Source organism: Nesoenas mayeri (genome assembly GCF_963082525.1).
Source record: "Nesoenas mayeri genome assembly, chromosome: 12".
In the NCBI taxonomy this organism is placed as follows: Eukaryota; Metazoa; Chordata; class Aves; order Columbiformes; family Columbidae; genus Nesoenas; species Nesoenas mayeri.
The window spans coordinates 9,382,360-9,454,448 of record NC_137547.1 but is presented as its reverse complement, the minus strand read 5'-3'; the positions used below and the strand labels follow the sequence as shown (position 1 = coordinate 9,454,448).

Genomic DNA, 72,089 nt, shown 5'->3' with positions numbered 1-72,089 from the left:
TCCGGAGCGGGCCCGGCCGCCCTGCCCCGCTCAGCGGCCGCCGGGCCCGAAGGGGAGTCGCCGCCTGCTCGGGGCTGCGGTGGAAACAAACCCCGGCTCGGGCTCCGCGGGGCCGGTTCCGCCGCGGCAGCCGGGCCGAGCCCCCCGCGTGGCGACAGAGCCTGGGAGTTTCGGGGCTGGGGGCTCCGGGAGGTCTCCTGGGGGTGTCGGCTGTGCGGGAGGTGGTGCGGCTGCACCAGGGTGAGCTCAGCGCTGGCAGAGGAGCCGGGGGTGGAGAGATGGTTCTCTCTCCATCATCCATTATCGACGGCGGAATTCCCAAGAGCCTGGAAAACATCACTAGTGTGTGTGCCAGGAGCCGCGGCCGCCCCGTGTCCGGCTCCGGCTGCGCCGTGGGCAGAACTGGGCTCCGCTGGGTTGGTACCAGGCGCCGTGTCACGAATTCTCTGCCCAGGGAGCTGCGAGCAACAGGGATGTCTAAACCTTCTGTCTCCAGTTATTGAGAACCAGCAAGGCATGGAAAAGAGCTGTGTAATGACGGCCGGGGAAATGAGATTAGGCTTTTTTTCTAGAAGGAACAGCCTCGGTAGAGCGGTGCCAGTGCTCCTTTCTGTGCTTAGGATGGGACCAAAGCAATCCAAGAGCTCGGGATCTGCTCATGTGTGTCGGCGAGGCAGGCTGAAACGCGCTGAGGGTAACGAGAACTGGCAGCGTAACCTATTTCTGCGTGAACTATAAAATCCTGTACATAAAACGGAATTGGTGGAAGTAATTGATCCAGATTTTCTTTTCCTTCTGCTGTTGGGTTAAAGTCAAGCTGCTTAAGAGAGCTTTCTGGTGAGCCCACCCTTGTCTTGGCTGTTCCATTAAACCTAAGCTGTTCTCCGCGTTGAAGCAGAGGGAATTCTGATCTAACGGAGCCTCTGTTTAAGCTGCCCCTCTTCTTGGAGCCTTCCAAAACTGTTGTTGACCCCATGGGCTGTCAGCAGCCTGTGTTGCAGGTATTAAGTTCAGCTAGGATGGCAGCCAAGCAGTTGCCGCCGCAACTAGTGTCGTCAGAGAACAGTGTTTATCTGTGGCTGACTGCAGCCTGATTTTGAACATACCGTCTACAACAATCTCAATGGTTTGTCCGGGTTATGTTCCTTCTACTGCAGGGAGTGCTGCTGAATAACGTTGCTGTGAACAGATCTGTTTCAGGTGAAAAGTTAAACGTTTCTGTGGTTGCTGGGTTGACACTTGGTCTCATTCACTCCTCGTATCTCTTGTGTTTCTGGTTAATCTTAAAAAGTATTTTAATTAGCTAGTAATCTCTGCCCCTGAGGTGTTAGTGCTGGTCTGTAGGAGCGAGGCTGGGGCTGTGCAGCCGGGTGAAGGCTTTGCATTCCCCTCGCCTTAGTGCTGCTTGATTCACCTCCAGCTTAAAACCGTGATTCACGTGAGTTGCATTTCCTTCCCGGGCTCTTCAAAAGGCTCGTTTGATGCACGCAGATGAACTAATGGGGAGCTGAGTGACGTTACTGCTGTGTGACGGGACAGGCGCTGCGTCCTATGCGTTAACACACCAGCACAGAGGTGGGGCAGCGGGTGCTGATCGAAGCCCTTCGCCCCCCGTGAGCGGCACCTCTCCCTGGGCAGGTGTCTGCTAAAGCCGTGATGCAACACTAAATCTTCTCTGAAAGGTGTTGATAAGATGGAGACGGCTTGGAAAGCCCCAGCCTGCAGAAAAGAACTGGAAAGGTTAAAACTGAGTTCACTGAATGTGAAAGTAGGGTGTAAGCAGATGCAACTGCCTCTGAACACAGCGGTGTCTGTTTGTTTTGGCTCGGATGTACTTTAGCCTGGTTTATAATATTGGTGCTGTTAATATTTATGTCTGAGGAGAGGTGAACTTTATCCTGAAAACTGGCATGGAGCGCAGTGAAATATCCAGGTACACAAGGAGCTCCCAGCAGCTTCTGCGACAGCGGGTGCGGCAGAATCAAAATAGAAAACTGGAATTCAGTAACACGAGAGCGCACGACGAAAGCTGATGCTGCCGGGCTCCGGCTGCTCCTGGGTCTCAAGTAATTGTCGACAATTTCCTCTTCTGGGATCTCGCAGAAATCGTGCAGGATATTCAGTCATTAACTTGGGGGGTGTTATTTGATGCCGTGAATTTATGAGATTAAGTGTCTGCTGTAGTGGGGAGAAAATGAAGGGGGATGCTTGTGGGGGGGTGCTTCTCCTTTAACACTTTCTAGGCACTGTGCAGTGCTTGTCACCTTGGGTTAAAGAGCGAAGTATCACCTGTCAGAGGAGACGTTTTGCTTGTGACAGCGCTGTCCCAGTCCAAAACTGCTTGGCCTGAATTTGCCTTTGTGGCCTTTACTAACAGGCAGCCCCTCTCTTCAGTGGTGGAAAAATAAGGTAATAACAGCATTAAGTGTGGATGTTTGAACAGATTTTTTTTTTTAATCTCTTGCAGAGCAAAGAGTGGAAGATGTACGACTGATTCGAGATCAGCATCCAACTAAAATACCAGTAAGTGTGGTTCTTTCCATTTTTCACTTCAATTTCCAGTCTTGTTTTCTTTTTTGTAGTTAGAAACCTGTAAAAGAGCTGTCCCGATGTGAGACCAAATGAAAACCTGGCTATTCTGGGTCATTAAGCCTGGATTTCAGAAACATTCTCAAGGCAGTAAGTGGCAGTCAGCGTGGCAGCGCGAGGTGCTCGCTGGGGAATGGAGAAAACGAGATTTCCTGCGTACTGAAGTCGCATGTTGTAATTTCAAAGGAAACCACACCCGGCTGAGCTCTGAGATTCTCCTGAGTGTTCAGCTCTTCTCATCTCAGAAATGCTGCTTGGCTGTCAAACCCACAAACCTCCCCTTGAAAAGCAGAGCAGCCCTCACCTTGTCACTTTTCTGTAGCCAGTCAGCTCTAAACGCTGCCTGAAGTTTTATTTTCTTTTATTTATGGCATCCTCAAGGTTATGAATGCAAAGCAAAGCATCCTAGGAAGCAGAAGACATGGATTATGTTCTTTTTGCTCCACAACTGGTGGGCTTTATGTGACGGCTGTCAGCGCAGTAAGCGATAAATAGAACTGTCTTTATTGCCACTTGGTGGAACAGGGAAGGTCTCAGGAGATCTTGGGGGCAGAAGAGAGAAATTAATCAGACCCGTTAACCGTTCGTTCTCATTGCTGAGAGCTGATGATCCCTGCGAGTGGAGATTCTTGTGTGAACAACCTGCATGCAGTCAGCAGTTCTGCTGCCAGTTCATTAATGGAAGCGGTTGTCACCATATCAAATCGAAACCGAAAGGTTTTCAGCTTTTCTTGAGCTTTAAACTACTTCATCTCAAAGCCACTGCTGCTGGTTTTCTGTGCTGTTGGGCATGGGAACAAGTAATAATTTATAGCAGAGATTTTCTGCCTTTTCTGGAATGTGCAGTTTTCCCCAAAGGCCCTTTCCTACCCAGTCTCTTTCCTGACAGCAGGTGGCTTTCTCACCCACCTTCCACAGATCACTCAGGTGTCCCCAAGCTCTGTGACTGCAGATCGAAAGCCATCAATTTAGAGCAAAGCTCTCGTTTTTAAGTCAGCTGTGGACATATTACTAGCAAAAAAGAAATGCAGAGGTACCTAAGCAAGTGGCTGAAGATGCGGTGATGCAAATCCCAGCTGTGGCAGAGCCCTGCTGGGATCCCTCAGGGCTTGTTGTGGTTGTCTGTCCATGTCTTAGCCTGAGTCATGGCCTCGTTATTGTCATTAGCAGCTCTGGATGAGATCAGACGCAATGTCACGCTCGATGCTAAATCCCTCCTGTGCTGTCAACATCCTTCATTTTGCTGTTGGAAATATTACCTATACATTATGATCTACCTTTTTATAAGTAGTATTTTTTTTCCAGAATGAGCCAGCATTTATTGAAACCGGTGTAAGGAAGTCTTTCTCTGATAATTAGTTAAGTTTGCTCAATATCTCTTCACCTATGCAGCTTCTGAATATCAACACAGCCAGACCCCGTGAGCGTGGCAGCAATCCAAGCGAATGGTGTCACGTAGCTACCGCTGATTTAAAAACAACAAAACCCACGTGGCTGTGGAAACGGGAGTGCACGAATTCTGAGATCATTTCTTAAAAGCAGGAACTACACACAGTTGCTGGGCAGGGTGCTGCTTAAATTGGCAAATCTGCCATTTCCTCCTGAATTTGGTAGTTACTACATAACAATCTTGACAGAATTACTGGTTCCTAAGCTAAGTCTTGAGATTAAGGAGGAATAAATTCTCTCCTTTGAGGCTTTATACCTTTCAAAAGTAGCTTTCATGTGTTAGAGGAACGATGGGAGGTGAATGGAATAGCATAGTGATGTGGAAGGGCGATTCTTAGAAAGAGATGGCCTGAAACTGGAGACATCATTGTGAAAACTGCTTGAGTTTGCAGCCCAGGCGCCTTAGTCAGCCGCTGTAAGGTATCAGAGGGGCACACGCTTTATTTTTGCTTGGGTTTCCTTGTTGCTGGGTAGTTCAGTGCTCCATTAAACGATTCCAGCAAACGAACTGTTCCAAAACTGCACTGCAGCTGTTAAATCCCTGTCAGCCCTTCATGCAGGGACATGCAAACAGAACAAGAGGGGTTAGGGGAATAATGTTAATTTTCCTTTTCAGATTCGGGACGCTGCCTTCACAAATGTAGAGAAATAGATTTGAGCATAAATTTTTGTAGCTTGCTGTGTGTAAAACAGAGCAGGAGAGACGAGGGCACCAGACACCTTTTCACATCTTCTGCTCCTTTCTGTTTGTTTCTTTTTAGGTGATCATTGAACGGTACAAGGGAGAGAAGCAGCTTCCAGTTTTGGATAAGACCAAGTTCCTGGTGCCGGATCATGTCAACATGAGTGAGCTAATCAAAATTATCAGGTAGTGTGCTGGGATTTCAGTGCAAGCTGCATCAACCTCATGCTTTGTTAGTTCCCCACCTGCTGTGTGCAGCTGGGAACTCTTTAAATGGAAAAATCATCTAACAAGCCCTTGGTATCATCACTAGGACAAATTCCTGACAAAAGCTGAGCTGTTAGTCTGATTTCCTGAGAAATAACAGCTTCCCAGAGGTAGTGGGGGGATTCTGGGGCCACGAATCCCTGTCTAACATGGGTGCCTAGGGCCCAGGGCCCCAGTGCTTCCCACCGGGCTATTTTCAGATGCTTTTTTTGGTGTTGTGCCTGGGAGTCCCTCTCCTACCCGCTGGAGGGGGAGTTCAGGCTCAGAGCCAGAGCTCTGAGCTGTCGCTTTGGGTTGATGTTGGCATCCTTTGATCGCGGAATGAGGTTTCCCTCGGTGACAGTGTTGAGGCCTGAAAAACACACGTTCAGACCAGCATCTTGCTGTCCCAGACTGCGGCTCAAGTGCCACTTTGTGCCGGAGCTCGAGCTTTGCTCGCAAGAAAAGGCAAAGGGGAAATAGCCCTGGAGTGGAAGTTGTGTGGTCTAGAATTGCGGTCAGAAGTTCTGCTAGAAGGGCATTTCTCCTGGCGTGATGTCAAGGAGGAGTATTTGATTAGCAAGAGCTCTCAAGCGGTAAACTTGGAGGTCAGCAGCAAACCAGAGTTTGTGTTTTGTCAGACATGGTGTAGCAGCGAGTCAGTTCTTGGAGGCCACAAGCTGTAAAACCTGAGAGTTGTCCCAGGTGTCCAAACAATTCCCTCCCTCAGAGTTTGTACAAAAACTGTCGCAAGCGAATCCCAGCTCCTACACGAGCAGGAGAGTTTTGGACACGGGAACCAGATTGCTCAAGTCTTCCAGAATTTCTCATGAACATGAAAGGCCCCTGGGCAAAAAGTTTAACAGCAAAGTGAAGGATTTTTCCCACCTTTTTCTTTTGGCTTTATTTAGGTGACTTGGTAGCAGCTGGACTTGGTCCTCGGCCAGCTCCTCTGCACAGAGCAGAGCTTGTCCCCACAGAGCTGCTGCCGCTTAGCTGGGTGAGCAGAGCCTGGCTTTGGAAGGGTCCGTTCCCGGGCTGTGCCTGGAGGTTCAATAAATCCTTCTCAGCTGCCGCTGCCCCTCAGCAGCGAGCAGAAGCGGCAGGAAGCTCTTCTGATCTCTTGTTCTTTCCTTCTTTTCTTTGGTTGCACCTCCACATATCCGAGTTCCTCCCGCTCACTTGGTTTGTGAAGCAGGAGCTGCTCTCTGCAGACCGGCTGCCAGCAGGCAGTTCAGCAGAAATAACCCATTTCCCCTCAACTGGAACGAACAGTCCAAGGGGACACCCCAGTTAGATGTTCTCTGCGAGTCTGTAGCTCTCTGAGATGAGAAGAAGTGGCCTCAAGTTGCGCCAGGGGAGCTTGAGGTTGGATCTTGGGAAGAATTTCTTCCCCAAAGGGCTGTCGGGCATTGGAACAGGCTGCCCAGGGCAGTGGTGGAGTCACCGTCCCTGGAGGGGTTGGACAGATGGAGATGAGGTTTTCAGGGACATGGGGCAGTGCCAGGGGTGGGTTGATGGTTGGACTCCATGATCTTGAGGGTCTTTTCCAACTGAAATGATTCTATGAGTCTATGAATTTAACACAACCTCGAGGTGGGAAGCACATCCCTTCTGCAGTGGTGGGGCTGCTTTGGGTGGGGACATCTCACTGCTGTCGGTGGCCAAGGACTTTCTTCTGCCATCTGTCCTAAAACCTTTGTTAACCATGAGTGGAAATGCTTTGTCGTGACTGTGAAACTCCTTCCCCTGCTCCCCGGCCTTTCCCCCCAGGCGACGCCTGCAGCTGAACTCCAACCAGGCCTTCTTCCTCCTGGTGAACGGCCACAGCATGGTGAGCGTCTCCACCCCCATCTCCGAGGTGTACGAGAGTGAGAAGGACGAGGACGGGTTCCTGTACATGGTGTACGCCTCTCAGGAGACTTTCGGAGTGCAATCTTCCATCTAAGACACGCAGGTGGCTTCTAGCCTAGGATTTGGGTTGACCCTTGGCCATCACCCCCACTCTTCCCCACACACACCCCAGGGAAAGACACGGATGTCACCTCTGCTCTCGGTCCCTTAGCGTAGTCTCGCTTTAGCAGGTGTCTCATCTTACCTTGCCTTGTTTGTGACTATTAAACAGTACAGACGAGCACCTCCAGCTTCAAAACCTGCTGTAATATTCCACACAGGCACATTTACATTTCTGGACTTGACGAACGGAACCCGATTGTGCATGTGACAATTGCAAATAAAGGGACATTTGATTGACTTTAAAAAGCAAACAGGCACCAGGGAGGAGCTCAAGTGTTTCATGTGGAAAACCTCCCTATGATTCCTTAATATTCTTTTTTTTAAATGGGAAGGCTTTTCACGAGAGCAAATATGGTTTAACGTTCCAAAGCGGAGCTTTGTCTCGGGCAGCTCGATGAGACGCGTGTCAGCGCTGCAGGGAGTTAAGGTGAGGGCTTGGGGTGAGCTGGGGGAGTCCAACTCTTCTTGTCTCTTTTATTTTTTTTTTGCGGCACCATAAACTTAGAAATGGTGCCAGTTTCTGAAATACTCTTTACCAAACACCACAGCTTTATTGTAGTTTTTAAGAAGTGTTTAACTGTAAAATACGCACCCGGGTAGGTAACGTTGAAATAAACTCCCGTCTGTGCTGAATTCCCAAGGCCTGTGTGTTCAGTGAAACACTGGTGTTCGATGGGCTGCTTTCCAAAAGCTCATCCCCCCCAGCCCGAGGGTTTGCGGTTCCCCAAGGTGTCAAGGGACAGGGGCTGGCGGGTCCGTGGCGGTGCCACCGCAGCACCAGCAGCGCCCGCATCGCCCCCTCCACACGGCGCAACGCACCGGGACAGGGGGACACGCCACTGGAACCCCCAGTCGCTTTTACCATCGCGAGGGGATCGGGGAGAACCGCTTTGAGAAGCAGCTCGCGCCCAGGAGTTGAGAGTTAACGAACAAATTATTATTTTGAGTTTATTTTCCATCACTGAATCTCCTGCCGCCTGCCTGGGGTTTGGAGCAGCGGTGGCGGCACCGTCCCGAGCGGGGACGCAGGACGGCAGTGCGTAGGACCTGTGGTTTATTCCCTCTCTAGAGTCGTTGTCACGTGGAGCGTAGCGGGATGAGATTTCTCTTGTATATTATGTGTCTGTGAACTAACCCCACCTGTTACTGGAAGCTAACTCACTAGAACGGGGGAAAAAGAAGCAATACTGCTGTGTCTTGGCACTCTCAGCTCAGCAAGGTGTACAGTTTGTACCGACGACACCTCTTTGCATGCATCTCGGTCACAGTGCTTCTGATTTTTTATTGTTCTTTGTGTTTTTACTCCAGCGTAAACTTTTAAATGCAGCTTGTTCTACGTTTAGTTTTGTCCGTGTAAGAAATTGTTTAACTCATAACTGACAACCATACTTGTAATTACGATGTGATCGACTGATATTCCTGTACAAATGTTGCTTTTTTTAAAAATTAATACAGTGCTGATATGGATGGATTACATCCCTACTTATTTATGGCTTGTGTGGTTCTTTCTAGCCATTTGTCTCCATTGAGTCTCTGTAGGGAAGGGCACAGACAGCTGTTCCACCAGCTCTGGGATGCACAAGGTGCAAAACATGAGGCCAGGATGGTGAGTGAGGAGATTTGTGACTCACCAGCACGTGTCTGTGGGTGGCAAGACAGCAAAAGTAATAAATGGAATTAAAAAAAGGTCTCTGGTAACTGTCCGACTGGAGAAACCCCTTTAAATTAAAAAAAAAAAATTAAAAATAAAAATAAAATTAAAAAAAATATATATATACACACAAAGGGATTCTGTTTAACTCTTTATTTTCCATACATTAAATTTACTCAGATAAAAACATTCTAAAAATGTACAATTTTACTTTTAACAAAGTATAATAAAACATAAAAATCCCAATACCAGAATACTTGACATTTACAATTCAAAATCAAATTAGCTGAATATTAAATATTTACAAAACTATTTAAAATATTTATAAAGTTACATGCACAATTTGTAATACTAGAATTGACCGAAGTAAAAGAAATGGCTCAAATGGGAGCAGGAGTTTCCTTCATTCCTAGTGGAAAGTGATGTCCAAGAGAAGCTGTTCATCTGCACTTGAAAACACACAGCATTCGCTTTCTGCTTCGGTACCACCACGTTTCTTGCTTACGGAAGAAAAATTGAAGAGAGCAAACAGGTAGTTCCAAGGGGTTTTGACTCGAGATGTCGCTGGGCAGGGGGTGTCGGGGTTACTGGGGCCTCCACCAGCACAAGTGTTTTCCAGGCTCTCCAAAGTGCCCAATTACACAGATTTTGTCCAGATTTGCCCACGTCCATCTCACGTAACACATCTCAGAATCCCTCGGTCCCACAGCTCCCAGTTTCCTGCCCTCCAGTAAACACAGACCGAACAGAATCCACGCACGGGGACGTCGATAAATGGCATTTCTATTTTGGGGAGGAGCGTCACTGCCCAACAGCAGACTACGCTTCATTTTCAAGTTCCTTCACCCTGCAGCTTGCCAGCCTGAACCAGAATGAGGGTAATGGTGAAGGTCTAGTCTTAGACTATTGGCTTTGTTAAGTCTGACACTTAATTTGCCAAGATTTAAAGCCTGTGGTATAAAAAAGTTTCCCAAAAAAAGTGGAGTGTGACGGTGCTTTAAGGAAAAGCATCGTGGAACTCTGATCAATACCTCACTGCTGAACTGAGGCTTCTCTCTTCGCTCTCCCACTGCTCAGCGTCAAGCCTGGCGCATTTATTAATGCTTAATTTGCAGATTGCCAGCGCGAGGAGGAGTCTGCTGGAAATTCCGTCCTATTTAAAGTTATTTCCAGCAGGAACGCTCCCCAAATGGAAAACTCTTCTGAAACCGCATGGCGCATGCAGGGAAGATGCATCGCGAGCTTCTCCGTGTCCCTGCAGGGAGGTGACGTGGGATTCCCTTCCCTCTGACGCTTCCAAATCATTTCTATTCCACAGTGAAATCCATTTTGAGAACTAATATTTTAGGACAAAGATAGGAATAAATAGCATTCTTTGAAATCTCCGTCTTCCAACGTATAAAAATAGGTTTTAAGAACTGGTTCTTTCAGCCACGAAGCTGGAACTACTATCCTAAAACAAGCTGCCTTTTCAGGGCTAAAAAGATGGATTTGTGCCTTTTAAAAACCAGACGAAGGATTAATTTATGGAACTAAAGTGCTCTGTTCAGACTCCCCAGCTTTGGTTGTTCCCGGTGCAAAGTGGGCAGCGTTCGGTAGCAGATCTGAGGCCACAAGTCGCTCTCATTTGGGCCTGTCAGACCTTTCTCTGTGACGCTCGTCTCGCTTTAAGCTGCTCCAAACTCATGAATTGGAACTTAGTCTGGAACCAGACTTCACCATTTAAAACTGTTACGTCAAAAGTTGACATCGGCCGCTTTAAGAAACATTAGCCTTAACTTTACAGAAAGGAAACGATCCCACAGAAAGCTCTGACAAAACAGGTGAAACCGTTCGCCGGACAAACGTTCAGATTTCCAGTCCCTTTGTGACGGTTTCCACTCTGATGAATATTGGATGAGACTCTGCCCAGCCTTGGGCATTAAAACTGGTGCAGAAATTATTCTCTTTCTTTTTTGCTGTTGATTTTTGCTATTTTGAGCGGGTTTTTAACACTTATGTGTGTGTTGAAATACAGTTTATTTAAATACAATTCAGTTGTAAAATACTGTTTAAAAAAAGTGAAAAAAGAAAAAAATTAAAGTTTGGCTTTCAGCACGTTTCCAGGCCACTGGAGAGACCCTCGAAGCTGTAAATAGTAAACATGGTCACGGAAAACTGCAGCGTTTCCTTCAGTGAAATAGGGTGTGACAGGTTGTTCCTCCCATTGTCTCAAGCTCATTAAGGCAAAGTTAATTGCATTGTCAGTTTTCATCACGTTTAGTGTTGTAGGTCTGGGTGTCACCTCCTCACACGCAGGCAGAGCCACCAGGAGCGTTTCCGTTCTGGGCTGAGCACACACTCGTCTCATCTGCTTTGTCATTGCATAGGAATAGAAAAAGAATTTTTTCTATTTTATTTTGTTTTTAAAACCAAACATTTTGCAAATTTAGATTCCCGTTTCCACAAAGCCAAATCTGCTACGAGCCGCAGATCGCTACCTGGACCGAGTCTGGTTTCTCTGGTTACCGGTGATGCTCATTTCTCCTCCTCGCCTCCCTCGGTGGGACACAAGGATGGCCCGGAACATTTATTTGATATTTTTCCTATGAACACGGCCCAGGAAGGGTTTGACCCCCAGGTACCGCCTTCCTCCCTTGCACTGATGGCTCATCGCTGCAAAACCCCTCCTGGGATGCGAGCTCCCTGGCGTCCCAGCGAACGTCAGCGCCGCCACAAGCACCTATTCACACAAACTATTCATCCTGGCGTGGTTTAAATCGGTGTCACAAATACCTCCAAGTGTAAACAAGGCTTCAGACTTTAAAGGTGTCTTCCAAATTACAGGATGCAAATATCTCTGTGTCAGACAATTTCCAGAGAAAGCCTCACCCATTATTATGTTTTTTGAACGCTGTTGGATTCCCTGGGTGAGCCACGAGGATTTAGTATCTTCTTTCAACCAGACAGGACCAAACTGTTTCAAATTAACAGTTCGAGATTTTGTTTGGCTTCCTCTCAAGTCCTAATTTAGATTTGTCACCCACAAATGATGTACGCTAAAGTAGTTAACACCAAAGCTAGTCATCTACAATCTAGTGTAACGAAGGAGGCTGACAAGAAATCCTTCAAAGTCTCGATAATAATGAAGTTTACTACCTTTTACATGTTCGACTTCTACCACTTCTGAATTCTGTAGCAAAAGCCTTGGGGTAGGAATCAAAGGGGTTTCTTTTTATATAAAGTAAAGCAAAAGCTTACAAACTCTGCCACCAGAGTTGTTATTTTGTTTAAAGGATGGTTTAAAATTCATTTACAAAAGCAGAATAATAAGGTTTCTGTGAAAGAGACCTATATACAGTAACAGGACGTAAAGGTTGTTTTGTGTATTACAGGAAAATATCCTTGAAGCCTTTATGACCCTGGAGTCTCTGGGACTTGGACCCTTGGAAACTACAATTATTCCACTGCTGGGAAGCCAGCACTGTCTAGTAATAAGTGAGACAATGAAGCACAAGTTTGTTTCCAGAAGGAACCGAAACTGCCGTGTGGGTTCTTTTGGAAGGGAAAGGAGAGATTTACTCAAGATTTTTATTGTGGAGTTAAGTCACATAACCTGCTGGTGCCAGTTTTTAAAAGTTGGAACTTCTTTGCCTCTTGCACTGGTCTCAGAGTGACACCGTCTGCTCAAAGTGCAGAAAGCTTGAAGAGTTTTACATTCTTCTGTAGTGCAATCCTTAAAAATCCCAGAGATTAGTGCCTGATCACTTTTGAAAAAAAGTAGAGGATTTACCTAGCCCAGGGGTGCCCGAGTCCTTCTGGGGAACGGCCGCTCCTGCCCTCAGCCTCCAGCTTCACCTCCCAACGTAGCTGCCCTGGAGCCAGACGTTTCACCTTAGAAAGTCCACGTGTGGCAACATTCTCCAGCAAAATAATAATAAGAAATAAGTACATCGGATGTTGTACTTGCAACAGCAAACGGGGCTGGCCAGCTCCACCGTCCGTCGGTCCGAGGACGCGTAGTCAGAAGTTCCAACGACAAGATCCAAGCTTGAATTTGGCAATCCAAAATGGGTTTGATGCACCCCCTAAGCTAGATTTTCTACCTAGTCTAATAAAGTAAAGCACCTTTGGATTAAAAAATACATTAAGCTTAACAGCAACTGGACGTCTCAGTTTTGTGTTTCGATCTCCTTACGTCTCCATGGCTTACAGTATTTTCTTGCCGGCTGATACAAGGTCAGTCTGTGGAGTCGAGGCTTTCGGAGGGAGGAGCGTATTTCAGCCTGAACGTACCTGGGGAGAGGAAATGGGAGAATTAAACATCAACCTTCTCACATCTACTGCATCTCACAACTTCCTAAAACAACCGGCTCCTTCCTGGACATGTAACACAATATTCCAGCGGAACGCCAGCTGCGCAAGAGCATGTGTGCAGCCGGGAGGAATGAAAATCAAGCATCATTTACACAGTAAAAACCCCTGGCTTCCATGGAGCTTCAGGGCTGGCAAAAATTCATTTGAGATAGTTTAACTGGAAATTCAATTGATGACATGAAATTCAGCTTGAAAAGACAGTGAGCTACGTTTCTGAAGTTCTCCGAATTAAGGCTGATGGGGCAGCATCATTTCTCCAACAGCTCCAGGAATGCCATCGATTAGTTACCTTTTAGCACTGCTGTAAATTGCTGCTGCAAAACCAGTCACTTGTTGATTTATAGTGGTCACATACTTGAAACCTTGTCTGTACCATATAAAAACAAATAGACATACTCCATAGGCAAGACAATGTAAAATACAACAGCTCAGTGCTGTTCGCTCCAGTCAAATGTTCGTATTTAATTTTTTAAGCCTGACCACATGCAATTCATCTCAACACAATATGTCAATTAAAATTAAAAAACCTAAAAATGGGACTAGAAAGTGCTCTGGGTAAAGTAACATTTCTCTCTTAGTTGTTTTCCACCAGGAACTGAGGATTTCGGCTCTCTCCTGGAGAAGCCCGTGCTGGAACCATGTAGGCAACATGCCCTGTAAAATAATTACAGCAGCAAACGCGGGACCCCCAAGAGCATTTGAACAGGAATTCTTTATTTACGTTGCTGTTTTGGGGGAGGGAAGGGCAAGTTTGTAAACCTCCCACAGATCTTGAAATTACAACCAAAGTTGAGCTCTGGGCCTGACTCCAGCTCTGTCCTCACGTAGGGGCTGCACAAAACTCCATTTCAACTTTTGCACATGTAGCTCAAAACCACCTGCTTTCAAGAAGATGATCTTTTTTTTTTAATACAAGTCATAAAAGAGACAGCGCAGCCATCAGCCTCCCCTGCCCTTTGGCTCCGCAGCAAAACCCAACGTTCTGCGTGCGAACCGCATCCGTCCCTCCCGCTTTACCTTGTCGGTTGAAATCCATCGGCGGCTGTTTGCAGTCCTGAGCTCGGTGACCACTGGCCCCACAGTTGTAACACGAGAGATTCCCGTTTTTTTTGTGACTCGAGCCGTTTCCGTTGCCCATCATCCCCTGTGCCTGGTACACCCCCGCCGTCCCCGCCAGAAAGTTCTGCATGGGCGGCACGGCGAACGTGGACTGGCCGCTCATGACCGAGTCCGGTGCTAAACCGCTGTTGTAGGCGGTGTGGACCACAGGGAACGTCGTGCTGCTGTTGTACTGCTGCGTGTTGATGTAGCCGTTGCTACACAAAGGGTTGAAGGGCAGGAAGGGGAAAGTAAACATGGAAGGTCCCGAAAACGGGTGCTGAAAATAATTAGCGTAGCTGACGGTCATGCCGCCGGAGCCGCAGTTGCCGCTGCAGCCGCAGGAGCTGCACACCATGCAGCCGGGAGGCTGCGGCGGCTGCTGCTGGTGGTGGTGGTGATGGTGGGTCTGGTTGGGGACGGGGACGCTGCCGGTGGATCCGCTGCTGCTGCTGCTGCTGCTGCTACTGCTGCTGCTGCTGCTGTAGAAGTTGCTGTCGGGCGCCGAGGATAGCGTGGGGCTGGAGCTGGGCGCGGGGCAGCTGGGCAGCGTGCCCATGGTGGCGAAGGATGTGGAGGGGTGGCTGCTGGAGGAGCCCACGTTGCTGTTGGCGCAGAAGCTGCCTTGCATCGGCGCCACCGGCACGCTGCTCATGGCGGAAAAGGCAACTTTGGTGTTGGCTGTGTACAGAGCAGTCCGGGGGTTAATTATTGCGGGGGACACCGTTATTTGCATATTGCTGGAGCAGGAAGTCTGTCCGGCGATGGCAGAATCAGTAGGAAGAGATGAAGACACCAGGAGTTTGATGGGTGGACGAGCCACGTGGAAGACTGTGCTGGACGTTACGGTGGCAGCGGTGCTCGTTTCTACTATTAATCCCGGCTGCTGAGCGGTTTTTATCACCCTGTCCAGAGTCGAAGCGTGGACGACTTTGGTTCGAGGCCCAAAGCTAATAGTCGACGTGGGCGAGCTGTTCTCAGCAGCCCCTGACAGCACTTGCAAGGGCTGGTGGGGAGACGACGCAGACATGACATCCACCACGGCATTCCCAAAGCTCTTTTCCATTTTTATGCTGCCCCTAGGTCCAGGAGAAACTTTATTTCTTTCTTCTAAAGATAAAAGAGAATGCATAGACGATGAAAGTAGCTTCATGTCTGCATTGCCGCGGTCTGATTTGTGCACCGAATTTAGCATCCGGATGGGGGTGATATGAGGGGAGGCCGCTGACATCATTTGCATGGGCAGAGCGTGGTGGCCGGACGGATTGGAGCCCGTGTCGTTCTGCACTGGTAAGACCTGAGCCGTGGGTCTGGCAGAGCTCGAAGTGAAATGGTTCAGCAACATCACCGGCTTCTCCTTCTCCGAACCGTCCAAGTGAATCTCTAAACCTGGGGATGGAAACACGGATAAATACAAAGCCAGGTGACACAGGCACCCTTGGTGGTTGTTTCCGCTTACGTCTCTCGTTCTCCTCGGCGCTGTCCGAGCTCTCCTCCCGCGTCTGGATCCCCATGGGGCTGGAAGAAGAGCTGGAGTACTCGGAAGAGCTGCCCTCCCGGGGCAGGGGGTGCGCTGGCTGATCCACGTCCACCCGCAGCTCTGCAGATACAGGGGGCGAGTGATCAGGGAAAGCAAACGAGACGGGTAACACCTACTCAACAGGACCTAATTACAACTGTTTCATGACACCATGCTCAAGATTTACAGATAGACATCAAGGATTCAGCATAACGGCTGCTGGTGAGCACAGCTCACGCAGACGTCGTGATTTTTATTGTGCTCCATAGACACAACAATCAGACTTTTTGATTGCTGGCGGCATTTTGGAAGATAAAGCTTACGACAGATTGGTGAAAAAGCAGTGTAAGAATGAGCTTGCTCTCGTGCAAGGACGTTTTCAGGCCTGAGAGCGCAGCGGTGCCCTCCGCTCCCCCTCACCTGCAGCGTGGTTGCCGCGAATGCTCTGGATGGGCCCGACGTGCGTGGTGGGGGGAACCCTGGCCACTCCGCTGCTGGTCACTGCAGATGGGGCCGTGGGGTTCAGGCACCGTTTCTCTGATTTTTCTCTGCAAGGTGACGGAAAAACATGTGAAGAAACAAAAACTGGCTAAAGCACAACAGATGAATCAACTTATGAATGAAACTGCATCAAAGCCCGCTAGAGAATCTACTAGAATGTTAAGCTAATTACAAATGGAAACGTTTGGAAACAACATCAATCTTGACCACAACTTCTTGCCAACAGTTACATTTGGACTACTTGCCATCTGATTACGAGACTAATGCTCTTATTTGTACAAAGTCAAACATCACCAAATGGTGACTAAATTCCCTCCCTAACCTAGTCGCGTACACCAAAACCAAAGAGAAGCCAAACACAGCCCCAAGTTTCCATTTTGCAAACACGCTCTGGAAAAACTAAGACTGATGAAAAATGCTGTCAAGGAGCTTTGATAAACAGGCGTGGATTTGGATTTTTTAATTGCTTTTTAAGTACTAAATATTACTGAGAAAACCCCCATGTCAAAGGTTTTCAAAGTAACCAACACAACTGCAGAGGAAGGAAGATAAGGATTATCTTGACAAGTTTATGGTCTGGAAAGCAAAGACCATTGTAAAACATGCATTAAATATCTTATGACTTTAAAAAGCCAAATTTTTTTCCCTGCCACTTACTTCTCCAACTCCAGCTGGGTCTTGAGCTTCTTCTTTGCTCCCATGGTGAGGGATTCAAACTTATTCAGATCTTCCTCAGTAAGACTCAGAAACTTGTAAAGAAAAGGAAGTGTGTTTAGTTTTACAGCCTGAAATATTCTTCTTTACACTTAGAGTAAAGATCAATTCTGAAAGGCAACTTTAAACCCATTTTTAACATATGTTAATTCAAAGAAACGCTTTACTTCAGTTTTAAATTATAGAATCAGTGCAGAATAAAAGTGTGGGGGACTGGAATGAAAGAAAGAACATTTGTAGATTAAATTTAGTTATGTGTGTGCTTGTAATAACTATGTGCAATAAAGATGATGTAATCAGCGTATGTATTAAAATAGAACTTTGTGCTATAAATGAGTTTAAGGATCTGATTATCTCAAAAAAGAAAAAATAATAAAAAAACGCTCTAGTTTTCCCAGTTCCCCATTTAACACAAAAATCAATGTACAGTCAGTTTAATTGGAAAACATACTCCAAAATTAAATTTTATAACAAAATATAGACATAGAATATGAAAATAAAATAGATATTTATAATATAATGTAATGAAAATGCAAACCAGCAAAGTATGCATAATAAGACAGGCTTTTAAAAAAACACACTGGGATATGCAGAGTTTTGTTACTTGATTGAAGGAAAAAACCCACTATATATTTCCCCTCACATAAGGAAGAAAATAAAATCTGAAAACTCAGGTAACAGATTATAATAAAGTACACACAACACATTAGAACCAGCACAAAGCCATCCTAGTTCAGACCAGGCTCAACTTAAGCACTCAGACCACTGGAGGGCGCTCAAGGCTAAAAAAGAACATGAATTTTACAGCTGGAACTGGGTAAAAAAGTATTGTATTGAGATAAAATCCAGTACACATCAATATAATCTATGACTCTTGGTACGCAAATATGTAAGTGATTATTTTTCCACAAGAATTTTTTCAGAAAACAAATCCGCCCCATTTGCTTGCAGGTATGCTCATGGCAGAAGTCTCTGTGAATCTTTTTTTAAAGAATAAGGATAACAAAATATTTTTGGGGAAAAAAAAAAATCAACTGAGAAGCAGAAATAATTTTAAAAAGTCAACAAATTTTAGTTATGTGCTGTACATCGAAGTGCTGAACAGGGGCAAAGCTGAGCTCCTAAGAGCATGAAGTTGGATCTTCAAGAGCTGGGTGAAGAATTCTGAACGAGGCGGCAGCTGTTGAACAGCCCAGGCCCTGGACACAACACAGATGAAACCAGGAAGGTTTTCTTCAAATTATTGCTTCAAGAGAGCGCAAACCTTCGCAGCATCTGCCAATGACTTCTGCAAACCCTCGTGCAGATGTTTGCAGCCTCTCTCTCTGCACGAGTGAATATGACGATAATTTTAAAAGCTTTTCTCCACCTCCTGTCCTACCTTCTCCATCGTCAGCTGTTTGAAGACAGGATAATACTTGTGCAAGCGCAGTTTCCTGAGCCAGTCTAAGATGCCGTTTTGCTCCTGCGTCGGGGGGTTCTGTGGGCTGGCGGACATGAGCACGGGGGAGGCCGGGGTGTCCATGGGTGCACGATATGGCAGCGCTGGGCCGGTCCCCGTGCCGTGGGCGCAGTGGGGCAGAGCCACGGGACCTGCCGGAGAGTGCGTGACGTGGTTCTGTGCCGCCTGGATGCCGGCCACGCCGCATATGGGCCTACGAAACAGCAACAAAAGCGGGTTTAGTACGGTGAATTTTGTGTCGCGCAGAGTTTGGCTGCTATGATCGGACTATGGTAAAATCTGCGCTGGTTGATGTGAGTTGCAGATTTGTACCTGTGTTGTTCAGTAGTTTACTAAAAACAGAGCAGCTTACAGCAAACAGTAAGCCTTATCACAGAATCACAGAGTGTCAGGGATTGGAAGGGACCTCGAAAGCTCATCCAGTGCAATCCCCCCACGGAGCAGGAACACCCAGATGAGGTTACACAGGAAGGTGTCCAGGCGGGTTGGAATGTCTGCAGAGAAGGAGACTCCACAACCCCCCTGGGCAGCCTGGGCCAGGCTCTGCCACCCTCACTCCCTCTGGAAAGAACCCCCCGCTGTACAAGGAAACACTTCAATGTGCTGCAGAGATGCTCTAGTCCCCCTTGGCTCACAAAGGCTCAGACTAAGGACGACCCACCATGCGGATGATCACTACTCCTTTTGAGTACGTGATCGAGACCACCACAACTTCAGCACAAACAATCATCCAGCACCACAGCTCAACGTTGATTTCATAACGAGAGATTCTGTCACGGTGTTTGACAGTTTAGTCCAATGGTGCTTACTTTTTATATCCTTTATTTTTGAAGCTGAAGTTGAACTATAACTTCTGTTTCCAGTAATTATACCGCATTATATTTTGACTCGCACTTAAGTTTTATTGTCTCTGTGATCAACCCACTGCAAAATGTTTTTTTTAAGCAATTACCCATTCTGAGCTCTTGCAGTTATTATTATAAGATGTGCATTTAAAGAAAGAACAAATGACAACACTAGGAATGCCAGTACCTGACACTGATATTCTCACCATCTGGTAAGGACAGACCACACACTAAGGCCAGAATTTCTTAAGATCTTCTACAAATAAATATGAAAGTGTAGATGCAAATAAATCCCCAAGAGAATACAGACAAACAGAACAAATACAAAGAAAATAAATATTTCACCTTCCAGATGTTCCCAGCGTAGTTCCTACTTTATAAAGGGAGGGGTTGCCAGGATCTAAAAACAGGGAACAGAAGTTAAAAATAACATCAATTGATACATGTACATCAGCACCAAAAAATGCGTCTTTAAACGTTATTTTAACTTACTTGAACCCTGAAGTTGCTGTGAAGGAGATGAAGAGCTGAAGAACTTTCGAACGTGGTCATTTTTCACCACATGGGAAGGTAATGGTGCCAAATACCTGCATATTCATTAAAAACAAACCCCCCCCGCTTCTGTTAATCATTCGATTTGCAGCTGCCTGTGCGATCATGATTGTAGACTGTACGTGAAATTTGGAAATGGAATTTGAAATGTGGAAACTAAAAGACCTTTTAAATTAATAACACCACATAAATCTGCCTCAAAGTAGACTTGAAATGTAAGGCTGCTCTTACCCTTAAAACTATTTAAACACATTATCGTTGTGTTGTTTTCACTGTTTAGTGCTTCAGTAAAAATGCTTAAATTCAGAACACTGAACACTTGAAAGGCAGAAACTGTTCAAATATAAACTTGAAAATTTCGTTTCAAATTAATGAACCTGAAGACCATAAACCATAGATGTATCTGTCATTTCATTTTCTCCTCTGCGAGATAAACAGTAGATGCAGAGTCTGGCAGCGCAGGGAAAAAAGCTGCAAAACCTATGTCGCGTTTTCCTGGAATTGCTTTTGGGGGAAAAAATGGCAATTTCCTAAAACTTTGCAATGTATAAAGTGTGTTCTATCAACATGACTAGACTTCTCGTTGCTACCCAAACTTGACCACCTTTTGCCAAGATTTGAAAACGTATAGAAAATTGTTTAAAGAAGAGCATTTTGACCATATCTTTGCCATCTTGAAAAGGTCTTCGAGTAAAAAATAATTCAGCTATCCACACACGCCCACCAATGTGCTTTCCATTTTCAAATATCACAGCTCATTGCTGAATTTTTCAAATCCGTAGTGCTTAAAGCAGCTCCTTTCTCTGCTCTGCTGTATAAATGCAGATCGCTGCTCTATTAACCTACATTTATAGCGACTGTTGCCAGCTCAACAGCGGCAACGCACGTTTTCTCTTACCCTCCCTGATTCTCGGCAGCGAGCTCGTGATCCTCAGAGCACAGAAGGGAATGTTTGAAATATTAACGCTGTTTGCCATGAAAAATAATCTCGGTGTGCACCTGCTGGCTCTGGCGATGGAAAACCAACATCCACCGCGGTTCTGCCAACGGCGGACAAAAGCCTGGCTTCACTTAGGGAAAACAGGAGTTTAGCTACAGTTAATTAGTATTTTTTGAACGTAATTTAATACTTTGTATAAAGACAAGAGTAGCTGAAAATACTTTTAGTCCCTCAAATCTTCCCAGCAAAACTATTTCAGTATTTAGAAAGAGAGAACTGACGTGACTTGCCACAGATGATGAATTTAAAAATGGTGGTTGAGATTAGATAACGGCTGGGAGACTTGTGGTAATGTGAGGAGGTACTACCTAAGGCTTCCAAAATTTCTTAGCTGTTAATGGCTTCCAAAAACGTAATGGTAGAATATAGACATACTTAGCTTTTTAAAATTAAAATAATACCACCTCAACCTGAAACAATGGAGACAATTAAAAACTCTGTGAAAGGGTAGGGGGGAAAAAAAATCCCCACAACCCACCCCTCAATCCAGAAGGATGACTATTCATGCAACTATTTTTTCCAGAGTCAATGATCCTGTTTTGAACAAGGGATCAGGAAATGTCAATTCTCCACGAAGCTTAATATAGGATATTATTACCATATGTACTGCTGAAGAAAGAATTCCTGAAAAATTCTGATGCACTGGAATTAGTAGAACATCAAGAAATAATGCTTAGGGATCAGGCTCTTATTTCTTGAAAGTAATTTAGAATATGAACATAGTATTTATGTTTCCTGTTTGTTTCCTCTGGTTGGTGAAAAAAGCCAAGTGTCAAGACAAAAACCCCACAATAACAGAAAGCCCAGCATACCTAAGGTCCGATTCCAGGTCCATGTGGTTCCGTTCCAGGTAAAATGAATCTGGACCAGCAAGGCAAGGAATGAATTTCTCCAAGTTTTCCTCTGGATACAGCTGAGATAGCTAAAAGTGGAGGATATTACAAATAATAAATGAAAAGACGACTTGTTACTCATACGAGATTCAAGGAACAGCAATTTACAAGTCAAACATTTTATGAAATTCAATCTATCTGTATTATCTCAGTATATTTTGAAAAACAAACACAATTACAAAGAGGGACAAAGCATCTCTCCGATATTTTTCATATTGCCTTTACCTTTGAAATAAATTCAGTCACTTCGGTGGAAGATTTGGTTACCGTTGTCACTGAAGAATCAGACCACAGGACCTAAGGGAGTAAAGAGTGTTCAGTTTAGTAACTAATAGTCAGGGATTTGGTTCCAAAACATCAATAATTAATATCAAATGTTCCTCACAAACTTCAAGAAAGTTTGTAAAGTGTGACATCAACAAGGAAAAACTATTTTTGTGCACAAGTCACTATTACTCAGTCCTCCCTCCCTGCCTGATTCTCGCTGTTATTTTACTTAATAACTTCTGAACGCTTAAAAAAGCACTTGAGAGTTTCCACAGCCCTCGCGCTGCAGACATCCACTATTAAGAAACAGGCTACTAAGTAATGGAAATTTCTTGTTAAAGAATTTTTTCTCTTATTTTTCTTAAAGAAAACAGCTGGTTTGTAGAATCTGATGTACGATACGAATAACTCGCCCCAGCACAATGGCGCCTATTTATAACTAATCAACTCCATGTGCCAAAGTTGAAGGTGGCAGCGAATCAACCCATTGCAAGAAAAAAAGGGCAAAACCTTCGAAATGAAACCTGCGGTTTCTGCTCTAGCTACGCGCTTTAGACACCATCTTGTACATGCCCTAGAAAAAAGAAATAGTACAGTATCTCTTCCCATATGCTTTCTGCATTAAGTCATTACATTCTTAGATACAGAGGCATTTATTGGTTGGTAAGTGATTAGTTTAACTGAGCCAAAAGTCAGGATTTCTTGGCGCTAAGAAGATCGGCACGAGACTGGTGAACGTTAAGTCCCTTCGGACTTAAAATATTGATTCCAAGTAGACGGATCCTCAGCAGTTCTATAGGGGAAGAAGCTGGATTTATGTATTTAAGAACCAGGAGTCCATCTTCTCACATGACACCAGTTTCAATGACAACTGGAAACATACACAAGGTTTTTCCAGCCATCAAAATGCTGCCAAAAAGACTGGTGAGAGGAGCAGATTTCAAAATACATTACATAATGGTGGAATTTCCTCTCTGCAGAGCTGTTACACAAAAAGTAAGGGGGGGGGAGGGAAGAAAAGAAGAGAACTTGAGCAGTTCCTGGTTTTACAAAGCCCGTGAGTTTGTTTTTTGTATATTTTTATGTTTGTGATAAATTATAGGAGATATTTCTCTTCCTAGTTTTGTAGTAACGTTTGTTACGAGTTAGATTTTGCTCACTTGTGCTAACTTTCAATACTTATAAGACAATAAATTCAGGGAACTACAGCATTGCCAAGCGATGCTGAAAACACTCAACAGCTCTTTCTATTGACCTTCTATTCCCAAGCTACTACACCAAATGTTTAATAGTTGGGTTTTCTAACCCAGCAAACAGCACTTTATTAGCTCAGTTAAAACTATATATTGTTCTTTCAGTTCCAGGCCGTCAAGTGAAATACTGGTAAAAGTAATTTCTGGTATTTATAGAAAGCAAATTATAATAGGAAAAGATGTTTCACAAGATGCTAATATGTAACTGGAGTCTGCATACTTCATAAAGATTTTTGAAAGCCCTGGAAAATATCCTTTCTAATACTGATGACATTTGAAACAATCATGGGATTCAGAAAATTCAGAACATTATTCATCGGGTGGTAGCTGGAAAGAAAAACTGCCTTTTTTTTAAAGTTGTACATAATTTAAGTTCAACCATTTGTTTTCTTTCGGGTTCTCCTTTTCTCACCAACTGTTTGGCTCCGTTGCCTCACTAAGCAAAGCAAAGACGACACCTGGGCTTTGCATTCTGCATTTTGGAATCCACCATTCCACCAAGATGGGAGGAAAGCAGTTTGTCCTTCTTCCTCCGGTCTCCGCTATTAACACGAGGTTTCATGGAACTGAGTCGTCCCTCCAAAATTGTAGCAATGACCAAACCTCAAAAGCTGCGTAAAACCAGGGGGCAGAGCTGCTTCTCCTGCATCCCATGGTGAACCACCCTGCACAAACTCTTCTCGCTTACACTTTTCATTTGTCTGGCTCCGATTTTCAGACAACAGTTCCTGTTATGGGTTTTTTTTCCACTAGATTAAAACCCCCTTTACCGTAAAATATTGTCTTCCCTTTGAAAGCGCTTTTATGATACTCCAATAACCCTTTAGCCACGGTCTCCAAATATACAGCGTTTTCCTCAAACCTTAATAATTTCCGTAGCTATTTTCTGGACTCTCCAATACCCCCTTTAAAACCAGTAATACCTGAACCATCTCCCGCAGTCCCGCTCCCCTCAGTGCTCAATGACCATCCTGCCTCTTTTCCCATATGTGCAGCACTGCCTTAGCAATCTAAATTCCCTTGTTTCTCCAGATGAAGACTTAAATTTTGTCTATTTTCCCCACTCCAGCACACAGATGCCCATTCTGTAAGTGTGGCATAATATTTTCCCCTAAATATATAAATTGTCAAAACAAGTGAATATTTTTATTTTGCCTCTGTCCCACTCTGCATCATCCACAGAAGTTCATCAACAGCAATGTAAGGCTACTTCCAAATCATTGATTATAAAATCTGACCAGCACCTATCCACAAGGAGCTGCACTAGACCAGCTTCTGGGATCTAACAACACAGTTTGAGAATTCCTTTAAACTCCTCCTTAACTATTATCCTCTCTTCTTTTATAGGAGAAAACAAAAAAACCCCAACCACCAAAACTTACCTCAAAGGAATATTCAACATTTCTTTCATTCTTCTTGTGTGCCAGTCCCTTTAATTCCACTTTTTCAACACTCACTATGAAAAAGCAAAGAGAGAAGAAGAATGAGTAGGATATTCTTAAACATATGGAAAAGCAGGGAAGTTTTTGGTAGTGCCAGGACTTGGTTTGGAAGCACCGGAGACTCACGGCGCTGCCATACGAGCACAGCTCCATGATGCTTTGAATTCCAACCTTCATTTGAGCCAGTACCCAAACAATACACTAAATGCAAAGCTCTTTATTTCCTCACGGCCTTATCGTACCACTCATCAGCGTAACAACGGTACACAAACACGCGTGGATTTATCTTAATAACATCGAGTAGCAAACACTGTCCCTCCGAGGGAAAACTGGTGCACAAAGAAACAAAGACGGCAAAAGTCTGTGTGTTTTCAGGGGCTGGTTTTGTGAGGAGTTTAGTGTGTTTTTCTTGCTGTGTTTACCGCAGTTTCATGGAAAATTTCAGCCTCGATTACTGCAATTTGAGCAAGTTGGGAGTAAAAACAGGATCTTACTGTGGAAAGGGTTGGGAAACAGTACAGGTCACCGCTGCCATCTCTACACACGATACGCAGCCTTTAAAGACACCATCTTACGCATTAGATATTTGATATACTCAATTCTTGGAGACCCTCATTTCCCAATACACGTGGATCAGAAATTCTACCCCGCTAAACTTTCTGAAGGTTGTTTTACCGTCTTCCTATTTTGCTTGTGATTTTCTCCTGCCTTTCCACTGCACGCATGGGGATACATGCACGGAATTTTGCCCATAAAAAGCTGATTTACATTGGCTTCAAAATCCAAAAGCCGTTCTATTAAAACAAAGTCACAAGGATTTCACCTCCAAGCGAGAGGCTGCGTGTTGTGTGCATTCTGTTTTCACTTAATGGTTCTAACAAGCAAACCCAGAGCTCAACCACTTCATTTCTGGGCAACCACCATTTACAAGACTATTTCTCTTACCTGTAAAGACTCAAATGTATACTTATCAATACATCTTTCTCATAACATAACAAAACGGCTGCAGTGCAGAAGTCCTGGTGATAACACCGCATCAGGAACCTGCCAAGCCACCCGAGAGCTTCATTTTTCTTTCCCTTAAAATAATCACCTGAAGTCTTTACTGTGGCCATTTGATCTTTTTTGTTGTTGTTGTTGCATTCTCTTCATTTAGAAATGTCACAACCTAGTTTTTGGCTGCTTTTAAGACCTCCTCTTTGAGTGTTATTTGCAGTCAAAATTTTCAGAATTAGCCAGTTTTAAATAGATCTGCAGATGTTCGTGCCAGTCTTTAAAATACAGAATTAGCATTCCCTTGATGATCATCTCAACTGCTCCTTCTCTGTGTAATTCCCAATTACAATAACACAAACCCCTGCTGAATAATGTTGATTCATTATTCACTACTTTCTCTTGCATACTATGCTTTTTGTAGACTTGCTGCTCTTAAAGTTTCCAGTGGGTTCCTCACACTTCTGAAACGATGAAGATTTAAACATGCACACGGTTCAGAGATTTTTCTTACAATTTAAGAAAAAAAAGAATCTACCTCTGTACAATTACTTAAGAAGATTCAGGGCACTCTTGTGATCAGTTAAAATACACTGAATATTGATTGGAATTATATGTACCTTGGAATTATAATTAGAAAGAATGTGTGAAGTGGATATAGAGCGCGGGTATTGCCAGACTGTTGGTGAAACAGCTGCAGGAGGAGCAAATAACTCATAGAAAACCTGGTGGCAACTGCAGCAACATCTGGGCTTGGAGGAAGACAAAGAAAACCAGAAAGACACCGCAAGTGTTACTTAACATTTGTCGTTTATGGCAAATCCAGCGTCACTTTACTGAAACTGTTCTTACCATTGGCATTTCTACAGTATTTAAATATCATCTCTTGTATCTGTTCATTGTTCCTCTACAGTAATCCAAGCAAAATAAGATTACCTATCAATACAACATAAAGCCATTTCTGTTCTACTATGCAGGTTAATAACAAACTTTCCATCACCTGATGGGATTTTGTTGTGCTGACAGTTCCATGACCTTTTCACGCTAAAGTTCTGGGCTGAAATTGTCCAGTTAATATAACCCACTGCAGTGAATTTATCCTCTGGAAAATGATTGCAATTAGCAAAATGAACCATTAGGCAGATATTGCTGCCCTGATCACAAACCAAACCTTGTAAGATTGTCTGTTCTAGAGCATGAACTATAGTTCATTGTGCAGCAGCAATATGCTGGGCAATTAACTGGATAATTTCTGACGTTATACAAAGTGCCCCAGCAATTTTCTCCACATATTGTGAAAAAACATCCTCTGTCTAAAAAATTCTAGAGTTTTCATTTTTATTCAAATCAATGCATGCAGGTCCCATTTGCGTGACACATAGCATGGAAATACTGTTCTCCAGCATTCAGGTGCTGAAACTGGAGTCATGAGATTGGGCTGAGCTTGTGATTGACAAAATGTGCAGAAATGCTGCAATTTATTTTTAAGCATGAAAAAATAATAAGTAAAATTCTTTGGTTAGCGTTATACAGGGAGCCAAGTACATAACCATAATCAATGGATTTATTAATTTTAATTCCTGAGCTTGTGCCTACATGGAAATAAGTGCTCGAACACGAATCCAGCAACTGAATTTTTGCTGAGAAGGTCTCCTGAACAAAAAGGAACTAAAAATACTTTCCACATCCTTGTTTACACAGAAGCGGTAACCAAAAAATGCAACACCAAGGCTTTCACATGCCACCTCTTGTTTTTCTAACAGAAATACATCAAAAGCAGCATTTCTCAATTACCCCTGCCCATCAGACACCAGAAGGAAATCCCAAGAATTGGAAACAAAAAACCCACAGAGTCTCCCCACTCAACCTCCACACCCACCAGTATTTACATTCCCATACATACAGGCAAAAACCACGGGAAAAATATACAAGAAACAGTTTGCTTTTTTCAAAGCATATTTATGGCAACAAAGCACACAGAATTACAAAGTTTGGTTGTTCTTGGGTTTGTTTTTTAAACGAGAAGGTCAACTGATCCATTGAAGATGAGAAACTGGTTCTAAGTATCAGCTTTGAGGGGATTTTGCCTGTTCTTCAGAAAGCTGCTTTCCTATTTCGCATCTTTTTAAAGCTTTTTATCAAGACTATGATGAAGAATGAAAAAAACAAACGAGATATACTCTTCTTACCATCAAATACATTGATATTGTGCCACAAACATACAAGAGGAAGTTTTCTCATCAACTACATTTATTTTATTTCCCTCGCCTCCTACTTCTGAAAACTTAAATTATTCATTCATTGGAATACTGAAGGCCCGAGGAAAACGTCGAGAATCAAATATTAGTTTTTCGAAGTACATACAGAAATGGTTGGCCAGAGACTGTAAAACAAGCAGATTAGTGAGAACTGAGATCTAAATAACTCCGGGATTGATCAGCATCTATAGGCTGCCGAGAGCTTTGTGTCAATGATGCGTCCCAGGACCTCAAATGGGTCAATCTCATTTATTTAGTACAATACCTTTCAACACATCAGAGAAGTACAATATTTAGCTTGTAACAGTTTTGTCATTAAAGCCAAAAAAGAGGTGGCACTGTTGATCTGTCCCTGAGGCTTCTGCAGAGGAAGATTCCACTGGAATACTGAAAAAGATAATTAGATGAACTTTCAAACTTGGACCTAAGAGTCCCTGAATCACTAAATACTACAGGGATGACACAGAAACCGATCAACTGGAACTCTGTTCTATCCCACAAAAGCACACCTTAGGTTCTTCATGATACATTAACTCACAAACCATTCCTTTTGGGGAAGAGATATCCCATCTGCATCAAAATATCAATGGGCCAGGGTCCAAATAGTGATGGAATAATGGAATATATGCCAATAATGGAATAACAAGAGATGATCGCTGGTGTGTGATTTTTGTACTTACAGAAACTGCTACTGGGGAAGGAAAGAACATGAAAGGGTGGGTCATAGAATATATTCTTAAGCTACACCAGACAGAAAAATTCCTTCCACTGAAGAGCATCAAGAACCATTTCGAGTATTTTCTTAGAAGGACGACAGGTAAGGAAAGAAGATATTTTTCTAGACGAAACACTTATTTTAGTACTTTTCTAGAAAAAAAGTGAAATATGGCACAGGATGAAGCAATTCTCTCTCCAGTCCACTACGTAGATATGTCACGTAATAACAACCTTTCATTATTATAGTAGCATGAAGAGACATGAGATCCCATTCTCAGAACTCTCCAGACACAGCAAGGGAATTTATTAAGATATTCACCTGTTTTCACATAATACAGTACTAATGAATTAAGAAAAACATTGTGTGAAGATGTGTAACTGGGATATTTAAGTGACCCCAAAACCTTTATGCATACCTAAAGCGGCTGCTTGCTAAGAAATATTTCAATTGCTAAGAAATATTTCAATTGAACCAGATACAGAGCTTTTACCTCCCCCTTCCAAAAGAGGGCGGAAAAATCACTGTTGGTACAAAAGCACCATAAGATCTTTGCTCATTCTTCCCACATCAGGTATCATCAAAATGCTCCATGAAGCCGGATCCACCCAGGAAATCAAAGTCCAAATGGAACAGTCATTTGCTGTTTACCAAATTCTTTAAACCAAGTGTTAATTCTTCCTGGCTAACACAAATTCAGGTAAAAAAAAAAAAAGAGAGATAACAGAACTCAAGTTTAAGATACATCAGACTTGTTAGGACCAATCCAGCCTCATAACAGGGTCCACCGGCCAGTTTTCTGCTGGTATCTCTTAAGACTAAAAGCAGAAGAGCAGACACAGCAGCTTTTCCACGGTGTCTGCTCAAAAAAAGGAAATGACAGCTCGGAATAAAAACTCTTAATCAAACAAAACCCTTGTACTGGTTTGCAAGAAAGTCTTTGGGCTGGCTGGTGCCTCTACAAAACACAGAGAGAACCTGGAAATTAAAGTTTCATGGACATAATGAAGAAACTTCTGCTAGCAGAAGAAAGGCTCTTTGAACTGCCATTTTTCTTTGTAAGAAATCAGGGTTCTTCCAATTTAGAGAATATTTAAGATCAAGAACAACACAACTCAGAACATGAGTTTAAGTGACAAGTTAATCCCGCTTTAAATTAAATGCCAGACTGAAGAGTATGAGCTGCAATATTCCACAGGAAATAATTACACAGCTTTTTTAAAGATCGGGGACATCAGCTGACTTTTGGCAGAGTATAGGAAGCAATAATATGCTGGGACTGTATCGCCTGCCCCCAAACTAGTAGTTTTCATGTTCCTGCTATTTCCTCAGTTTGGCTGATTTCGCTTGCCAACTAAGTGACCTTTTATGTTTCTCTTAAAAAAAAAAAAGACAGACATTGAAAAAAAAGTCTGTATATCTTAGCTTTTAAGATGTTAATTGAATTCATACATTGTTTTGAGTAATACTGAACGATACTGTCAGCACTTGAGCCAACCGCAAAAGCCAACCAACCTAAAGAATGGGTTTGCAACTTTATTGGACGCAAAAGCTGAAATAAAACAAACTGGCTGGAGAATAATCCCATCTGGACAGGAAGATGTAAAACCCAAAAGAATCAGCCAGCTGCTTTCAAAATCAAGACACAGCTTCAAACACTGATTTGAAGGGTTTTTTTCTTACCAAATACTTTGGGTTGAGAATAATAAGTTTTGCGTGACCACTGCTGAACTGCCCCTGCTATTGCCACTGAATATTCAACTGCCTTACAAGCCGTCTTTTATCTTTCCTACTGCCAGAAAAAAAGCTTTTACAGAATATATTATCCAGAAGAGGCTACTGTATTCAATGTATTTGTGTCACAGCTCTAATGCTGTACTAAATCTGAGCACCAACACATGGCACTAAACAGGTGCTGAGCCTTGAAACATGTACTTACCAAGGATATACTGTTGAAATATATAGAATAATGCTGTGGGCAGAGAGCCAAGAAAGGCTGCAAGAGTTTGACATTAAGTACAACTGAGCAACAAGCGAAACATATTCCTTAATTCAAGAAGCTGTAATCAAGCAATGATATATCTCTTTATGACATCAGGCAGAACATTTCCAAGAAAGAATCCCTAACAATATTTTTTAATACCACGGAAACACTTTGGCATATTTCAGCATGATTTTAGGTAAATGCTTTGGAAACCGAAGGCTCAAATGTATCCTACAACCAACTCAGACACCAGTCACAGGGGTTGGGATTAAGCACGTGCTCAGATTTTCTTGCTGGGGGGCTGCTTGTTTTTTTTTTTTAAAGGACTTGAGAATTTAATCTGTAAAATATATTTACTGCCTAATCCCCAAGATGGTTAATTCTACATGGAACTACATCTAATTAACTACTTTCATACAAGGGAGAACAGCACGCGTAAGTCATGGATGCAGCTGTGGACTGAATCTGCTCACAAATCCGGCCCAATGACTCATCTTCCTTCTCTGGTTTAACGAGAGCAGAGGAATGTGCAGCTCAGTTTGAAAAGCATCCTGCAAAAGTGACCATAAGCCCAACCACTCAGCTTGAAGGCAGCTTCAGTAACCACTAACATACACTCTTGTATAGGCAATTAAAATATATCTAATTACACAGCCCATGCTAGTAAAAAATATCTCTGCAATCAAGAGAGATGCTCAGCTCTGTATATAAACACTTCTACTTACCAGGTGAGTAACATGCAGTTGTATATTTAATCTAGTTTTATCTGATCGAGTCATTATTTTATTTACTGTTCCTTAGATCACTTTTAAACCAAATCTTGGTTTTGTTTCTTATTTTCACAAGAAGGTCAGCTCAGCCTACAGACACCTCACACTTCCCTAGAAAGGATTTTCTCTGGCTTGTAATTCACTGAATCCCCGCAAACCCAAGACAAATCAGGTGATGTTCTAATCTCAACGCTATATCCACCTAAAAACTAAAAACGCAAATTCAGTTTTCCACAGAAAACACTGTTGGTAATGTAGGCTATTTCCCTAATCTCGGTTTTTGTGTTAAACCGTACCAAACCCTGGAAAGCCCAGGCTTTACTAAACCCCACACATCACCAGAGGAAACAAACCCAGTTCAGCTGAAGCCTCTGAAGTTCTTATGTCTGCACGGAACAGACACGTACCTGGAGCTTCAAAAAGAGAATCCAAACCTCACCAGTGCACCCCAAAATGAAACCAGCTGGGAAAAGATGAGACTTGCAGGCAGTCATCATGGCTGGGAACTGGGGCCAGCATCCAAAGTTTTGAACAACATCCTAAACACAGGTCAACAAATCGAGTTTCACACCAGTTTGAACTAACAACAAATCACTTTTTCTTAGAGGCAGGATGAGGAAAACTGAGTTAAGGTTGCCTACTACCCATTAGTTTTCCTTCATCACACAAGATTTGAATCTTATCTGTGTCCCACCTAGATCATCATAATCTGCTGTTGCTCTTTATTAACAAGACCCAATCTCCACTGTATTAAAACAATTAATTGTAATCAATCACAACTGCATCCAATGAGGATTTGCCCAGCAACACTAGGCTTAAAAAGTCACCAAGTTGGGACCTGAACATTACATGTATATTTATACAAATCACATGAATATATTTATGTTTGCATTATTTTCCTGTGTGCTTTGTTGGGTTTTTTGGTTGGTTGATTGGGGTTTTTTTGGTGGGTTTTTTTGAGGCTTTTTCCCTCCCTACAGCACAGCAGAATCCTTATTGCGTGCTGCAGCCTGTAACCATGTATCGGCACCCTATACCAGCAGCAGCTGCTGAGCCGGCATGCCTTGGCTTGCAGGGGGATCTGGCCATCACATGCGGGGCACTGGGATCACATAGCGACTGCTCCAGCCTTGGCCAAAGGATTTCTTCACCTACCTAAAGGAGTTAAGGATTTTCAGCTCTGAAGCAAAAATACAGCAGAAATGTGCATTTTCAACTCCAAGGCACGTGAATATAAGCAGCTAGTCTTGCTTAAGAGAGCTACTCCAGCACAGTTTAATGCTCATGTAAATAAGCATGTGATGTTTTCTGCATTTTTGGGAACAGCATCAGAATCTTGAAACTCATGACTAAGGCTGCAATAACAAGCAGCAAAGACAAAGTAATTTTCTTCCCCCACCCCCCAAAGAATTATAGCATGAAAATCTTGTTAACAATGAAAAAATGTTCTGCTGCATACTACATAAAAACACCGGACTAAAGAACTCATCTAGAATAGGCAAAACCTTGAGTACACACAGTCTTGCCAAGAGCCACAAATGTATTCAAGTGCTTAGTTCAGGGAGAAACAAACATCCCTCAGCAAAACCACTTCTGTGAGGTTCTCCCTTTGTTGGAAATTATGTCCTCGTACATTTTCAGGTCTCTGGTCTCAGGCTTTCATATTCTTGTTCCCTTCTATACTTTTGTACAAATCATTGTTCCTTCATTCTGGATCCCAGACAAGATTTGACCAGTAACTCAAAGAGACAGAAAAAAGTTCTAATTCAGCATTTAAGCTTATTTTGAGGCACTGTACAACTATTAGACTTCTGCAACACATCTCTGCAGTGAATACACAAGGGACGGGAAGACCAAAGGAGATTTTATTAGTATTTGCCAAGGCAGTGAGAATGCCCAGGAACTGAGGGAAAAAGAACAGAAACAAAAAAACCCATCCACTGAAAACCTCAACATCTCAAAGCTTTGACTCTCCACACTTCCCACTAGATTTGACAGCACGCAGAGCAGAATGAAACAAAACACACTTCAGTTTCAGCTCTGGTTCCTCACTATTTTTTGCAATAGTGGGATATCTATCAAATCCCTGAACTATTTAATAACAGGGATGAGAAGCAACACAAACATTGAGCTCCTCCAGCCACTAATAGCCCTTTCATATCTACTGGGTTTGCAGACAAAATTCATTTATTATGTTCTCCCACAGGACTGTTTACAAGAAAACAGCCTGAAGCTTTGCAAATACAGTGGGTCCAACTGTATCTCTGCTTGAATGATACACATTGAAAAATTCCGCCACAGAAGAAACAACAGAGATAATCTTCTGTGGTGTTTTACGCCGTTTCCTTTCAGCTGTGTGTATTAGTGATGTAATTTTAGCAGGGCTACCCCTTTGAGTTCCTGTTAAAATTAGCAACCCCACCATACACTGATGAAATGCATCCACTCCAGGCGGTGCAGTAATGCAGAAAGTCTACTGCTTTATATTTTTTTCCAGGGAGATAAAAGAACAAGTCAGAAAGCAAATGAAACATTAACCTTTTAGCTTAGCATTTCCTTGCACCTGAGAAAGAAAATGGACTTTAATCAAAACCGTTGTTTTGCATAACTACAGCGTGTGACGTTCCAGCACAAAAGAGACGGAGAAAATGAAATTAGAAATTAAATGTGACAAAGCACCTCAAGGGTGCCAACACTGAGCATTCATGTTCTCTCCTCCACTATCTGCAATCCCAAAATGAGATGTTATTCTCAGTTTGCTTCTTAGCATCAACCCATGAACAACTCTATGTGCTTTCATTGCCCATACAGCTGTCAAATCTCTTAATCCAGGTCTCAATATCTGGCTCTGCTCTGGCATTTCTCAACAGATGCAGTTTATAAAAGCTGCATTAAGCCTGCATTAAACAGAAGAATCCAACTTTCCTTAAACAGCTCCAATAAAACCGAATGCACAAAAGAACTTTACTGCTTTGATTGTTCTCAGCTTTATTTTTAATTCATTTTGGTTCTATTGATAATGAATCCAATATTAATAGCACTATTTCCTCATCTGGTTATTAGCAATAGGACATAGTCAGTGAAGGCATGTTTAATTTAAGAAAGGAACATTTAACTAAGCAAAACAAAGGGGAGGAACTTGCTTCTGTCTACAAAGTGTGTCCAAAGAGCCTTTCTGACCACCAAGTATAATAGAAAAATCCCCAACATTTTGACAGAAAGCTGAGTTGTTCCGCAGAGACCCAAACAAATACTGAGTCAGCCCTGATGTGAAGCAAGAACTACCCAAGCTTTACAGATACATAAACAAGACTCTACAGTAAATCACTAGTAAAGCCTTCTCTGTAACACAAGAATTAGTAGTTCTTGCACAGTAAATCTCAAAGGACACGAGGCACCACCTCCTCCTTGAGCTGGAATCTGCAGTCTAAAAAAAAGGTAAAAATCACTTACTGTCTTCTGACACCATTTTAAAAATACAACCAATCTTCTCCCCTCTAACTCCACACGTCCTGCAGTTGGACTCATGAGTTCCCATTTGCAAAAGGTCTCTCACCAGCATAAGCATTATTACATCTGTTATTTCTTCTTTACAGTCCATCTGTTGCCTTGTGCCAGATACTCAATGTGAGAAATCATCATCGCTTCCATGGAAATAAAGTGTTGTCATTTACTAAATAAGGCCACTTCCACATTAGAAAGAAGGGAAGCAGAGTAAAGAAAAATTTGCTAGAGTAGTGAGGGAAGCAAAGAAAATTGGTGGCAAAGTAAACAACTGTTTCTGTGCAGTGTTCTCATCCTTTCTCTCCACCCACCTCATCTTCAACCCAGAGCAATGTGTCATGTCAGTGCTCAGTACTACAAATAACACATCTCCTGTGACTTACTGCCCTATGTGAAATCCTTTTATTTTCCAATTCCCAATATTGCCAAGCGCTCTAATGTTATCTCAAGTCCCCCAATGTCCAGTATCTTTTCCCTACTGTGGTCTGATTCTTTCAAAACCTGCCAGTCGCCCATGTCTGCATGGAAATCCTAATGCTGACATGAAGTCAAGCAAGAAACCTTTTCAGATATAAGTTCTCCTGAATTTTCAGATCTGGACCCAAGAATCTGTGAGGGATTACAACATTTCTATATGCAAATACCTGTAAAAACTCGAGCTACCTACTGCTAAAATTTTTCTACTTTAAGCCTGTCACTCTCAGGAAAGCACCTTTAGGAGAAAAGAATCTAAATGGAAACAAAAAAAAACGAAGAGTGTTCTTTGGAAAATGGGGGATTTAACAATGGACTGATAAGGAAAGGGAAAGAACATCCCCAAGCTAACAACGAACCGGCTCTCAAAGCTTCTTAAGCACGCCTTACACAAGAAAACTGCCATTTAGTCATTAGTAAACTTGTGACAGTATCTAAAGGAAATCACCAAGAACATTATGGTTTTCTAGGAATACATGTGAATCATTCCTATTTACTACTTTAAAGTGGTTTTTTCTGTCTAATTTAGTTTAGGGGAAATTTAGTTTCAGATGTTAAAGGGCATTAAATTCTAAGGAGATGCAGTGAATAGCTGAGCATTTTTGACCATTTCACACATCCCTTACTCCATCTTCAAGCAGCAGACACACAAATGCCCACTCCTAATGAGCTATTTGCCATCAGGCTGCAGCAGGAATTGCCAGATTAGAATCAGCAGTTCATGTTCACTTTTTTTTTCTGAAGTCTCACATGACATTTTCTACCCTTCAGTAACTTTTAAAATTTCTAATTTCCTCTCCCCCAGCCCCCTAATCTTTATAAAGGCTTTTCAGTATAAACCCAAGTTTAACCACTAGCTCCACCAAGACGTACACCTGGTAAAGTTCTCTCAATCCATTCTATTCTGAGACCACTACATTCTTTTTCAGGAGATGCTCTGTATTAAGCAATTACCTAAAGAACTGAGAAAAACTGGTTTTTGCTCATTTAATGCAATTTTAATTAAAAGCTCAAGCTGTTTATGTTGTTTCCATTACTGGCAGAACGTCACGCTATTGCTCCCATAGCTGTGTAATGACTATTAATATCCTCTGCATTAACAACTAATGTGCCACTGCAGGCGCTTCCAGGACTTCATAGACATGAACTGGCAATACAAGAGAATCTTTCTAGGAATGCACATGCCTAAGTGTTGCCTCCTGTGCTTCTGAAGAGCCCTGGGAAAAGGAAAATAATATTAAATTTGAGTTTACTGCCTCACGCTAGATACTGACAACCATGTTGTCACTATCCAAGATGAAGAATCTGCCCGAGGAATGTGTTACAGTGAGGGAAACTCCCTGGCATGGCTGAATTTAACAGCATGCTATTCTTAGAATTTTATTTTTCAGAGTTGCTTGGTTCTAATTCATTATAAACAGAAGTATCATCCAATTCCCACCAAAACCCAGTTGAATGGGCTTCAGCATCCTCCAAATGAAGTGTTTCACTGTCAAGCATTACTTTAGCAGAAAGCTGGTCTTTTTCTAATGTTATATTGCCCAGTACATAAATTCAGAACAAGTATTTATATAATGTAAGAATAAAAGCAAGATTAAGGAGCAAAATGAAGCCTTATTTCCCACAGACCTGTGCTGTATGTCTCCTCTTTTCTGCAGAGACTCCAGACCCACATCCCCTACAACAGACAATACTACTGTCTGTACCTACCATGTCTAACCTAAATTTTTCCAAATTTTCTCCATATTGGCTAAAAATACACACAAAACACCAAAAATAACAAGCAGCTGGGCAGACAGACCAGGATAAGGGCTGAACTGTTCTTACCTCTCCTCTTGATAGAACAATGAATGAGTCTCTTCTATCCAAACACCACAGTAAATAAACCTCCAAATGACTCTGTCAAATTTGAATTAATTTTAATCAACAGGCTCAGCAATTAATAAGCTAGGGACTGACATAATGCTCAAGCAGTGAGATTCCATCACCTTTATTGAGGAAAAACACACAAGAAGCTCAAACAAAAGGAAAGAAAAGGAATTATTATACTCAGCAGCTTCAAGATAATGCCCTTAGGTATATGCTTGATGTAAATATTATTTTAGGTGAATAAGGCATATAGTATATACACAATTAAAACTGCTGACAGGAAATTGCTTTCTGTTATATGAACTCAAACAAGAGCCAGTGGTGAACATACACAGTGTGACTTCCCACCAATGCCAACTCACTGCAGCTCTGGGCCAAGGGACAGACCCTTTGGTCTTCATGTAAAGCTGCCCTAGCGATGAATCAAGGCCATGAATTACAAGTTTCAGTAAGAAACACCTTTAAGTATTTGCACAAACAGATTATGACAACGATTTTACGAGCAGACAGCTTAGAAGGCTCCTTTCTGAGTCTTGTTATGTTATATGGGAGGTAACGAGGATGACAAAGAAATACTGAGTCCAACCTCTGGAGAGTACAAAAGTTAACTTATTAAAGGTTAATGACAAACTTCCCAGAGTCCAAGTGCCAGAGTGTGAAACTCAACCCGCGGCCCTGGGGTGTTACTCAGCCCGGCCTCTGGCTTTGGATGCAGAGATGGGGATTCCAGGCTTGCCTACAGAAACAGAGTCCAACTGCACAATCAAACAACTTGGGATGAGATGCAATGTCTTCAAATTTTTTAAAACTATTAAACACTTGTGAGTATTGTCTTTATTGCAAAATTAAGCCTCCAACCTTAACTGAACTCTAACTCCAGAAGACAGAGCTGCATGATTTATGCAACATACAGGCTTCAAGAAATGTCTTAGTATACAATAATCTTCCCACACAGGGGAAAATATGCAACATCCAAACTTTTAAGTACACTAATCCTTGGATTTGATTTCTAGAATTAACTCTAAATACTCAGTACTCATAAAACAACGAGTAGGTTAGAGACAGTAAGTCAGGAATGTGATGCCTTGGGTGTGACCTACCAACCTACATTGCTGAGCTTTAAAAGCAGAGTTCCACTTCAGAGATAAAATGAACCAAGACATATACAAACAGCTGAAAAATTATATACAGTTGGTAGAGGGAGATTTTTTCCTGAAGGATCATCATAGCCTAAATATTTCTTTAAGCCCTACCCTAACAGTAGTTGACCCGATATTGTTGGAGATGATGTATTTACCTAAAAATAGAATAATCCAGCTACACAACCGATGCAGAACCAGGCACTATGAAATCTGGACACTGAACCAAAGGGATTTCAGAGCTTTTTTTTCTCCCTCTCTGTATTTTCTCCCTGCCTTCAATAGGCTGAACAACTGGTGTCAAACATTTCAGGAGGAAAAGAACTGTTGATTGCCACTAACTAAGAGATCGGCAGTCTGGTTTCTTCTGCAAAAAAAAAGATGAGTCAATGAGAAAAAAGAAGGTGCAAGACCACATGAATACATTTTGCCAAGGAAACTAAATTGAGTAGCAAAAAATAGCGGTTAGAAGTCCTGGATAGCTTACACCACATATTTCTGCTGATTATTGTAATGAAACAATTTAGATATCAAAGCTCGCTGCCCAAAGCAATCAGCTTAACCCACCTGCAACTATATCCTACCTGATGCCAAACAAGGATATAATTTACATACTAATATGAATCCAAAATTAAATCAATACATCACTGAGATGCATTTTCTCCAAAGTTTGTTTTTCTTTGTGTCCACAGGTTGCTGTTGTCCAGTGAGTACTGTGCTATTCTATGTATTTATTCTAGTCTGGGACACTATAAGGCTTTGCAGGACCCTGTATGTGGACTATTACCATCCCTCAGTTAAGCAAGAAGTTGGACTGTGCTCAGCAGGAGTACTAAACAGAGTACAGATTGTAGAATAAAGCCTACTGCACCCATTTTCCATCTAAAAGCTTTCCTCCTCTCCGTCTACAAAAAGCAGTTTGTGTCTATCATTAGACGCATGTGTTGCAAGAATTGTGATTCAGCTTCACTATATAAGGATCAAATTTCAACAGTTGTTTCATTTGAAATCAGACTGGCTCAGAGACAATTCTGAGGTTTTGTGTGGCAACAGTGGAAAGGCAAGATAAATACACAGGAAACAGAAGAATAGGGGAATTTTTGTCACTTTGCAGAAAATGAGACTTGTTCGGTCGAGGAAATCATCTTCCAGACGGCTTTGTGGAGGAAAACAGCGGTAAGAGCAGTAATGAACATCTTCTGAATACCAACACAGAACCTCCGCTGCAGAAAATTTAAAGCAGAGGCTGTGACAAATCAAAATTTTACTCAGTATTATGAGAAATTACAGTATGAAGACTGCACAGTCTTCACCCTGCAATGTTTTGCAACTTGCATTGCCTTTATAATAAAGATTCTTTTGTTCTGCATTTCAGCATCTGGTCTAATGTACTTTATTCCGCTGTGCTTTTGGAAAATATGCTGTGGTCACTGACCATGTTTAATACATTGCTAAGATATGTCACATGCACAGAGCAGTACTTGCCTTCAGTGTTATCCACCTAATGGCCAAATCGTTCTGCTTGGAACCTTACAGTCAGTAATTAATAACATCTCTGGTGTACAGGAAATTCCTATCACTTTAAAAAAATACAAAATAAGCTGAATTTCTCATTTGGCTTTGATAACCGTAACTACTCTCTTTTGGGAATTGCTACACAAGGTCAAACCAACTCTACATCTATAGGCTTGTTACAAATTAGCTCTGTGAATGGGACTTGCCATAGGTCAAATAGCTCCTTCTGGACTTTGGCATGATGACTGAATTTCCCTTAGCTACCAGCACAGGACTGCCTGCAAAACAAGAGTTGCTAGTGAATATACTATTTTTAACCAGTTTTCTTTAACCACCTGGGTCACTTGCTACTAGGAGAAGGTTTTGAGGTGGCTCCCCTGAAAATTTAGGGCAAAATCCTAAACTGAAGACAACCAACTTTGGTGCCTTTAGCAGAATCCTGCCAAATTAAGTTTGCTGACACTGTTGGCATCGTGCTGGGAAACACAAACCTGCTTATAGAAGGGGCCATCACTACAGAGCTGAGCTGTTCTACAGTACGTGCCTACCAGGCAAGCATGAAATCTCATTTTGGAAACTGGAACCAACATTTCTGACACCGCCACTTTCTGCAGCTCTATTTGCACTGGTTCAGTTCTTGTATTGCAGAAAAAAAGCCTCCAGCAACACAAGGAGGAGACCGTGGCTCTCAGTTCACCCAGCATGCAAACAAACCCCAACATTCATTTGCATTTTTTTTGTTCATATCAGTGTTAAAACCACAGTCAAAACCTGACTACACTGTAGAAACAGTGTAAAAGGACAGAAAGATGCAGCAACACACCTCTCCTGGAATTGCAATTAGACGTGACACAAGAATCTATCAGTATTTGCCACTATTCTCCTTGACCAGCAAGATCTCTCAATACCTTAAAGCCTGGAAATAAGCCTGTCTGCAGCTTACAGGCACACCACCACCCAGTCCTTGAGAACAGGGAAAGTCTCCGCTTCCCAAAGTTACCTCCCGTCAACACAACTTCCACATCTGTGAAAACAGGTTTGAACAATCCTAACTCAATCAAAAAATATGAGTAAAAAGCACCATTTATACTGCATGTTACAGACATGAGACTTCAGAAGGGGTTCACATCCTCGTGTCAATACCCATCTGTATTTTTTTCTAAACTGGCACAGGCCAAATCTTTGAATTTTTATTTTACAAAAGAAAAGTCCAATAAAGTACAGATACCTGACATACTTATGTCAACAGGTACAGGATCTTCCTAGAGCCACAACTCCTCACTTTGCAGCAGTGTCCGTCTGGTTCAACCTGCTCTACCACTGATACATACAAAAGGGAGATGAGGCTTTAGCCAAGACTGAAGGACCAGCATAGAAAAAAATTGGTGAATTTTACTAAATAACCATATGATTGCCCCCAACTGGTCACTACTCCCAACAACTCGGGCATTACAGCATGGATCCAGAACCCCAGTATCTGTCAGTGTTCCCACAGTCAGCTGGGCCCTGGAGATTAAAGGGAAGATTTACAGATTTCTCAGACTGACACGCGTTTTATAAATTTGTTTCCCAAGGCAGCAATATTCAATGTAGATATGATGGTGAAATTATTCAGGAGTTACGTATTTGACAAGTCTTTACGTGAAGCATGTATGAATGTTTCCAGCTAATCACAAATGCAAACACAAGTGCACCGAGACTTACAACCCAGTTTGTTAAAGAGTATTCAGCAATATACTCCACTCTTCTTGTCCTCATCCATGTAGAAACTTGAAATATTTTAAGCTAGTTTCAAAGTGTGGATTAGGCAAAATACAGCCCCTGACAGCTTTCACGTTGAAGCCTACTACAAACCCACTCACCGCTTAACTACACACAGAGTATGTTATATTACTAACATTTCTAAAAATCAGAATTAAAACGATTCACAATACAAACTGTCTCTAATTCAACAGTACCGTTCATGAGCTTTCTCATTTTTCTTCTATTTCAGCTACAGCCTTTTTAACTGAGACACTTCCAGCTCCAGTACTTTGCCAAGAGAGGAATGATAATTTAGGCAGCTCACTATTTCTGACCGCAAGCGAGACGAAATCCTGTCCTCTCAAGCTGTCTGAAACAAGACTCACTAGAAAATATCAACACCAGAATTACACAATTGGTCAAGCAACCTGTCCATCCCATACTCTCATGACTGAATTTCATGTGCTCTGGGTTAAAAAATTAGCAGGTCCTGCTAAATTAAGAGATGTGCCTCTTTGTTATGAGAATTAGAAATCTGTACGAGAGCGGTGGTGGTCTCCAGGTTGGTAAATAATTTTATTCCAATCTTAAGGGACAGAACACCCTACCAGACAGGTCATCATATATCGTGGAGAACTCAACACAATCTTTGCTGCTGGTGAACCAGAAAGCAAAATATCAGTTAGTAAGAAAACCATTTGTTCCATAACCCCTTCTACCAACTATCACTAAGGCGATCTATAAGTTAAACAGCTACATTCTCTGAAAGCTAAGCAGGTATTCTATAAGAGAAAAATAGATCAGAGGAAAGCCTAAATAATTTTCACAGTGTACCATTACTAATCTTGGCATGTATGGTACTGGAACAGCAGTCACAGTAGAAATGAACAGAGTGTTGAACCTTGCCCTATTTTTAATCAGATGAAGGCCCCAAACCCAGCCATGCTTCTGCTTAGTGTTGCATTTTCTTCTACCCTGATGGCTTTTACAGCTGGAAAGATAGCTCCTCACAGCACTATTCTGCTGTAAAAATTATTGCTACTTACAGCTACTAGGGATTATAGTGGAGTATGTCACAGAAAAGGAGGTGTGCTGGTGGCAAACCAAGAATACTTCCTTGGGCCCTTTAACCCTTTCCAGTCTCTATCAGTTCCTCTGAGTGAAGATGTGCTTTGAAATTCTCAATCATCATTTACATGATATTAAACTATCTGCAAGGTTATGCAGCAAGTCAATGGCAGAGAAGGAAACAGAACTCCAAAGACCAATTCCAAATAAAAAAAATAATTTGTACAGTCCATGACAATATTTTTAATGACATTTGAAGGCAATATACCAGTGCTGCTCATGTGATGGTGTATTTGCTCTGCATTAGTTCTGCCATATAGAGCTATTTTCATTAATACCACAAAGAGTTCACAAAAGCTGTTCTACACAAATTGCAGCTCACAGTTCAAAGACTTTCCTCACTTAACGGTGCTTTTCATATGCATTAAACAAAAATACAGTTAGACGTTTTAATATTCGTAATCATAGCCTGAAGTGTGGAAACGGAATGCCTACTTATTAACTCAAATTTGCTAAGCGCAGTTTTTAGTCAGGTCAGCACGCAATATAGCATTACAAAAATAAGCCTGACTGTGTAAAAACATTCAGGGTGGCCAGGTGTGCTGAGGAAGCTGCAAAGTCTCTCTCCTCCCCTCCACTTCTCACTTACGCACTCTTGGGAACCAAGACAAAGGTGGAAGGGGAAGCCTCACTGCTGCTTTAAGCTGGGATTTCAACTCATAACGAATTTTGTTGCTTACTTCCAAAAGAAGAATAAACACATTTGCCTCTCACTGACAAACTAACACCTCCTATAAAAACTCTTCTATGGCTTCCTTTGCTCAAGCCAACCCAGAAGTAAAGCAGCAAAATTTGTCTCAAGTCACAACTAAAATAACACTAATGGCCATGCAGAGACAGGAGCTGGTGCAGAAAAGGACACACCTTTGGAGTGTTTCCCTGAAGGCCTCTTGGGTAATGACTCCTCAATGGAATGTGTTGATGTGTGTAGTACGTTTTCCAAACTGTTACTGACGCTGTTGATGGGGGTCTCAGACCTTGGAGTGACCTGGAAAAAAACACACACACACAAAAATGCAATAAAATAAACTGAGGGAATGTGCAAACATCACACCTTCCTGCAGAGTGAGCAGAACCACTTCTGAGCAATCCAGAGAGGTTTGCTGCTTCTAAACCCAGGGCTGGTACTGCTGATATTCCACAAGTAACAGTTCAGGGAAGCTGTTTTGGTCAGGAGCTATTCACAAATCTAGATTAGCTTGGCTAATCTATAAAGCTACTTAAAGTATAATTCTTTTTTAAACAATAGTCCCAGCAGTCAATTGTAGAGATATTGCGAGACCCTTAACCTCTTCACACTGCAGTTCTTAACATTTCAAAAAGAAAACTAGAGCAAAAGGGCTCTTGGAAAATATCATTTTTATGTTATGTCATCTATCTACACAGATGCAGACTGAAGGCATTTCAAAGTGTTTCCACACAAATTACAATAAATTAATTCCAGTATAGCAAAAAACTAATTTTCTTGTCTTTGCCATTTACAAACCTGCTGTCATGATCATTGAAATGAAAAACTGCATGCTAAAAATGCCTGGGCAGAAGGCTGCATCATCACATCATCACATGAAAACAGACTTTATGGCCTAATACGTACTTTCTAAGCTGCATTCAGTGCATGAAAACATATTTTCACCATTACTTAAAACTACAGAAACAAACATAAGTCATTAGAAAAAGTAGAATTGAACACTGCCCGTTTCAGCTGCTGTCCACAAGAGCATTCACAATTATTTAGCAACACATAAAAACATCTATTACTTGGAGCATGACATTCAACACATAAACAAGGCAATTACTCTCTTGTGTTCTAGGTAATGAGAAGCAGAAGTGGATGAACAGTTACATTAGCAGGACTGAACACAATGGTTTAAGTATCTCAAAGAGGAAAGTGTGCTTTAAAAGGTAGTTAAGATTAACAAAAGCACTCAGACTAGCCAAGGCATTACTTGAATTTCAACTGCCACATTTTGAATCAACTTGAAATCCTGGTATGGAGAGTTTTAATTAGAATTTAATGTGGATTTCAGCCTTTCACAAATCACAGGAGAAAGTGTGCATCTTGACATAACAAAAGCAGCTATGGTTTATTCACAGTAACTCATACCAGAGACTACAGGTCCCTGTAAAGAAAATTACTTGAAACAGTGCCATGAATTAGGACAATTTACAATCAAAATAATGTCTTGCTCGCCCTCCTGTTAGCCTTATATATTGACATCAACTGGAATACACAATGCAAGTCAAAAATAGCACATCCCAACCCTTATACAATTACCCATTGGAAGCTCCATTTTAAGACTGACATTTATAGATATATATGTGGTGTAAGGCCGTAGCACAAGTGAAAGCCTCTGTATACTTGACATCCATTAAAAAGCTTCTATGTGCTAAGAAATCAATCCAGACAGACAGCTGAGTGTCAAAAGAAAGGATTACAAGTACCTGCTTTCCTCTTCAGCACTTAATCTATTTTTTTTGATCAAAAATAAAGTTTACTTGTATGCTCCTACAGCAGAGCTTTCCACCAATAACAAAAACTTAATATCAGGCTTTCACATTAGAAAATTCTAAGCCTGGAGGGAGGGTGGGGAAGAGTTCAAGTCTCCTTGCCAAAGTCAGTCTTTACTAAAGCTTATCTCACACCGTCCCATTAAACCCTCCCTCCGTTCCAGCAGCCTGAGCAAGCATGAAAATTAGATTCAGGCAAGACTATGTTAACCTAAATCACCAGGTTCCAAATATTGAGGACAATCAGCAAGTATAAACACTTATAGTACTTGAAAACGAGTCATAGCGTAGCCACATGGTTTCAGAAACACCTAAACAAGCAGTTTTTACAATATATTGCCTCCTATCTTATATTCCCTTTTCTCCACTACCCTTACAATAAGCATTACAGCACTTGAAAATTTGCATTTTGTTTATACAAAGCTTCCAATTATTTTCATAAAGATTTAATTTTTATCTACTTGGTAAAGATTAATTTAGCCCATATGCCTGGACTGAGCTCATATACTATCTGATCCAGTCACACATCAAAGCAAAACAGTTTCAAACCGGCCTAGAAAAATCACAAAGCTCTGATTAGTTCCAAATGGAGCACTTTGTTAGTGAGCTGAATGGTGTTAGAACCGGGGAATCTGAGCAAAGCTTTCATTCCAAATTTTAAGTAATTTTTTCCACTGACTTAAACATACCAATACTGCAAAGGTTTGGATTTGTTTGGGAAAAGTAAAATAACGCAAAACGTTTTGCAAAGCAAAGTCTCATTTCCAAAATAGTAACAGCTTTTTTTTTTAATTTGAGGCCAAGCAAAACATAGAGGAGCAATAACCCATCAGCTACAAACTGCAGAAGATACCAGCCTGGGAGAAACATTGGCAAAAACTGAACAGCGGATGCCCAGGGAGGACTTGTCCAAATTCAACTGTAGAAACAAAGTGTCAGGAAAATTCTGGGTGGAATGTCCACCATATATATCTGAACACTATTGTAATCCTTAGTTTGGGCTCAGCACAACCAACTACTAACCAGCACTCAGATTCTGAATAAAGAACAAGGCATTCCTGTGAGAGAAAGATTCTGAAACATGGTCAGTAAATTGCTTTGGACCTTTCAGGATCTGTAACATCTCTGAAGAAATGACATTAAGGAATAAACATCTGCTGTTCAGAGAACCGTTAAAGGCTTGTTTACTGAAGCAGTGAGAATCTACAGTAAAGGTGGATAAGCAGGCGCCACAGAAACCAGAAATGTTCAGGCAATGTATCTAACAAACCACAGGACTGACATTTATAAATGCAGAAAAATTCACAGATCACTCAAGGTCTAAGAGGGCACAGCATCAGGCATTTAAGCAGAAGACTTGGGATTTTTCAACCAAAATAATTTGAAAACATCAACAGAAACAATTCACCAAGACTAATCAAACACAACAGCAAGCTCAGAGTTAAAGCAATAGACTTCTTTTCACTATATCTAATCTTACCCTTAGCAAAGCATTTTGTAGCGGGCCATGGAAAAGGAAAGCCCTGTTGCACCTACCCATAATTTCATTAGATTATTCACAAATTATTTAAGCACTAGAGAGGCCTGTAGGCTTATTCAACGACATGAGAAGACGCACCACCCACATGAGTGCGGAAGACATTCTTAAACTATTTTTACTCAACTATAACATTGTGTCTGCTCCCTCCATAGCAAAGCATCTGGCTCACAGATGAACTTCTGATTTTCCACATTAAAACCTAACTCATCTCCTGAATTTCAAGTAGTGGCCATAACCAAAAATAACAAAGACAATTTTTCACTACCTAATGACCAAGGCCCAGCCTGAATTCTTCTGTGCCTCATTCTCCATAGTAATAAAGACAGTATCAGAAGTGGGGACAGCTACTGAAAAGTACGTCCTTCCCAGCAAGCACCAGACAGAAGGATCAGACCCCTCCAACCCCAGGAGGTAACTGGGAAGAGAAATAATTGCTTTTGTTCAGGGGTCAAAGACAAACATGTCAAGGTACCAAAAGTGACTGCTAGAATTTTAGTCATCATCACATTTTTCCCCTTTTCACCTGCCAGCAGACAACGATATTTTTTCAGCAGAGTGCAGTGATTTTCTTCTCAGCATTACAGATGGACCAATGGGTATAGATCTTCTTGGGACAGCAAAGAAAGTTCTAGAAAGCTCTCCAAAAGCTTTGATCAAAAAGCAAAAGATTTATAAGATGATCTATAAAAGACCAAAAGATCTATATATATATATATATATCTCTCACAACAATATTACTGGGAGTGGATACTTCAATAGGTGGAGTTTCTCTTTCAGCCACTGTCACCTGAAGTGGCTCTGCTGTTGTCCAAAGCTGTGGAAGTCAATATAGAAAATGGTAAATCCAGAAAGTCAGATGCAGTAACTGTTTCCTCTGCTCCCCAGGGACAATTCCTAACATTTAATACAGCAAAGGCTTTCATAAAAATAACAGGACTGATAGGAGTCAAACTTAATGTGGTACGAATTTTACCAAAATGACAATTATATGTTCCTTTTAAAAATAACTAAACAGAGCACAGAAAATACATGGTTTAATAGCAAACTATTTGCTGACTTAGTTTGAAGTAGAGCCAATATTAAAAATCAGCATAGCTTACTACCTAAAGTATAACATGACTTATAATCTAAGGAAAAAATTATATAGGATGAGGGAATAAAATACTGATTTCTATACCTAGTTACTTATGAAATTTAAGGTCATGTATTATTCAGGAAAAGTGAACAAAATAGAAAAGCAATAAGTCGATTAATTAAGATCGTGGGGCCACAGCTAAAAGCCACACAAACACATTCTCCCATTGATCTCAGGGGAAAACTTTGTCACACGCGTTCAGTTTTCAGAAGTGGCCAGTGACATGCTGGGAAAGTCCCACAGATAAATGGTTCTGCCAATACTTTGGAAGTTTCCATTAAAAAAGGCTTTTCATCATAAACTGTCCTTCATGCCTGAGGCTGCTGCAGATAACATGTAAGGGTGCACTGAGGAATTTGAGTACTAAAAAAACAACCAAAACATTTACTGCTCTCAGTTTCATATTAGTGAGTATTAACAGCAGCTTATTTTGAGGTTAACACCAAGGTGTTTAACACAGTGCGATCCTGTTTGCAAAAACGCTCCAGCGGAAGCTTGATAGCATTGACACAGCACCTGCACGTTTCAGCAGATAAGCTGCTATTTCCCAACACAGGGAAATAACTCTGGTTCACAAATAATTTGAAAAAAAGCAAAAAAGCATTGCTAACACTCTGGTGTCAGTCTATTGATGCATGAGGTTGTTCAGTAGGTTAAGTCTGAGCCAGAAACAAGAGGACTCAATGAAAGAACCTGAAACTCAAAATCTATCGAGGCTACAAAGCCAGGAGAAGCAAGACTGAGCAAACATCTTCCCCTGAGCAGTAACAAGCCCTTAGTGTGCCCAGCTGCTTGTGAAACCAGAGCCTCAGGCAGCAGTTCTGCATTTGCTTATATATGCAAATACCTGACTGTTCTCCCAGTAGAAGAACAAAATTAGAAACTACTCCTTTCGAAGATTAGGGCTCTTCCACAAGGATGTTTAAGGAACACTCGCAAACAGATTCAATTTTACACATATCTAGTAAAGCCTCCAGCAATGCTCAATGCTTAAAACTACGTGGGTAGTCGCTTTGTTGGACTGGGACATAAATGCAACTGGAAGTGTTTGGCTAGAAATTCATGCACTAGCCAGGGTCTGCAAAAAGCAGATGTAAACACCAGGTGCAATCACATCAGGTGTGTCCCTGTTTCTCACCAGCTACGAAAGGTCCCACACCTGTTCTCAGAGGAAGATGGTAAAAAGGTACCTGGCTTTGAACACAAAGGGGAAAGAGGCAGTTCCCAGGGAAACAGGATAATCAATCAGATGTTTTTGTCCCGTGAGACTGTTTCCTCAATCACACACCTGCTACAAGGCTCTGTTATAAATTCAGTCAAGCAGATGGACCTAAAAAGGTCAGGGTTGTATCTTCTAGACTAAGTAATTTCCACTAAAAATCCTTTGCTTAAAGAACTGTGAATACTGTGTTAATACTATGAACAAATCCACCAGAGTAACCAGATTTTAATTACATTGTGCTGTGGTTGCCATTCAAGACAGTTAAAGTATTTGAAAACACATGGTAATACCCATTTGTGCAAAGATGTGCACTCACCCCATAAGACAAACAAGTGAAGCTTTGCTCTGCAAAGAAGTTTCAGAATTCTTTAATATTAAGTAATGCAACATTTTCTGCCACCACTACAGTCTCCAACAGTTAACTGTAGGAGCTTGCCAAACAGGCAGAATATATGGGATTTCCTGCTGAAGAGATACACTGAGTTAAAGTTTGAACCCTAAAGGGAAAAACTATAAAAGGCAACAGAAAAAAAAAAAAGCTTATTGTACCATTAGTACAATAAGCTACAAAATAGCATCTTTTTCATCTACCTGATCTTCCCCAATTTGCTGTGGCTGACTGGCCAGGCTGCAACTGCAACTAGTTCACTCTATGCTAATTCAAGGCGCTTTAATTCCAGACTCCTGGTGCATCAAGCATATTTCCAAAAAGGCAGATGACAAAATATTTTTTTCCCTTCAAAACAAAAAAGAAATCACATCTGAATTTTACAAACCAATCATTAGGAACACATCAAAGCAGATAACTGCTTATAACCAGCACTGCTGTACAAGCATGTCCCTGTTTTGCAACCTGAATGCCACCAAAACCTAAAAGCACTGCCACCGGAATGGAAGATTATCTCAAATTTCCCAAGAGAATCCAAAGTATAACCTGGTCCTATCTCATATAAAGGCCTTTAGACCTTAATGACATCTGCCTTTAAAATGTTAATATTACACTGACTTTAGAGCCACCCTACGTATTGCCAGCATATGGGTGGGAAATGGATCCGTGGGGCTGGTACGTACATTTGGGAGGTAAAAAGGACAGTCAAAGCAATTCCAAAATGTGCTGAAGTGTAATCCAAGCAAGGGTACCATAAACCTTTCTCTGGCCGAATGGTTCATTGTCACTCCGGCCTCTCCTGCAACAATTCACAAAGCTGGCAGAAGTTATGTGACAAGTCACAAATTCACTGAATTTTATTTCTCCCTCCTCGATATCTGCTTAAGTAATGGCTTAAGTGCAATACAACAGGTGGAAAAAATAAGACACTGAAAAAGAATTCATAATATGCACAAAAAACATTCACTTGCACTATTTATCATGACTCAGCTTGTCTTTAAAATTAAGATCTTGCTCTTAAGTAATTGATCTTATTATTTCTGGAGCACTTCAGCTATTTACAAATCCCCTGAAACCCTACACTGGCCAGAACACCTGTTAAAAAGTTTATCCCTTCCAATACTTATTATTGGATAATCATACCAATGACACCAAAGGAAAAATTCTATTTTAGCATGAGGCAAAAGCAAGGAATTTAGATGTTTGCTCATTACAAAAAGAAATCAGAGCTGGAGCATATCAACATCTCTGCTAGATTTAATGCCCATTTCAAGTCTAAATGGGACAGGAGTTGGACTCAATGATCCTTGTGGGTCCCTTCCAACTCCAGACATTCTATGATTCTGTGATTCAATGCAAATCGCTTCCACTCTTTTGCCAGGAAGTCAAACTCTAGTTTAAGCCTGACAATGGTTTTCATTTCGACAGATGAATTACATCTAGCATTTCCGTAATAAGACTCTGTGTATTCACAGGAACTCTTATCTATATTCTTGGGAATAGCATTTCTATATTTACCTTCTTTTTTTAAGGAGAAAGAGCACTCAAGAGCAAGTAATAAAACAGATACTACAGTATTTGAATGTAGAAGATGACTACACACACTTCTCTTTACCATACCACACTTCAAATTGTCCCAGGTACTGCAGAACCGAGAAGTCCAAAGAAGAATCAGAGCTCTACCCTGCTGGAAAGAGGCACATCTAATATCCAGCTAAAAGATTACAGGATCTGAGTTTTAGCCACTCAAACATTTTTAAAAAACCACTAAGCCAAATGGTGAAATACTTCCAAACAAGGATGCTGTTCAGTACCTTTGAAGTCAGACACTGGAACATTTGTTAGGTGTGGTTAACTATGCTGGCTCTGCTTTTCCAGGCAGAATCTGCATACGGCTCCTACATTGATTCAATTAAAACAGTTTGAGGTCTGGTACAGTTCAGAACATCCAACACCTTACAACAGGCATTTTTATACCAGAGGAGATGAGGCCCACTGACAACTAACAGTTACAAGGTAATTAGTAGGAAAAAAAAAAAAAAGAGTAAATTTAAGAGTGTGTTCCACTTCACCTTTTAAAACAAAAACTTCATTCAGAGTGTGCAAAAAATGAGAAAACAGTTCACGGAAAAAACATCATCATTATAAGCTCAAAACAATTTTTTTGGCTGCTCTGTCCCTGATGTTTGGATGTACAGTCCATTTCCCCAGCAAACTAATTTAAGTTCTTAAAGTCAAGTTCATCACGTAACCTCTGATAGAGTGAATTTGGTGCTAAATAATGCTGTTGCTGCATGAGACTGTTGTCTTCCAGGATTCCTTTACGTGTTAAGCTCATTTCTGAAAATTCTGCATGCTTGAGTCTGAACCATCTTAGAGTCAAAACACTCTCCAACAAGAATATCAGTAAGAAATGAGCCAGAACTGGAAGCCTCATTTTCTTACCCGAAACATCGATAGGTGTGTGTAATCCGTGTTGCCTCAAGCACCCACAACACCAAAGGGACAAAGACTGACACATGGCACCAGCTGGAAGCTCCAAGACTTGTCCCTGCAGCTCCCGACAATCATTTCATGTGGTTTTGGAAAATGAGATCATTCCCGAGATAGCAACTACTGATACCGGTGAGTAAACACCTCTAATCCTAGCTAGCAATTTCTATTAACATGGCAATCTAACTCTATGAAATACTTTCTGTGGGTTAGGAGGCTAAATATTAGGTTTTCATTATTTATTCTATCCCTACAAAGCTAGGATAAAAGCCATAAAGGCAGCTGACATAGATCACTTAACACCTAGTCTCCTTACTCTGTGAAGACTAAAAGACTTGGTTTCAACCCAACAAGTAATAGATTTTTCCCGCTCATCATTTCACAGAGAAAATTAAAAAAACCTCTGAATATTTCTGAAGCTGGCATATGTAACTTCAATCACCTGAAGCAACCAGTGCAGAAAGGTGAAGGTATTTGAAACAGGCTCCTCAGAACATCAGCTCTACACAGCTCCCAATACATAGTCTTTAGTTATTTGTAAGTTTTAGGTGAGCTTATGGAATTAGCACGGGTGAAAAATAGCATCTTATGCTATAAACTTGAAATAGACATCGGTGCAGTATTTGGAAGCTGAGTAGGCAAGAGCTCTTCTTCCCATTCACAAGATAAACTTGAAACAGCCACAGAACTACAGTGTCACTGACTTAGATTTTCTTTCAGCTGCAAACAAACTGTGGTCAGAGACTGATTCTGCAGCTGAAGCCACCACCAGATCGTGGCACTAACAGCACCAAAGAGCAGGTGCTAAGCAGCCAAAGCGCTACCTTATTTCCCTATTTTTATAGAATTATCTCAATAAATAGATGAAACAACTCAAAGAAGTGCAAGGTGCCAGGTTCATTAATAAGTTCTCTAGTTCTGGAAGTTTTGTCCTCAGTATTACCAACACATGTTGACTTCTTGAGAGAAAAACTCAGCCCAAGAAAGAGTCATATTACTATGTCTAGATGAGCACCAGTATCCAAGTACGTCCCGGTATATCATTATCTACAAGACATAAGTGTTCTGTAAAGACAGCATCACTACAGCCTCAGAGCAATCAAAAATGAATAAAACCATTAAGTTTTTACCCATAGCTAAGAGATGATGTCTGCCGTCACAAATCGCACACAACAGAAGCTGGAATGGATTCAAGATGTTGGGAGACAGTTCTGAGACATTTCTCCCCTCTTTGCGGGTCACAAATTCAGTAGTGGCAATTGCCCATCAAAGCACGTGGACATGTAGGTGCTCAGGAGATATTTGGATACTGGTTTTCATGTGCCCTGGTGCTTCTAGCTCCAACCCCTGTACAAGAAGAGCAAAAATTTGCAGCTCTAAGGACTCTACATCAGCACAGAAATGAGCCTTGGAACGCTTGGCTCTAGCGCTGCCCAGAAAAACATTCTCTCCTTTGTGGCAAAAGTATAAAAGGCAGCTGAATAGAGATCTTAAGGTACAAAACCAGCCTAAAAACTCAATTGCATCATTTCCAGTTAAAAATAAGACCATTATGCTTAATCCCAAGAACAAAAGTTTTTAAAGACCCAATTCTTTATGCATGGGCTTTGTTTGAAGACAACTTGCACTGTTTCAATTTAAAAAAAACCCAACCAAACAAAACACATACATCCTCCTTAGATTTTATGCCTACAAGCAAGAAGTTTGAAGAAGCCACAACTCAAGTCCTGCAAGTGTTGGCACCATTCAAAATCAGAACACCAGACGAGGCAGAAATTATCATCTTTAACAGAGACTAAAGCAATAGTCTGCTGTGGAGAGAGCAGTGTTTTCCCTACTTAGGGCAAGGAAACTTCATATTCATTTTGTACTATCAAGTGGAAACCATGCATCTAATAATTACTGACCTACTTCAGGCCAGTCACAGCCACCTGTTCCTGTAAAGATTCATATAATCCCAGAATAATCTCAAAAAGCACAAATTAAACCACAAATATATGGGCAGCTGTTTTGAGCCTCCTTGTAGTCAGCAATTGCAGTAGACAGTAAACGACAACAGCAAAAACAGTGGTTTGCATCACAAACCAACTTTAAATGCATTCACATACCCCAAAGCAACCTAAAGAATCATGGAGCACCTACAGTAATTTTTTATCAACTCTTCAGCCTCTTTGCTGTTACACAGGATTTATTCGTGAGAGGTTTCACTGCAAAATGTGAAAGGGATAGGAGATAGAAAAAGGACAGCAAGCTCCAACCCTCTGGAGAAAATGCTGCAGCGAATGTCAAGTTGGGTCATATTTTAACAGGACTGATTAAAGAGAAGCAGCACATTTCCATTTGTTTCTGCAAAGAGAACAATGAGCCCTGTTCAACTTTGTTGCATCTCCCTGAATAAACAAGTTAAATGTAAATTATAAAGAACTGTAAGGGAACTCTAGTTATACAGAAAACCCGATAGTCACACAGCGTTAGTCCCTGTCCCACACAAGGAAACGCGGAAGGATCCCTGGTGCTGCTCCCCATTTGCACTCCATGACACATCCACTCCATTCCAGCTCCCAAAAGTTTCTCAGGACCTCAAACGGTGACCACTCCAGCTCATTTTCTAAGGACAAGCTCAAAGAAGTTCACCCTTGAGAATTTAGTAGCAGCATTCATGTGGTTTAACCTCAAGTACCCGCTCAGCGTAGCTCAAACTGGAGTGAAGCAACAGGAATGATGAGAAAGTGCTGGCTTGGGGGAAGAAATTCTCCAGTTCTGAGGAGGCCGAGGAGCACGGGACTCTTGGCAGGAGCAGCCCAGCTCAGCTCGCTTTCCCTTGACATCTGCATTGTTTTTTTCTAGGTGATGTTAGAACACAAGTATTGTCACAACATAACTTGGTAACATCACAAGATCTAAAGTCCGGAGCATTGGAATTTATTTGTGCATATTTAAACAGGGCTGAATGGAGAAAGACTTTTTTTTCCACTTGCTTCATCCAACTTCTGTTTTAAGCCAACTGCCTACTCTAAAAGTAGCAAAATTACCCAGCTATCAACATAAAATAATTAATAGTCTTAAAAGAGGAAATCTGCATCTGTTCAAACAAAACACATATCCAAGACACTGTGAAAGCAAAGTCATCTTTTTTGTTCCCTCTCAGCTATTCTGTTCTTAGCAACCAGTATTCTTCAAGCACATTTTTTAAAGTATTTTTAAAGAGACAACCTTCAATGAGTTCACAAGAAAAAAAGGCACTAATCAAATTCCTGTCCTGTACACCTAATTGCTGGCACAGAAAATGGTTGGATGGTTTCTCCATCCATCTTAGATTGACATAAATAGTGCCGGAGTTTTTCAGCTACACAAATCGCGCACTATTTGTGAGGCTTGGAAAGCAAAATCTAAAAAATGCTCCTGCCCACGTAATTTTACCTTATTTTGGGAAAACGTGTATGATATACAGTCTTTCCTTTCAAATCTGGGTTCCATGCATCTTTTGAATAACAGAAGTCACAAGTAGTTAAATATCTAAAATGAAGCTTTTTCTGGTTTTAATTAAGCCCTTTTACATTCCATATGAAATATTCTTTCCATCTATATTTTATTCACGTAGAGGTTTAAGCTGAATAAAGAGACATTACCATACCCTGTTCTTTCCCCTTAAAACAAAATGTCAGGAACAAGGACTGTTTAAAGGCATAGGAAGGGACAATTAAGAGAAATATGAAGTTTACTAATACTCATCTAAATTTTACAGTTAAAGCAGTGATATTCAAAGAACATGAAATTGGAAGGAAATTTGTACTCAAGGGAAGACTGAGCGTGCATTTCCATTTCAGTTTGAAATCCAGTGCTCAGTTTAATGAAATCTGTACTGAGCTTTCAGAAACAGCTTTATTTAGGATACTACTCCAATACAGGGATTTTTGTAGCCTTCAGGTATACACCAGATCTCCCAACAGAATGGTAACAGATTTATTTGCTGACTGAGCCCGTAACATCCTCAAAAGCTCCAGCCTGTTAACTGATCACACACACCCTTAGCTGGTGCTTAGTCTGAACTTTCAGGCAGGTTAAATTCAGTCGACAGTTTGACTCCTTAATTGTAGCAGGCTAAGAGCACTTAAGCAGTCAATAATATATCTGAGTAGTAACAGCACATCTTATAACGTTACTGTCTAGCTAAATTGCTGGCAATTGAATGAAGGAACAGCAAGCTAATGATGGTGAACCACTGACACTAAGATCAATACCCGAGATACAGGGTGACAAGCAACCACAACATTTAAGTTTAGTATCAGAAACTCAATGTGTTTGCCTGAACAAAACCCAGACCCACCAAGATGCCTTTGCCACTAAGCAGCTACTCCCCAGGCTCATCCTCCTTTCCAGCTACTTCCAGGGAAACTTTTAAACAGATGCTTGTTCCCAAATCTAGAGATATTATGTGTTTGTTGCCTCTGCTACATCACTGGTCTTCCATGCAACTGGCAAGACTGTCCCCTCAGTGGCAAACAATCAGTTAAGGTTTATACAGCTGCCTGTTCATCTGCTCGTGAACCCCTCCTCATTTAAATGTCATGAGCCCATCAAAACTACACACAACCCCACTTCCTGCCCTCAGTTGACCACTCTCATCCTCAACCAAGCAAGTGATCTCTGCCAGTCATTACAAGAATGCCCACACTACAAGAAAGGTTTAAAGTCAGAGCTGAAGATGACACAGAGCCTTGCAGCAGTGCCATTACAGCGTGCAAAAGCAGGATACCCACCTTATGGCAGCCAGGATACGTTGCCATGGTGTTGAGGGTAGAGGTGCTGGGATTCTTGCTGGTGCTGGCCATGATATTCTGGATCTGGGTGAGCTCTTGCCTCAGCACCTGTTTCTGGTGGAAGCTGAATGCCGGGTGGTTGGATGCCATGGTGAAAAGCAACAGGAATTCATCCCCCGTGCGGCCCTCGTTGAGTTGCAGCCCATAGTTATTGATGACGGAATCGATGTGGGTGAGGGTCCGGAACAAGACCCCGGCCGCCTCTCGGTGGGCAGACCCGAGCAGGGCGAGGGACACCAGAAGTTTGCTGCGCACCACCTCGTCCGTCAGGTTGGTGAGGCTGCCCAGGTCGGCGGGGTTGTTGGCCTTGATCTCGGAGTCGCGCAGAGAGTGATAGTCCTTGCGGGCCAGGTCCTCCAGGCAGGCGCCCAGGAACCGCAGCTCCAGCGGGATGCACAGGTCCAGGAGGCCGCACAGGAACTCCACGCGCTGCGGGGAGGGCAGCTCGGAGAACCAGCGGTACACGCTGTCCCGCTGCAGCCGCGGGCACCGCTTCTCCACCATGGTGCTTCGCCTCCCCCCGGCGCGAACGGAGCAGCCCCTGGGGCGGGCGGCGGCGAGGCCGGGCGGCAGCGCCCCGCCACCCCCCGAGCGGCCCCCTCCGCGCTCCCGCCCCCCCGGCAAACCCGCCCCCCGGGGGGCGAGGGGGCCCGGCGGCGAGGAGCGCGGGGGGCAGCCCCCGGCGGCGGGCAGGGCCGGGCCGGGCCCCCCCAAGGGTGGGCTCCGGGGGAGCAGGCCCGAACGCTGAGGCGCGGCCTGGCCGCGGGGTCCCCGCCCGGTAGGGCCCGGCGGCCCCAAGCAGGCCTCTGCGCTCCCGCGTCCTCCCTCACGGGGCGGTTGCTTCTCTCAGGCGACCGCCGGCCGGCTCCATCCTCCGCGCAAGCCCGTCCCGCCGCGCTGGGCCCCGCCGGAGCCGCCGCCACAACCGCGCGAAATAATCCCTCGCTGGAAGGCAGCGAGCAGGCGGAGGAGGACGACAGCGAGCGCGCAACGCCGCTCCGCGGCGGAGGGATCCCGCGGTGAGCAGTCCCACAGCCGGGAGCGGAGATGGGGGGAGAGAAAGAGAGGAAGGAGCAACCGAGCGCCTTCACTCCCGGCCTGACCCCGCGGCGGGCCACGCCCACCACCCTGCCGATTGGCCGAGACATCTACGCGCACCTACGGATTGGCTACCAGCGCACTTCTCCCCACCCCCTTCCTCGCGCACGAGAGCGGGATCCAGGGGGCTTGTCAACCCCCAGCTTTTAGTCCCCCCCCTTTAATCCCTCCCCTGGCGCTGATTGGTCGAAGGGACGGTTAAATAGGAGAGGGGCGGGGACTAGTGTCTTTTGTGTGCGGGCGCGGCGGCTGCGTGAGGGGCTGTAGGGGGTGTCGCAGTGGGGTGGTCGCGGTGCTGCCACCCTGAGGTGACCTCGCACAGGAGCTGTGGTGACTAATTTGGGCTTGGGGCTGCCGCTCCCTGCCACCCAGGGCGAGGGTTGTCCCAGTGCCCTGGAGCGGCACCTCAAGGCACGGTCCAGACTGACCGGCGCGTCTGCTGATCCGAAGAGCGCTGCCCGTGCGCTTCGCTGCCGCCAGTGTGGCACACGCCTTTCTCTGATCTTCTGTCAAAAGCACCCTCGTTTTGTCAACGAGGAGCCATGTGAAGAAGGAGGAATGGCCATGATGCTCTTGCCTTGGCTGTTTCAAGATGGCAAAGAGCCTCAAGAATGGAGCAAGGGGGTGCGTGATGCCAAAATCCCAGCAAAGCCTTTGGCACCAGCGTTTTCTGGTCTCACCAAACCAACCCATGCTCTCAGTTTGGCAGTTAATTTTAGGTTGTCTTTAAAAACAGTCTGGAAATATTAAATGCCTCTTAAAATAGTAATTCTTTTGCCCCACACATTCCCACTCTCCATTCTAACCTGTGATTCTGGCTGACAGCAATGTAGCGATGCATATTTTGAAGCAGTTTTATTATCAGCTCTGCTTATGGATTGCATGGGCTGCATCCAGCAACCGAGAGGCGGACACATAATGTCTTTGTTTTTCATGATGTTTGTCCATGGGACTCGGCTGTGTATCTCGTAGCCCAGCAGCCAGGCTGCGCGTCAGCCGGATAAATGATCCGGGTGGAGATCTTTAAGTGGTGCTGGCCAGGAACAACATTTTTAAATGCGGCCCCAGGCAGGCAGAGAATGATTCCAGACTGGATCTTTATATGATTGTAATCTTCTTGGAAGATGGACCCCATCTTTTCTCTTAGCAAGTGCAATATTCCTGCAACTCAGATAAACAGAGGAGCTAATGTTGATGCTTTAATAAGCAGAGCTGCATTTTGTCTTGAGTTGATCTTTATGGGGTACACACGATGCCCAAACACGGGGATTTCTGTCGCGTGAGTTGTGTGAACACTTGTGTTGGTACTGTATAAGAGAAAAAGGCTTACTCCTTTGGGGGACGGTTTATTGGAAGTCTCATTATACACCTTGTGAAGACAAACTGCTGCACCACAAAAATTCCAAATGCTGGTAGTTTATCCTTTTTTATTTCCCTGTGGAATATCATAGACTATCAACTGCATTTATTGAAGTCCTGCCGAAATGCAAGAGCAAGCAGCCAAAGGACGTTCGCTCACTGGGGCTGCATAATGTTATATATTATAAAGCTACACAACTCTGCTTCTGTTTTGCAGATTCCTGCTGTGAGAGGGTCCTTGAAAATCCCACAGCCTCTGTGTGTCCTTTCCATGCAGCAATCCCTGTCTAGTGCAAACCATGTGCGCTTCCTTTTCCTGCCATGCCCAGCATTGTCCATCAGAGGACGAGATACGCAGAAAACAGAGGAAGGGCTCTCAGTCCCTCGGGAAACGTTTGCATCGAATCGCAGCACGGACAAAGCGGGAGGCATCTGGACACAGAGTTCTTTGGTGGCCTTTCTGCTTATTTTGCTGTCTTTATCCCGGTGTTAATCCACCCCGAAAGTGCTACACTGTGCTCAGAGTTCGGTGTCTGATGATTGCCCGGTCTGCAGCAAGGTGAACCTTTAAACTTTGCTGCTTGGGAACTAGGGCTAAGCCTGAGCCCAGATAAAAGTGTGAATGGGAATTTTGCTGCTAAAGAGTGAGTCTGTGTTTTACAGCCAGAGCAGCGATTGTTTGTCTTGAGTGCCAGACAGGAAGACAAACTCCAATCTGGAGTGCAGTAGATGAACTGGGAGCATTTTCTCTGATTAGAAGTGGTTTTGGATGAAGCCCGAGGAAACCGAAACGAGTGTGACATATAATTCTGTCACAAGCCACCAAGAATTCCTGGCTAGCCAGTGGCAAAGCGAGGAACCACCCTCAGCAAGATAAATCAACTTGGGAAGAGCTCGTGTTACCACTTGCTCAAGAGAGCGGGTTGGGAGTGAAGGTCGTTCTGGGATGTCTGTGCAGACACGTTTCCCCTAAAATCAGAGCCCTCTGGGCATCTAAACCGGCTCCATGTCTCATCCCCAGATCATCCTATTTCCAGCATCTTCTCCTTGTTCATGTTTGAGACAAACAGCTGGGAAGGATTTCTTGTCAGAATAATCAGTAAACAATAACTGAGAGCGACGTTGTTTTCTTCTTTTTGTATTTTCAGAACATGCAGCAGCTGTCACTGGATGTCTCAGTCAGCAGAGGGAAGAGGGTCCATTTCTTCAATGCTGGACACATCTACTTTAGTTCTCACCTGCTGAACTCTTGTACTTGGATTTCCTGTGCGAAAGGAGCTATTTCACTTTTTTGTCCCTCCACAGAGTCAACAGTAGAACTTCTGCTGTTGAAATGAGAGGGGAAGCTTTATTTAGGAGGCTGCTGGTTAAAAGGCCATTTGAGTTACCCGGATCAAGTTCATGCCCAGCGCTCCCAGCCCACAGGACTCCTCCTCATGAGCCTTTTCAGGGCTTTTGACTATCACCTTTTAAAAGTTCCCCAGTTCCTTTAGGAGGCTGTTCGGTGCTTGCCATTGAATGGGTGGAAGTTTTTTGCATGTTTGGCGTTTTTTAAACCTCCCAAATGTGGCTTAAATCTTAGCGCTTCTGTCAAAAAACCTGGAAATTCTGAAACTTCTCCCCATATGACTTGCAAAGCCATAGGTGAACCTGCTGCTGTCTTGGTCTCGCCGGTTCATCAGTTGTGACAGACCCCCTTCCCTCGCATGGGTTCCACCCAAAGCCACCTCTCCTCCACTTTTGGGATTGAATGCTGTCCTAGGACATTATGCTGAGAGAAAACATACTTCTGTATGTCAACATACCTAAAACCCGTGTCCTGCAGCTCTACCCTAAACCCCCAGATCTCCTTTTCTGCTGGGATGCAGTGGCAGGAGCAATCGCTTTGCGTTCTGTCTGCTCCGTTATACGGAAAGGCAAGATACATGTTGCTGTTGCGCATTCACACAACTAATTCTGTGCACAGGGGTTGTTTCCTGAAAAGTTTCTCACAGGTGCTGCAACTGGAGCTCTTGGTTTAGCACAGAAAAACAGCAAATAAATGCCACCTTTAAGGACATGGAAATATATCACATGAGCTTTGGGAAAAGGGAAAAAAAAATTAAAAAAAGAAAAGAAGCCAAATGTTGGGCTTGCAGCATCCCTTGCAGTCGGTCCTTCAAATAACGAACCGAACGTGTTTGGTTTGCGCAGGGGTGGTGGAAGGTGTCCTTGCTGGGACAGCAGCAAAAGCTGGATGGATTAAAGGATGTGTCGGGATGTGCGTGTGCGAGTGTCAGTGCCCTCTGCTGATAGACTCTGGCAGGCACAGACCTGCCTTTAAATAGGGATTTTTCTTTTTTTCTTTTTTTTTTTTTTAATTTTCCATCTGAAGGCATACGGCACAGATGCGTCTCCCTGGGAAAAGGCCCCCTCTCCGTCACCACTTTATCTCATCTGTCCCCTTTCAAAACTCAAAGTGCGACACAGCCCTGAGCTCCCCTGGCCAGGTGTTCCCTGTGTCCCTTCCGCTACGGAACATTGTCCCTCGTGTCCCCAAAGGCCAGGCAGACCTGGCTCTGTGCGGTTCCCCATGGGGTTTGCCTGAGCATGAAAGTCCACAGTCCCTGGCTGCCAAAAATGTTTCTCCTGCTCTGTTCCCTTCCTCCTTACGTCCGTCTTGGAAACCGTGGTGAAAGGAACATTTTTGGTTTTCTCTGTCTTTGGCTGCCCCTGTTTGGGCTGTTCCTGCCTCCCACACTGGAAGGACGGGGATGTCTCAGCCTTTGCTGAAGCTCCAGCCTCCCTGTCCCCACCGTCCCAGGGCAGCTCTTTCCTTTGGATTCCTGCTCTGAATTCTTCCTTACTTTAGTCTCACCCCAGGAAAGCCACATTTTGTGTGACTGGTGACAAAACAAGTCTGTGTTGCAATCATTTTCAGTTGCCTTTTGCAGCCGCTTGCCACCTCCTGGGCCAGGTTGCCAGGGCCAACACTGGCCCCATGGCCAGGGTGCTGCTCTGGTACCTTGAGAGCGATGTGCAACGACTCAAAGTGGAGTTGTCACCTTCTATCCACAGCCCGATTCCAGCTCTAATCCCTTACACAAAGTTAATTTACTCTTTGCTCCAGCCAAATCACTTTACGGCTGGAAAGCAGAGTCTGAAAGTATTTATTTGACTATTCCAGTGACATTCCTTGGGGTGTTTTCACATCATATCCCTCGTCTCTCTGCCTTTGGTCAGGATGTCACTAACCAGATAGATCCATTCACAGTGCTCAAGGAGAAAGCAGGAAGAAGAGGAACGCGCACAAGTATTTACCAAATATAAATGTAAAGTTCAGTATTTCTTTGCAACATTTGAAATTCCCAATGCACTTGGTTACATAAATATCAGCTCAGAAAAGAGGGAAAATGTCACCTGCCCTACCTGCTCACCCCACACTTCACACACTTCTGTGCAAACATCAAATATTTACAAGTTGTGGTGTGTGCTGGAATCGCACGCTGGGGATGATTTCAAGAAACCCACAAATAACTCCTGAATGACGACCAAAATGAGAAAATTTGGATTGGTTCACAGGCAATTCATGGATAGGAAAAGAGATGAAATTAGCTGAATGAACTGTTCATTATGCATTATTCAGCCAGCTGTACTAATTAGCGCCTTAAGGACTGTTCCTGTTCGCACTGCAGCCAACTCCAGAACTCCTTTTGATTTCAGAGGGAGCAAGACAGAGCCCGTGGAGAGTGGGCCTGGTGCCTGCTTCCTCTGCAATACCTTTTTTTTTATTATTCCTTTATGGATTCCAGCTTCTTGTGTCTTCTATTAAAAGTGCTACTTCTCGAATGCCCCGCTTGATGATCAGTTAGTCACAGGAAAAGAAGTGCATCATCAGTCCCAGAGTGTGTGTCTTATGCCCGATGTGTTCTCTGAAGGGAAAGGTTATTCATGTTTCTTTTGCTTTGCTTTAATCCAGACTAGGTGGTACCAAAGAGCATAGAAACTTGAAAGTCCTTTGGAAAACATGATTCAATCCAGAAGTGTCACTAGGGCAGACGATGCAGGAATTCGATGTTTGCTTTCTGAGCCCAGAACTTGCAGCTAGGCATTTCTTTTTTCTTTTTTTTTCCTGTACTAGGTTAATTTTTGTGACGTTTCTTTCCCACCAATAAGTTCCTACAGTGCGGTTTTGCTTGAAATGTGGCAATGTTAGAAAAAGACACCAGTTCAAACTGGTGGCTGTGCTGTTGTTGGAGCTGCCTCGTACAGGACTCAGCCCAACAGCAGACGGCTTTGTCCTGCTGTCGGATTTGTAACATGCAATGTTGTCTGCATTGGTCTCTCCATCAGACCACTTGTGTTAGTGACCAAAATAATGTGCTTTATGTCTGGCTTTTCTTACCATGGGCAAGCCAACACCTTCAGGACAAGCAAAACCTGATCTGGCGTCACTCATGGGAGACTTCAATGTCCTTCTGCTTCCTATTTTATTCCATTTTGCAAAGCAAATCAATTTGAAGAGGCACAACCCCAGACCGTCATGTCCACAATCTTTCCCGCTGGTGATGAGACTGGGGAGGACCCAGACTGACGATCAGGTCCCATGTTGAACTTGAAGGGGTCACATTTAAATGAATTACCTCAGTCTTGCTGCAGAGCCCGAGGTAAAGCAACTGGTGGGTTTCCTTCCCAGTAAGTCACTACAATTGCTTACTGGGGAGGGAGCAGAGGATGCCCCACCAGAGGAATCTCCACAGCCCCGCTCTTTGTTCTTCTCTCCACAGACTGCCTAAAATGGATATAAAGGAGCCTCGAAGTGGAATTTATTTTCTTCCTAAGACCATCCTTAAAATAACAAACACCAGAAAACGGGTGACATGCGGTACATCTGTTTGAATAACACGGACCTTCTGTCTGTAATAGAGAAAACTCCAAATAACTCCTTGATTTGTGTTCCCTTTCTTCTCCTTCCCCAGCTCCTCCTCCTCACTACTGTATACAAATCTGTTCTGCGAGCTCAAAACCGCCAGTTCTCTCTCCCCTGACAAGCTTGTTTTTATGCCATGTGACAGTTATTTAATTTCCTCTTTGCCTCTAACACAGCTAATATTTATCTTTCCTTCTGAGATTGCATCTTTGTTTATCCGCTGATGTCAAGGAGTAAGGACAGTGCTTCTTCAGCTCCAGCAGCCCGAATTCCTGCCCTCTGACTGCGTCTCATGGAACAGCATCTTCCTCGGCGGGCAGTCCCGGGTCAGAAAAGCAATTAGGATTAAAATATAGCTTTAAAGTTAGCACACGTACAAGTCCTTTTCGTCTCTAAAGCGGAGCCGGTGGAGTCACTGCTATGGCAAGGTTCGATACGCATAAGGCTGTTAAAATCTGGCCCAGTATTAGCTGCTTAATAGCTTCCCCAGAACAGCCAGGCTGTGAAAACAATGGCTAATAGCCATTTCTCCTCCTTTTTTTAAGAAGACCATTGAAACACAGAGCTTAAACATATGTAAAACAGAGACTGCAAGGCACCGTTTCCAACAATTCGATTTAAATCAATAGGACCCTTAGAAAAGGCAGGATCTTACCAGGCGGTGTGTTTTGTCGGTTTTCCTTTGTTCAAAGCTACACCCGAAACCGAGTTAGGAACCATCTTTTCCTCATTAAATTTGTTTCCTTTCAGCACTGATCCTTTCACTTCATTACCCCATGCCATTTTTTAAAGCCCTCATAGCTAATATCACAGCTATAGATCTAGGGTTTATTTATAGCCCTGAACTCCGCAGAGAGCCATGTGTCTTGTTGCTGTGGAAACTGGGATTCGAAAAGTAAAAGGATCTTAAAGGGATTTTAGAAGAGACCTGCTGGATTTGAGTACTGGCTTTCACTTCCAGAGGTCTGTGTTCAACTCTGCCTCAAACTCACCAGTAAAATACATCAAACAGTCTCAGCTGGCCCTCAGGGGATGCTGGTTCTCTATGCTTTTTTTTATGATCTGGCACTTTGCAGCCTGGTTTTCACTCTCTGTTGTGAGACAAAAGATGGGCAGGTAGCTCCAGGGGTGTTAAACTCTTGGTGTCAGCAACGGCACATTTGGCAGACTTGGGACAGTTTGCTTTTTTCTTTCGCTTGCGTTGTTTTTTGGGAGCCTTTTGCCAAGGGAAATACCACCTTACGCCCTGATAAGTTTGCAAAACTTCTGCGCGCTGCAGTAAATTCAGAGCTTTGAGACCGGCACGGACCGATATTTCCTGGCAATTAGATTTTACTGTGTTAAACCGTTATTTAAATTATTTTATTTATCTCTGAGTATAGTGTGTGTAAAGGACAAGAGCGTGATCGACAGGCTGGGTCCTACTTGTACTTTGCCTCCTCTGTTGGCAGGTCAGTGCTGGGCAGACTCACATTGGGCAGAAATATCCTGTTTTACCTGGGATAGGGATCTCACTTTCTAGCAAGAGCTAAGCTTTAAAAAAAATAAAAGAACTTATAATTCAAGCCGTAATTCTGTTTATGAACCAGGTCCAGAGCCCAGTTGAACCTGGGCAGAGATTTGAGACATTTCCAGGCTGCTCACCTTGAAAAAATAGCCTAGAAAATGCCACCCTATCAATGTGGCCGTGGGAGAGGAGAAGGAAAGGGAAGGACGGGCAATGTAACATGACTAGCCCACTAGCATGTGTCTTAAATTCACAAACAAGGCACAAATGTCAGAGCTGATGAGCTATTGCCTCGCATTTCCGTAAGTAAAGCAGCAATCCCTGGGCGTGCTGGAGTCCAGGGCTTGGGGGCGATCACTGGGCGGCCTCTGCTTCCCCATGGCAGCCTTGACATTTGTTCAGCACATTCTCGGGCTCCGTGATGGCACAGGGTGTATCATGCCTGCCCAGGAGTTATTACCGTGATATTCGATTAAAAATAGAAAACGCAGGAGCCAAGACTGACGGACCGAGGGGATGGTAGTTCAGTGACTTATCTTTTCCATTAGAGGGTGCCAGGAACCTACTGTTGCTGCAAACCCCAGAAATAATGGAAAACGTGACTTTGTCCTGGACATTTTGGGACCAGGCAAATCTGTGTTCATTTGGGGCACCCAGTCCTGGTGCTGCCCAACCAGGCCAACTAAAGGAACTTGGGTGTTGTGCTGAAATGCGGAGGGAGAAGAGTTGATGGGGCAGCTGTAAATCAAAAGCACATCAGCAGGTGACAGCCCGCAGCAAACTCAATAAGGTAAAGCCGTCCTCACACTGTTGTGTGTGAACCGGAGCATCAGCTGGGATGGCAGAGGTCTTTGCTGGGCTTCATGGGATGCTGGTGAGACTCGGGTGCAGTCCAGCTGTCCCCACTTTAGGTTATCCCTATATAGGGTGGACTTGCAAAGACTCGGCTTTGCTCAGCCTGGAAATGAGAACTGTTGGGCCCAAAGCACAAACCTAAAGGGTTGGGGCATCCTTGTAAGAAACAGGGGTGATGGACACTCGTCAGGGATGGCCTCGTGTCATCAGTTCCTTCTGTGAAATGTCAGGGGTGTCTCCAGGGTCACATCTGCAGGGCGGGTGTTTTATAGGGCAGAGACGTGTTTTGAAAGAGTGAATAGAGAGAGCATGGTCTTTCCATGCTGCCAAGGGATTTTGGGCACTTGTTGAACATAAATAGGAAATAATCATTAAAGAAACCACCATTAACCACAAAAAGTGAAAGAAGAGGTGGTAGCTCTAGTGGGTGATGCTCTGGGAAAAACAACTGACAGGATGGGACTTGGTTTTCACTTTTCAACATGGGTGTTGCTAAATAATTAGCAACAACCACCTACAGGGCTAAAAAAAGACAATCCAAAGAAATCAGGAGATCAGTCTTAACAGTTGGAGATTAACAAAATAAGAGGAATTTTTAAAAAGGGAAAGCACCCCAGTCCTCCCAATTCAGGCTTTTGAAAAGAAACACAAACTTTGGGAGAGAGCATGGCTGAAAGACTCCCTTTTAGTTTTGAACTTTGGAAAAACAGTTCCAAGATTTACAGTTTTGTGGAGAAAGCGTCAGCGAAGCTCTTCAGATCCGTCAGTCACTCCCAGCAGCATGAAGACCCTGGCTCTTCTTCCTGTCCCCAAGGCCGCTGATGGGTACACCATGGGACAGCGGTCCCTGTCTTTCTGCCCGGTGCAGCTGCAGGGGGACACATGGAAAAAGCATGTGAAAAAAGCACATGAAAGAAGCACATAGAAAAACCACGTGGAAAAAGCAAGATGAAGCCTTGGACTAGGAGATATCTTTGTCCTTGACCTGCCTCTGCAGCGATTCATGGTGCAACACCAGGCAGATCCATCCCTATTCCTCGTTTCCCCATCTGCCCATCCAACACAGGGCTCTTCTGGAGCACGTGGCTTTCTGGTGGATGAGTTAACTGGGGGATATGATGCTTTTTGGGATCAGGGACTGGAAAATGAGAGGTACTAGTAGTGATGGGAAGGGAAGACCAGTATATCCAGATCCCCAAGCCCAGCACTGCTTGGCTCTGTGTCCCACACTGACAGCTTTTCCTGGGGACTTCAGCCAATGTGGCTCAGGGTTTGGAGCCGTCTGCTCCCGTCCCAGCCGCAGTGGGTGATTCCGAGCAGATGGGACGAAGGGCCGACTCTGAGCCCCAACCACAGGGCTGCTCTGTGCTTTTCTGCTCGGGATTTCAGTGTAAAGCAGGAGTGTCCTGGCCAGGCGGGTGAGGGCAATACCAGCAGCCAGCACACAACCTGTTTTTTTCCCCGGCTCTGGGATAAAACTGGTCCTTCTGGACCCAAAATTTAGCATCATATGCCAGCAATTATTTCTAGCTGACAGATGAAAAAACAGGGGTGGTAAAGGAGCAAGCAACTAGTCTGAGAAAGCAGTTTTGCAATAAAACCGTGCTTGGCCAAGTGATGGTGTTTGCTGAGGACATCCTTTTGGTCACGGTGGTTTCCCTGCTGTTGCAAGGATGGAATCTGTTGTTCACACGTGATCCATGCAGATCTTGGGCAGCCCTTCTTGGACAGCCCGTCTCCAGCTGCTCCCTTGCTCCCATGGCTAAAGAAAAACCCCCACACCCAAGTCTCCAGCCCCTCTCATACCTCTGAAGCGCTCTGATTTCATGGGACGGGAATAGCAAATGGCCAGGCTGCTGTCGCATCCTCACGGAAAGAGCCACCCAAGGATGGTGTCATCTTGCATTGCTGAAGCATCTTCCTTCCCAAAATGAACCCAAAGCATTTTGTGGAGTAAATATAAACCAGAGGTATTTGGGGAGGAGCATGGGGTGGGACTAATGACTCAGAGTGGCACAGCTCAGTGGTTTGGGATAGGAAGCGAAAATACGTCGTCTGATTACATGGGAGGGAGCGCGGGCCGGCAGTGTGCAGTACAGCAATTGGCAAATCTGGGGCTTGGCCAAGAAAATAAACATAGGAAATATTTGAGACTGATGAAAACCATGGGCAGCCTGCTCTTGTTTAAAGAAGTCTTTTTGGGACAGCGAAACAGACACGTGTTGCTGGCAGAGCGCGATCTCGGCCCCGTTCAAACTCGTGGTGGAACCTTTATTGACTTCAGCTGGGCCAGGATTTCATTTCAGATGGTTCTGGTTTTGTTGCTTTTTTTTTTCCCAGGATGTGATGTCCCCTTTTTAGGACATGCCCCTCTGCCACCCTCTGCCCAGCAGGGAAAGCAGGCTGCTGTGATTTTGGAGCTTTGTACATAGATTTAGGGACAGATCCTGTACGGGGCTGAGCACTGCCAGCATGTCTGTTGGAGAAAAGGATGCTCTGCAGCGCTCCAGAGCGATGCACAATTGATACATTCGGAGCCGGAGACCAAAAATTTGGAGGAAACTGGCCTTCAATTGGGTGTTTGCATGTGGCTTGAAAGCCGATTTCTTCCACGTTTTCACTTTCAACAAATAACTTGGAGGCATTTCACTCCGGAGTTTGACTTGGGTCACTTAAATTTAAAAATCCAGCCCCCCTGTATGTTCTTTGGTTTCCTAATGAAGACAGCAGGCCCTGGGGCATTCCAGGCAAGTGAGAAATTGGTTCAGGTATTGATTTGGCATCGACTTTCAGCCTGACACCTTCTCCAGAATTAACTGTCCAGAATTCACAGGCTCTTGAAAATCCTGGTGGTTTTAATCACGAAGGAAGTTTGGAGGGAAGGGTCAACTGATACCGGTAAATATGTACAGAGGGTGAAGGAGGAACATGGGGTGGTTGTGAGAAGAGCATTTCTAGGAGGCAAAAGCCCAAGGAAGATTTTATTCCTGGCTGAAAATGAAACCGGGTAAGAAGTGAACAATACAGAACACAGAGGATGTAACCTGCAGCTCCGCTTCTTTTGGGGAGCTCTGTTCATCTCAATGTGTCTGGGATGAGTGTTTTAGTCCAAATCCAAATTTTCCTCCACTTCAGAAGGGTCAGCACCATGTGCTCCTGGGATGCTCCGTTTTGGCAGGATCAAGGTGTGCGTTTCATCACAGTGAAAATTCAAATACTCTTTACTTCTCCATCCCCGCCGCTTCCCGCGCTTTGTGCCCGGGGCATCTCTTGACAGCGACAGCTGAGCTAATCTGGTGGTTTAGAATCCTCGTGGCTTGATTTCTAAAAATCTCGCTGTTCTAGGGCGACGTTCCTTTATCCCTCACCCTTTCTTTTCCTCCTGGATTATCCCATGTTAATAGGTACCATGTAATACACTCTATTCTTAACTACTCCCGAATCCTGCTTGCTGATTCCTTAAGCAGATCTTGGAAGCCTATGAATCTGGCTTCGAGCTTTGTGGAGGTTTGGGTTGTGTTTTCCTTTTTTTTTCTTTAAGCACAACACATGGAATGTGTAGGTTAGCGTTCTACTCCTCTTTTGGGAAGCAAAGGAGTTGTGTGTGTTTAGACAGTCTAGACACACTATTCCAGACTGCAGAGTGCATCTGCTTCTATCCCCTACAAAACAGGCTGAAAGAAAGAAACCTGCTTTGAAAAAGTACATCAAATATGGAATAAATCCTTCCATAGCTGTTTTTCTGCTCAGAAAAAAATAAAAAGATCCTTGAACATCCTTGCGTGACAGTATTTCATAAGAAAAGAATATGAGTAGTGTCAACTTTTTTATATTGCCATGTGTTCTTGCTTCGGCGAAAGACATTTCTTCTATGTTATGAATTATTAGACTCCTACAGTCCAAACAATTCTGGGAACTATTGCCACTGGCTTTCTGAACACAGGAAAATACACAGTCCTGACCATTTGTAACGCTCAAAGCATTTCCAAACATTCATTATTCACACAGAAATTCGTACATCGGCATCTCCATTAAGCTGCAAATGTAATCCCTTGTTACTTGGTTGATTCCTGAGTGTTCGAGGTTTTAAGCTCAATGTTTGGCTTTGCAGGTGATCCTGCAGAGAAGAGAATCCTGTCTAAAAATCCCGTGGTCCGTGCTGGCAACTGGAGTGGCTGATGCGCTGCAGAGCACCGATAATCCCCTGTTCTCTTGAAAACCGGGAAGGAGCCTTGTTTCTTCAATTTAAAGCAAATCCCGATCCCGGGGTTCAGAAGCACCTTTTCCAAAGGGGCAGAGCAGAGGAGCGAGTGTTTCCTTCTGCCCGTGACTGCGTGGCAGCCGCGGTACGGCCTTTCTGGGTCACCTTTGGCAAAACGTGTCATTGGTCCCTGCCTCAGTTTCCCCACTGGTGAAAACAGATCTTGGTATTCAGTCCATTGAGAGCTTGAGGGAAAAAAAAAAACAAGCCATTTTGGCCAATAGTTGCAACCCTCATCTCTAAAAGTTACGGAGTTCTTATGAGAGCCTCCTGAATTTAAATAAAGGTGACTTTCTGTGGCTGTTAAGAGAAGCCAGAAAAAACAAGCTCTTTCCAGAAAACATCCCAAATCTTTAAAAAAAAGCCCTCCCAGTTGTTTATTTTTTGAATTCTCGTGCAAGTTGAAGCCTGTCTCAAGACTGAGGCGGGACGGAGGGTCCAGACATGGCTTCTGCTGCCAGGTTTGGCAAAGCTTTGGGCTGTGACTGGGGTGACGAGCCCCGCGTTTGCTCCTCTGGCCCATTCCACTATCCGCGGGCAGGAGCGGCCGTGGCACGTGGCAACAATGAACATGGAACCCAGCACGCCAAGTCGCTTTCCAAAGCAGGTTTCTTCCCTTCGCATTATGTCAGCCGCATTTCCTGACAAAACCAGCAGGAACACGCGGGTGACAGATGTCCCTTAATTATCGGCAGCATTCCCGCTCCTTGGTTGCAGACATAAAATTCAGAGGCTTGAAAGGAAGGTCGTGTTTTGTTTGGTTAAGACTGGCTACCTGGGTTTTATTCACAAGCATCTTTCAGCTGTGGAAAATCAGTCACTTTGGGTTTTCTGGCATGCCAAGGGGTATTTCCAGCCTTTCACGAGAGCAGCGGCAGAAAAACAGGGTGGAAAACACGGGGCAATGGGGGTGGCTGGGGAAGCCAAGTCCCTTCAAATAAATTATGTTCTTGTATTGCTGACGAAAGAGGTTTTTCCACTTGGGATGAGAAGGGCAAATGGGACCACTCTGCATGACAAGCTGCGACTGTGAGACAGATCTGGGTTTTACCATGAACAAACAGCTTGACACGTATTTATTGTAGGGTGATCCAGTGAAATAAAAGGGAAAATAGGATGTCTTGGGGAAAAAATCACATTGTTTTCCCTTGGCTTTATGTTTTGGCTACCAAGTGGGCAAAAATGGCCTCTATCCTTCAGCAAACATCACAGAGGGATGGAGTGAGAGGAGGAGGATGAGATGCGACCACCTATGGAACCAGGTACTCTTCTTTTTCTCCTACAATATTTGCTTTGTGGGTCTTTACGTGAAATAGCAGGTTGATTTTACTGAACACACTGGCCGGGTACATTCCACAGCCCATAGG

At 43.4% G+C, this 72,089-nt stretch overlaps 2 protein-coding genes across 2 annotated transcripts in view; one reads left to right on the top strand and one right to left on the bottom strand.

Moving 5' to 3' along the window:
- MAP1LC3B (microtubule associated protein 1 light chain 3 beta) overlaps positions 1–8,468 on the top strand; it is an 8,821-nt gene extending 353 nt beyond the window's left edge. The window contains exons 2-4 of the mRNA XM_080351981.1: positions 2,468–2,523; positions 4,800–4,906; positions 6,740–8,468. Coding sequence (XP_080208107.1) covers positions 2,468–2,523; positions 4,800–4,906; positions 6,740–6,914 — 338 coding nt within the window. The 3' untranslated portion in view covers positions 6,915–8,468. The remainder of the gene's footprint in view (positions 1–2,467; positions 2,524–4,799; positions 4,907–6,739) is intronic.
- Positions 8,469–12,427: 3,959 nt separating this feature from the next.
- Positions 12,428–57,237, bottom strand: ZCCHC14 (zinc finger CCHC-type containing 14; the record flags this gene model as incomplete). The annotated part of the gene is made up of 13 exons (XM_080351762.1): positions 12,428–12,908; positions 14,007–15,476; positions 15,547–15,687; positions 16,027–16,154; positions 16,765–16,856; positions 18,203–18,476; positions 19,474–19,528; positions 19,621–19,715; positions 21,493–21,602; positions 21,799–21,870; positions 24,476–24,549; positions 43,492–43,615; positions 56,674–57,237. 13 exons carry the CDS (start codon positions 57,235–57,237, stop codon positions 12,853–12,855), a joined length of 3,255 nt encoding a protein of 1,084 aa, XP_080207888.1. The 3' UTR covers positions 12,428–12,852.
- Between the last annotated feature and the right edge of the window lie 14,852 nt (positions 57,238–72,089).